This window comes from Homo sapiens, chromosome 21 (assembly GCF_000001405.40).
Source record: "Homo sapiens chromosome 21, GRCh38.p14 Primary Assembly".
NCBI lineage: Eukaryota > Metazoa > Chordata > Mammalia > Primates > Hominidae > Homo > Homo sapiens.
In genome coordinates, this window is record NC_000021.9 from 13,442,054 (window position 1) to 13,514,142 (window position 72,089).

General features: G+C 37.2%; 2 pseudogenes; one reads left to right on the forward strand and one right to left on the reverse strand.

Annotated features, from left to right (window-relative positions):
* Positions 1,299-20,418, reverse strand: GTF2IP2 (general transcription factor IIi pseudogene 2; annotated as a pseudogene).
* On the forward strand, positions 34,188-35,402 carry VN1R8P (vomeronasal 1 receptor 8 pseudogene; annotated as a pseudogene).

Genomic DNA, 72,089 nt, shown 5'->3' on the forward strand with positions numbered 1-72,089 from the left:
TCAAGGCCCAGATGGTTTCACTGGCATATTTTACCAACTTACTAAAAAAAAGAATGTAACTAATTCCTAATGTCACAAGCAGACAATTACTGAAAACTGACTGCTAAAAACATGCAATTCACTTGGACACGGCCTAACGTGTATACACATATTCACATAATTACGGGCCAGAAGGTTTACTCAAAACACTTTCAGAGTTCTCTAGACCTGATAAAGCTATCCTCTGAGAGAAAATAAACCTGTTAGGCAATTGCAAATTAAAACCACAATGAGGAACCACTGCATATCAACTTAAGAGGGTAAAAATAAGATTGACCATACAAGTATTCACAAGAATGTCAACCAAAACTCTCATACCCTGCTGATGGAGATGTAAAATAATGCAGGTGCCTTGGAAAACAGTTTGGCATTTCCTTCAAAAGTTATAGATCCCAGCTATTCCATTCCCAGATATCTACTCAAGAGAAATGAAGGCCTATGTCCACACAAAAACTTGTACACAAACATTCATAGCAGCTCTACCTGCAGCAGCCCCAGCCCCAAACTGGAAGAACCCAAATGGCTATCAACAAACAAAGGGATGAGCAAATTTTGACCCATGTATACAACAGCGTATTAATCAACAACAAAACAGAATCTCCTACTGATACATGCAACATTGTGGATGAATTTCAAAACAATCATGTGAAGTAAAGAAGTCACAATAGTCCCTACCCCATGAAAATAGTCCACATTTAATCATATCATATGATATCATATATATGACTTTCTAGAAAATGCAAATTAAGCTAAAACGGAAAATCAGCATGTTGCCTGAATACTGGGCAGGGTCATGAATTACAAGGGGACATGAGAAAACTTTTGGGGGTATGGATATTTCATTATCTCGGTTGCAATGAAGATGGTTTATTAGGTATGTACATGTCAAAACTGGATTTTATACTTCAAATGTTTAATTTATTACAATTACACATAGATAAAAAAATTAAGCTGACTATATCTGCATTTGCCTAATAGGTTTATTTTGCAACACTAGAAACTGGGATTGAATTCTAAATTGTGCCACAACTTGTGCTTATACTTTTACAAACATGAATGACTATTTTACATATCCCCTGAATTGTGTGAGTTGACCTTATATCCACATTTTTAAAATGTTTTATCCCAGTGACTTATTTACAAATATAGATGTCCATCAAGAACTAATCAATAAAATACTATTTAAGAAGTTAAAGCAACTGATAAACTTTAATTTTAACCACAAATTTTTTTTATTAAAAAATTGCATTCACCCTTATTACCTTGAATGTGATATAATCATAATCAGGATCTTCTGATTCTTCCTTTACTGTCACAGCTGCCACTTCCAGGGAAATGACTATAAAAGCAAATGAAATTATATGATTGCATGTCAGGGCTTTCAGCTAAACTGTGTAGCGAAATCCTCTCCATGCTCCCTATAAATACAGCAATGAATACCCATTTTAAATAAAGACTTTAAAAGTCTTTGAAAGGACAAAAGTTCACCACGTGTAGCAGAGTGTAGGAATCACCTATAGTCCCAACCGAGAAAAAGTTTTAACCATTTATTAATATTCTGCAATTATTTGCTGCCAATTTTTTTCTCCAGCAAATTCTTATCTTTAGAATTAAAGAAAATTTAGTCACAATCCATGTTCACTGAATATTAAAACTACTATTATAAACCACTGTTATATACATCAGTTTTAATAACTCAATATTCCAGAGTAGAGATGGTATAATTTTTGGCAATTTCAATAATGAGATACATTGATTTTTTTTTCCTCCTCATAAATCTCTTCTATTAACAAGAGGACAAAGCACACCTTTCTGCATAAAGGTTTGCCCACAATTAGGACAGGTAATTTGAAGCCACCTTTGTGGCCAGATACAGAAGAGTGCATATTGGGTAATTCCTCTCATTTGAAGGTCAAAATAGGCAAATGAAATCTTTGTTATTGAATATGTAGGCTGGGTGTGGTGGCTCATGCCTTCAATTCTAGTACTTTGGGAGGCCAAGGCAAGCAAATCACCTGAGGTCAGGAGTTCAAGACCAGCATGGCCAACATGGTGAAACCCCGTCTCTACTAAAAATACAAAAATGTAGCTGTGTGTGGTGGTGGGCACCTGTAGTTCCAGCTACTCGGGAGGCTGAGGCAGGAGAATGGCGTGAACCCCTAAGGCAGAGCTTGCGGGTGAGCCGAGATTGTACCACTGCACTCCAGCCGGGGCGACACAGCAAGACTGTCTCAAACAACAACAACAACAACAAAAAAAAACTGAAAACATTAATGTAAGCGTAGTAAACTAAGGAATAAATTTTTGTGACAATTGACAGCAGATGAGAATGACTATAGTTAACAACAATGCATTGTACATTCCAAATTAGTTAGAAGAGAGGACTTGAAATCATAAATACTCAAGGTGATGGACACCCCAACTACTCTCACTTCATCATGACACAGATGATACATATAACAAATATCACAGTTACCCTATAAAAACCTACAAATGTATGAACTAAAAGGTTAAATCCAAAAAAAGTCTTGTAAGTTGCAGAAAAGTAGACTGTAGCAACTGTACGTATTTTCTTCCTTTCCTGCTATGAATGTGTTTGTATGCAGATTATGTATTTGCATATATTAACTATTCCCTTCTTCTATGCGCAGTATTTTACAGAAGTTTTATTGGAGGTTTCTTTTCCATTTGTCCATTAGACTAGAGATTACTCAAATAGGTTAGGATTGAATTAAGAGTAAGTGATACGCCTCATGACTAGATAGTCAGTCTCCCAGAGATGGGTGTGGCTGTTGGAACACTACGTCTCCTCATTTTGAGCAGATGGTAAAAACTGATTTCTTTGTAGGAAGTTGCACTCTGTTGGATGGAACAGTTGTGCTGTTGTACAGAAAGTCAAATGTGCAGGGAAGGGTGTGTATATTTCCTGAGTAGCCAGAGGGCAGCCAGGGCTAGCCATTAAAGCTGATGTCTCTTAGTTGCAAGCCCACCCTCTGGGTTTCTGGTGAAGCTTGAGCTCTGCACAGCAACTGGCTTTGCGTGAGTCTCTACCACAAGAACACACTATGCGGAGACAATAGGCTAGAGAAGGGGAAGGGATCTGTGCCTTCTTTTTGTCTCCTTGTCTGCACCCTAATCCCATCAAGGTCACTCCTTGGTACCGTCATTCAGCCTGGTGAATGAAGGCCCTCCAATAACAAGATATGTGTCTGGTTGACAATGTCTCTGACACTACCGACAGCTTCACTATGCCCCAAAGCCGCCAGTGCCAACCACACAGTATCCCACCTCCAAAGTCAAAATGAGAGTGGGTGCAGTGGCAGCCATGACCTAGATTTGTTCCTTAGACACCTTAGTGTTCTAATTTTTGGCGGAAGGCCAAGGCAGGTGGATCATTTGAGGTCAGAAGTACAAGACCAGCCTGGCCAACATGGTGAAACCCAGTCGCTACTAAAAATACAAAACTTATCTGGGCATGGTAATCCCAGCTACTCAGGAGGCTGAGGCAGGAGAATCACTTGAACCTGGGAGACGACGGTTGCAGTGAGCTGAGATCAAACCACTGCACTCTAGCCTGGGCAATAAAGTGAGACTTCATTTCAAAACAAAACAAAAAATAATAATACTTCTATGGTTTCTTGCAGCTCTCCCAAAATACATTTACATACATAAAAGCTCATTCACATACATGCACACACACACATTATCACAGCTCTTCCCCTCTCCCCAACAATTCATTCCAGATGCCATTAGATGGTGCTAAGTGTGGCAGGTGATTGCCCCGGGAAGCACAGCAAGATGAGAAGGTTTAGGAGGAGCAAGAGAAGTTGCCAAGGGCCTGGGCAGACAGAGGCAGATGAGGGGCAGGCAAGGTGGTAACAGCCTACCAAAGAGTGTCCCATGTGAGTAAAGGACATGGGCTGAGCAGCAGGAGGCTCAATGGTGGCACTAGTACACAAGATAAATACTGGGTAAATGATGAAATAAATCAGTAGGTTGAGAATATCTGGGTGGCATGGTTCTATGAAAGCATTGTAAATAGGAAAAGAAAGAAAGAAAGAAACAAACAAACAAACAAGCAAACAAACAAACCCAAGCCCTGGATGTTAAGAACAGAAGCGAAGATACAGGTACGAGCTTTTGGCCTTCAACATGTGTAAGTACACAGACAAATACAGATGTAAATGTGTGCATGCACACGATGATTTTCCTTATTGTGCTGACTGTATTGTGGTTACACAGGCCAATGTCCTTGTTTGTAAAAATTACACGTGGAAGTAGCTGAGAGATAGGGCATTGTGCTGGCAACTTACTGTCAAATAGTACAGGAAAAAGTTTATTGCACCATCTACATGGATGCTTTCTGGAGTCTTTCTGTTAGCTTGAAATTGCTTCAAACTGTAACTGATTTTATAACAAAAATTTTAAGGAATTACAGTATTATTTATCTCTCCTACATCAAGCTTTTCTCTTGTAGTCTATCTTACAGGTACTTCCATATGAATATAAACAGATCTATTACTTTGTGTTTACTGGCAACATGGATGGAATTTCCAGAATGGAACAGTAGGTTAATTATCTTTTTTATAAGGCAGCAATGGGTTAAAGAATACATGCATCTTAAAATAATAGATATTGTCAAAGTACCATGCACAAGATAGCTACAGTTTATATGCACATAAACAATGCCTCAACCTGCCTGTTTTTCCAAACCCTTTGCTAAGACTGAGCATAAGCAAAATTTACTGTCTGCCAACCTGCTAGGTGTCAAACATTTTCATTTTTAGATTGTTATCCCCACTTCTTTAATGAGATTGAGAGTTTCTTGAGTCTCTGCTCATTTATTTTGTGGTTTGCTTCTTTTAAAACAACATATAGATGGGGTCTTCCTTTGTTGCCTAGGCTGGATTCAAACTCCTGAGTGCAAGCAATCCTCCCATCTTGGCCCTTCAATGACTGGGATTACTGGTGTAAGCCACCATGCCCAGCCTGGATTTGTTCTTCGTAAATCAAACCCTTTGTCATTTCTTGCAAATAGCCTACCCTTTCTCTTACACGTCCTTTGACACATTTTAGATGGTTTAGCCATACAAAACATTTCAATTTTCAGTTAAATGTAGGCTTAGAAAACATTTCAAGAAACTGAAGTGTTTCTTTTTTCACCTGCTTTTAATCTAAAGTCTTATTATATCTGGATTTTAACATTTCTTAAAAGTAATGTCAGATTATAAATGTTTGGATTTTATTCATTTTCTAAATGATTCTGACTGGTTTCCTACATATATAATATGACCTGCAAAAGAAGATGTGTCCTTTACTTTCTAATTATTTGCAACTAATCTGTACTGGTTTATACATCTAGGAAACTGATGAGCAACTGGTGGGAGTGTGTATCTTTTTCATATGAAGCATGCTTCTAGTGGTTTACTATTAGACAATAATGGGTTGGCATTTGCAATAATATTCCAACCAATTATATTAAGGATTTCTGCTGCTTTTTCATGAGATACCTAGATGATACATTATTTCTAGTTAGTTCAATAATATGAGAAAATGAATTAAGATTTTTTATAAAATTATCCTGTGTTTCTGGATAAATCCTAAATCTGAAATTCACTGTAGAATATAAATTTTTATATTTTAGAGATAGAATCATGCTCTGTTGCCCAGGCTGGAGTGCAATGGTATAATCCTAGCTCACTTCAGCCTCCAATTCCTGGACCCAAGCGACCCTCTTGCTTCAGCCTCCTAAGTAGCTGAGACTACAGACATGCACCACCACACCTGTCTAATTTTTGTATTTTGATAGAGGTGGGGTTTTGCCATGTTGCCCAGGCTGGTCTCTAACTCCTTGGTTCCAGCAATCCACATGCCACAGCCTGCCAAAGTGCTGAGACTATAGGCATGAGTCATCACACTGAGCCATAAGATATTTTTTCAACTCATGTGAAAGCATAGTTAAAAGCCCCACAATGGCAGGATCTACAACAGTGAAAATTCAGATATAACGCAACTGACAACTGGCTCCCACCCTCTGCAAGAGGTTAAGCCCAGAGACATTGACTATTTTTCAACAATGTAAAATTGTGTTTCATATGATTAAAATTTTGGACCCCACATATAACCTAAAGACAGGTTATATAGCTTAAAGGAACATATAAGCTATAAATCCCTTAATATACAAACTCGTACCAGGCACGGTGATGCATGCTTGTAATCTTAGCACTTTGGGAGGCCAAGTTGAGTGGACTACTTGAGCCCAAGAGTTGATTTTTGAAAAAGGTTTTATGGCAAGTAAGCAGAGAAGGAATGGTCTTTTCAACAGATGCTGCTGGTACATCACATGCAAAATGGTGACTTTAAACTCTTACCTCACAATATGTGCAAAAAATAACTCACAATGGATCTTACCCCTAAACATAAGAGCTAAAACTATAAATTTCAGGAAGAAGATCTAAGTCTAAACCTTTGTGACATTAGGTTGGACAAAGATTCTTTAGATGCAACACCAAGAGCATAGTAATAAAAGGAAAACTTGAAAAACTGAATTTCACCAAAACAAAAGCTTTTGAGCAATAAGGGACTCCACCAAGAAAATGAAACAACTAGCCAGACAGAAACAGTATGTGCAGAATCTTATTTCTGATAAAAGACTTGTATCCAGAGCATATCGAGAACTCCTGTAACTCGTAAAAGAAGAAAAACACAATTTTTAAATGGGCAGACACTTACATACACATGTCACCAAAAAAAAAAAAAAAAGTAAAACAAAATAAAATCTTCATACCTTTGGGTTAGGCAATGGTTTCTTAAATATGAAGTCAAGGCTGGATGCAGTGGCTCATGCCTGTAATTCCACCACTTTGGGAGGCTGAGGCGGGTGGATCACGATGTCAGGAGATAGAGACCATCCTGACTAATACAGTGAAATCCTGTCTCTACTAGAAATACAAAAACTTAGCCAGGTGTGGTGGCACACGCCTGTAGTCCCAGCTACTCAGGAGGCTGAGGCAGGAGAATCGCTTGAACCCAGGAGGTGGAGGTTGCGGCGAGCCGAGATCATGCCACTGCACTCCAGCCTGGGTGACAGAGCGAAACTGTCTCAAAAAAAAAAAAAAAAAAAAATGAAGTCAAAGGCACAAGTGCCAAGAGAATAATCTGGTTTCTATCAAAATTAAAAACTTTTCTGCCTCAAAACGATACTACCAAGCAAGGGAGAAGACAACTTATATATTAAGAATAATGTAGAATTATTAGAATTGGAGAAAAATATTTCCAAATCCTACACTACAGCCTGCATGAAAGTGTGACATCCTGTCTCACATGCAAAATTTTTTAAAATCATCAATCAGGGACTTATATTGAGGCTATGTAAAAAACTCTTATGACTCAACAAAAGACAAACCCAATTTTAAAATGGGAAGAGGATCTAAATAGACATTACTCCAAAAAACATTTGTAAATGACCAATAAGCACATTGAAAGATAACACAAACCTGTAATCCAAGCACTTTGGGAAGCCTAGGCAGGTGGATTGTTTGAGCCCAGGAGTTTGACACCAGTCTGGGCAATGTGAGGAAACCCCATCTCTACAAAAAAAAAAAAAAAAAAAATTCAGAAATTAGCCAGGTATGATGGTGCACACCTGTAGTCCTAGCTACTCAACACATGAGGCAGGAGGATCACCTGAGCCAGGAAGGTTGAGGCTGCACTCAGCCCAGATCATGCCACTGGACTCTAACCTGAGTGACAGAGTGAGACCCTGTCTCAAACAAAAAAAAAAAAGTAAAAGGTAACACAACATCAATAGTCACTAGAGAAATATAAAACAAAACAAAACAAAATACCAAAATGAGATACCACTTCACACCTATTATGATGGCTAACATCAAGAAGACAGTAAGTTGGCAGCAATGTGGAGAATGTGAACCCTCATAATGTGCTGCTGGAATATACAATGGTACAGCCACTTGGGAAAACAACTGGTCAGTTTCTTAAAAGTTCAGTGTAAATGTACCCTATTGCTAGTAATTATACTCCTAGGTATATATACAGTGCATGAAACATTAAGGTATATGTCCAGACAAAAACTTGCTCAAGTATGGTCACTGTAGCATTATTCATAACAGCAAAAAATGAAAACAACAGAATCATCAAGTGATGATTAAACAGGCGGTATGTTCATAGAATACTTAATGCTCAGCAATAAAAAGGAGCTACTGATCCACGCAACAAGCCCACTGAGCCTGAGGTGAATTATGCTCAGTGAAAAAAAACTAATTTCAATAGGAAACACACTATATACTCAATTTCTATATCATAATTCAGAGATAGGGGTAATAAAAGCATCCTAAAATTAGATTATGATGATTGTTGCAAAATCATTTAAAAAAATGTAAGACTGTAAATTTACTATCAGTGAATTAAATACTTCAGACAGGTGAATTTTATGGTGCATCAATTATACCTCAATAAAGCTGCTAAAAATTAATCTTTTCACCACAATGAGAATAAAACAAAGGTTAACAGAAAACAAAATGTGTGTGTTTATGTACATATTATTTTCCCTTTTATCCTTACATTGTGAAGAGTATTCCAATGATATTTGTTATTTCCTTTCAAAAGTCTAAAAAAAAATTGGCTCCAAAAGGTACCACTCTATCATTTTTTCTCTTCAAATGAAATGGCTAAACTTCCATAAAGGAAGCTGAAATCCTTCTCATTCTCCAAGGGCTCATGTAAATGCCCTCTTCCTCATGAAATTCTTCCTGAACTATAAAGGAATCCAACCCCTAATGAACATTCGCAGCACTTTCTCTGAACCAGTCTTACAGCAGGGATGTGAGGCTCTTGCCATGGCCATTTTACAAACTTTTCTCCCTTCCATGAGACTCTGAGCACTCCAAAGCCATAATGCTTATACACAGTTGTGCATCCCCTCCCCACCCAAAGCTGTGCCCAAAAATGCCATGCCTATTCAGTGACATTAGGTCAATTAATTCTACTCACGATGCTTGGAAGTGGGGGCAGATCTATGATCTTATGTAGAAAACAAGTAGCTGATCTGAAAACAAAAAACAAGTGTCTACCTTTTCAGCTCAATGAACTTTTCTTGGATTATATAAATATCGAAGCAGCCCATCTGAAAATGTCTTACATCATATTCTCAAAGAAAATAAAACAGAAACCATTAAAGTGTATTAAAATCTAGCAAAACGGGATAGGAAGCCAGCCAGCTATCAAGGAAGCAAAGCAATCCCTAATCTAGAGGCTTCTTTGGCTCTAAGAAAGATCTGCAATAAAACAAAACTAATAAAACTACACGTGAATACACAAAATTAATGACAGCATAAATTTAAATGAATTGTCTTAACCAAGAATGTTTAAACTATATTAACATAAGCTGAATATTCAAATTTGTATGAATAAACCATTGATGGGCATGGAGGGAGAAAGCACCTCACCTATTAATAATAAATGAAATCCCAGCTGTGTTCTCCAAAATCCATTTCAGGGTTGCAAGATCATAGTTCTCAGGGTGTTTAAAGGCAACACCTTCCGGAAGCCCCTGTACTATCAAAGCTGACTGGTCTTGTAGCATCTTCTCATATGGTACAGGTACCTCTGTGGGTTTTTGTAAAGCTTTCCCTGGGAGAGGCAAAAAGCAGATAAATGTCATTAAATTTTAAGATTAAAAAACAAAATCATCACTACCTTATTGTGGCTTAATAAAGGCATACATGATCTTTTGTAACATGTGGTTTTAAAATTACTTAACACTACAGCACCCTATTCACATGTAAGAAGTTCTAAACCTGACACTGATCCAAAGGGCCAAAATGTAAAGTATATTAAATATCTGACTTTAAAAACTACACAAAAGGAGAGAGAAATGTCTGATTTCTTGCATTATTGTCTTTAAGATGGTCCTACTCTGGCGTATTTCTTGGGTTCCTCCTAAAAGGAAGTGGAAAGTCATCCATTCAGCTTGTGAAAATGTTGTTATATGACTGTTAAGTCAACGACATAACATAGTCTACCCTTTAGAAAACTCTATCAGGTATCTTTTATAAAATATAAGTGTGTTGCTTTTAAGGCAGCAAAAGCAGAAATAGTCCTCAACTGTTTTTTTCCGAGTGTTGCCATTTCTACAACATCTACACTCATCTGATTCACCTGGGTTGTAGACTTTATTTTATGCATCTCTGCAACCTTTTCTTCTTCTTCAACACCTGTAAAAAATATTAAGGTGCATATCTATTTTCTTAATATTTATTTGGCTTTTAGTAAAAATAGTTTTTCCTGTATTCCAATATTTGTGATCTGTTATACAAACAAAAAATAGGTCAAGTGAAGTGGCTCACACTTATAATCCCACCACCTTGGGAGGCTGAGGCAGAATTGCTTGAGCCCAGGATTTCAAGACCAGCTTGAGCAACATAGAAACAACCTATCCCTATAAAAAAAGATGAATAAAATTAGGTGTGGTGGTGCATATCTGTAGTCCTAGCTACTCTGGAGGCTGAAGCAAGAGGATTGCTTGAGTCCAGGAATTTAAGGTTACGATGAGCTATAATTTTACCACTGCACTCCAGTCTGGGTCACAAAAAGAGACCCTGTGTTTAAAAAAAAAGTCAGGGGGAAGATCTTAAAGGGAGCTTTTAAGATACAAACCTAAAATAAGAGTAATTTATTGGCTATAAATTTAAATATGGGAAGATTATCATCAGGAAACAAATTCTAGGCTTACAAAGTCCAGCACAATAACCACTAGACACACGTGACACTTGAAATGTGGCCAGTCCAAATTCAGATGTGCTGTAAGTGAACAATACACATTGACTTTTGAAAACTCAGCACAAAAAGTATTCCAAATATCCCATTAATAATTTTTATATTGATCAAACATCGAAATATTTTAAAGTATTACCACTAAACGATTTTCACTTGTTTCCCTGTATTTTTTAATGTTATAAGTAGAAAGTTTTAAATCATGTGAATGACTCGCATTATATTTAGTTCTATTTAATAGCACTTCACTAAATCCCAGAAAAGGGCTCAGAATTCTCCTGAAGAATTTCTACAACTTCCTCATGAAACTATTGATTATGTTTCAGAAGAACACTATTGCAAACAAATAAAAGGTACTTGAGAATTAGGTACAAAAACCCTTCTCCATGGTATCAAATTAGTAGCAATGTAAACAAACTATAAATACCAATAGGCGGGGACTACAACTCGCAACGAGGACAACTCCCCTAATGCTTAGTTCCAATCAGTGGAGAACCATGTAAGCCACGGAGCACAGGGAGGGGAGAATAAACACAGCTGCCCACGAGATTGTGGTATTTGTGGGTCAGAGGGCAGGTGATACACACACAAATCAAAACAGCATTATTAGTATAAAGAAACACACAATCAAGGACTTAACATTTCTCAAAATTATAATATTGGCAAAATTTAAAAAATAGGTTACTACCATAAAGCTTGGAAGATTATAACACAGGTGGTGAGGGGAGGGATACGGTGGTGAGGGGAGGGACACAGTGGCGAGGATAGTTTTTTTAAGAAACTAAAAATACTACTGGGAATAGGAATTAGTGAATTAGCAAAATTTTTAACTCACTAGTAATCTGCTCAATTTAACATGAATTGAATCTAATCTGACAACGCAAATTTAAGTTTAAAGCTTAGTGGCATACAGACATCTGTGGGAGATACTGTAGGTTCAATTCCAGACCACCACAATCATGGAAGTATAAAGTGAAGTTACACAAATGTCTTCGTTTCCCAGTGCATTTAAAAGTTATGTTGAATCTTTCTTTCACAAAAGATCTCTGGGAGGTATGATGCTATTGGATAGCATTTTACACACAGTGGAACTTCTTTCCAAATCAGAATCAATCCTCTGAAAGCCTGCCATTGCTTTATGAAGTAAATTTATGGAATATTCTAAATCTTTTGTCATTTCAACAATATTCACGACATCTACACCAGGAGTAGATTCCATTTCAGAGACGACTTTCTTTGCTCATTGTAAGAAGCAACTCCTTATCTGTTCATGTTTGATCATGAAATTGCAGCAGTTCAGTCCCATCTGCAGGCTCCACTTCTTTTTTTTTTTTTTTTTGAGACAGAGTTTCACTCTTGTTGCCCAGGCTGGGGTGCAATGACAGGATCTCCACTCACTGCAACCTCTGCCCCCTGGGTTCAAGTAATTCTCCTGCCCCAGCCTCACAAGTAGCTGGGATTACATGCGTGCACCACCATGCCCGGCTAATTTTGTATTTTTAGTAGAGATGGGCTTTCTCCATGTTGGTCAGGCTGGTCTCAAACTCCTGACCTCAGGTGATCCCACCTCGACCTCCCAAAGTGCTGGGATTATAGGCATGAGCCACTGTGCCCAGCCAGCAGGCTCCACTTCTAATTCTAGTTCACATGCTATTTCCACCACATCTGCAGTTCCTTCATCCTCTAAAATCCCGAACCCCTTAAAGTCACCTATGAGAGATGGAATCAACTTCTTCCACAGTCTTGTTAATGTTAATTTTGTTCTCTTCCCATGAATCACAAATGTTCTTAATGGCACCTAGAACAGTAAATCTTTCCCAGAAGGTTTTTAATTTACTTTGCCCAGATCCATCAGAGGAATCACTATCTCTGGCAGCTATGGCCTTACAAAATGTAATTCTTTCTTTTTTTGAGATGGAGTCTTGCTCTGTTGCCAGGCTGGAGTGCAGTGGTGCGATCTCGGCTCACTGGAACCTCTGACTTCCTGGTTCAAGCGATTCTCCTGCCTCAGACACCTGAGTAGCTGGGATTACAGGCACACACCACCACACCCAGCTAATTTTTGTGTTTTTAGTAGAGATGGGGTTTCACCATGTTGATCAGGCTGGTCTCGATCTCCTGACTTTGTGATCTGCCTGCCTTGGCCTCCCAAATTGCTGGGATTACAGGCATGAGACACCACGCCTGGCCTACAAAATACATTTCTTAAAGAATAAAACTTGAAGGCTGAGTGCAGTGGCTCACACCTGTAATCCCAAGCTCTAAAGAAGGCCAAGGTGGGCAGATTGCTTGAACCCAGAAGTTTGAAACCAGCCTAGACAACATGGAAACAAAACATCTCTACAAAAAAATCCACAAAAATTAGCCGGGCATGCTGGTATACCACCTGTGGTCCCAGCTATTCAGCAGGCTGAAGTGGGATCACCTGAGCCTAAGAAGACTGAGGCTGCAGTGAGCTGTCATTGTGCTATTACACTCAAGCCTGAACAACAGTGAGATGACCTTCTCAAAAAAGAAAATAATAATAATCATAAGACTTGAAATTACTCCTAAATCCATGGGCTGCAGAATGGATGTTGCATTAGCAGGCATGAAAATGACATTCATCTCTTTGTACAACCTCCATCAGGGCTCTCAGAGGGACTGGGTGCAGTGTTAATGAGCAATAATATTTTGAAAGGAACTTTTTTTTCTGGGCAGTCAGTCTCAAAAGTAGGCTTAAAATATTCAGTGAACAATGCTATAAAGAGATATGCTGTCATCCAGGCTTTACTGTTCCACTGATAGAGCACATGCAGAGCACATTTAGCATAGCTCTTAAGGGTCCTAGAGTTTTTGGAATGGTAAATGAGCACTGGCTTCAGTTAAAGTCATCAGCTGCATTATCCCCTAACAAGAGTCTCAGCCTGTCCTTTGAAGCTTTGAAGCCAGTAATGGAATTCTCCCTAGCTAGCAAAGTCCCAGATGGCATCTTCCAATATAAAGCTGTTTTGTCTACATTAAAAATCTGTTTTTTGAGTGTAGCCATCTTCATTAATTATCTCAGCGAGATCTTCTGAAGAACTTGCAGCTCCTACATCAAGCACTTGCTGCTTCACTTCGCACTTTTGTATTATACAGACTGTGTCTTTCTTTAAACCTTATGAGCCAACCTCTGCTAGCTTTCAGCTTTTCTTTTGCAGCTTACTCACCTCCTCTCAGCCACGACAGAATTGAAGAGAGTTAGGGCTTTGTTCTGGATTAAGCTTTGACTTACAGGAATGTTGTGGCCAGTTTGACCTTCTATCCAGACCACTCAAAGTTTCTCCATATCAGCAATAAGGCTGTTTTGCTTTTTTATCATTTGTGGGTTCACTGGAGCAGCACTTCTCATTTCCTTCGATAACTTTTCCTGTGCATTCACCACCTGGCAAACTGTTCGGCCTAGCTTTCAGCTGCCAACATGTCTTCCTCACTAAGCTTCATCATTTTTAACTTGATTTAAAGTAAGCACACTGCAACTCTTTCTTTTACATGAACACTGAGAGGCCACTGGAGGGCTGTTAACTGGCCTCATTTCAATATTGTGTCTCAGGGACTAGGCTGGCGTTAGGAGAGGAAGTGATGGGAAACCACCTGATTGGTGGATCAGTGAGAGCACACAACATTTGCCAATGAGGTTTTCCATCTTATACAGGTGCGTTCATGGAGTCCAAAACAATTACAGCAGTAACATCAAAGCTCACTGATCGCAGGTCACCACAGCACATATAATAATCATGAAAAAGTTTGAAATATTCTAAGAGTAACCAAATGTGACACAGAGAACCAAAGAGAGCACACGCTGTTGGAAAAATGGCACAAAAGACTTGACAAAAGATTCCCACAAATCTTCAATTTATAAAAACTGCAGTATCTGCAGGGCTCAAAAAAATGAGTTATGCCTGTATGTATTCTGTGCCTATCGCCCTGCCTTTTTTAGTTCCCTTTCAGTGTTTCACTCAGTTAACGTGAAACCTATCGATAGTGTTAGGTTACACACAGATATGAAAACTGTCATACTGTGAAAGGCCATAAGTATTAACACCCTATAGTAAATTTTAATACTGTGTTCCAATGTCAAATAAGCTCATTGCTCTAAACAAGGATTACAAAACCCACTGAAGATTCAGATAAGGTGATTCCACTCAGCGAGTTGAGAACTGTTTAATTCTGCATCATACTTAAACAAACTCCTTTGCACAGTGAATTTCTTGTTTTCAGTTCACCACCTTTATCTAGAACTCCGTATCTGAGTAAGAACTTTTAATCTATTCAAAATTTCTCTCCCTTCATTACCTTCTCTCTAATGCATCTCATTAATCCAGAGTGAAGCCAAGCAAGGAGCCCCGTACAATCAACACTTGCCATTGTTCTTAACTCTTCAGTATCTACCCTGACATATCACCACTTCGGTGATTCCTTTTAAGCATTTTGAAATGTCTTCATAAACATTTCAGAAAATCATTCATAGTTTAGGCCGTGCACAGTGGCTCACACCTGTAATGCGAGCACTTTGAGAGGCTGAGGTGAGTGGATCATTTGAAGTCAGGAGTTCAGTACCAGCTTGACCAACATGGTAAAACCCCATCTCCACTAAAAATAGAAAAAAAAAATTAGCTGGGTGTGGTGCCACGTGCCTGTAATCCCAGCTACTCAGGAGGCTGAAGCAGGGGATTTGCTTGAACTCAGGAAGCAGAGGTTGCAGTGAGCCGAGACCTCACCACTGCACTCTGCCTAGACAACAGAATGAGACTCCATCTCAAAAAAAAAATTTTTTTTATAGTTTAAACCTCATTTTGCTTTAGAAGAAATTATGACTAGTGTTATCTATAAATATTTAGGTTTAAAAACAATGAAATAAAAATGATAACAATACAATGCTTACAATATTTCACAAAATCGGCTTGAAAATCCCTTCTGGTATTGAAAAAATTGTGTCCTCTGTCCTTCAGTTCTGAAGGCAAAGAGATCTGCTTTATACTCTGTGATGCAGGCCACTTTGGCCTTAAACTTGGCCAGTTCTTTAAACTATAATAATAACAGCAAATATTATGTTAAAGGCAGACATTTAAAAGCACCATTTCTGCTAGATGAATTAAAAAATCTAACACAAGCCTGGGCACAGCACCTCATGCCTGTAGTTCCAGCACTTTGGGAGGCCAAGGCGGGTGGATCACGAGGTCAGGAGTTTGAGAAAAGGCTGGCCAACACAGTGAAACCCCGTCTGTACTAAAAATGCACATAATAATAATAATAATAATAATAATGATAACAAATAAATAAATAAAAGGCCGGGTGTGGTGGCTCATGCCTGTAATCCTAGCTACTTGGGAGGCTGAGGCAGGAGAATCACTTGAACCTGGGAGGCAGAGGTTGCAGTGAGTCAAGATCGTGCCAATGCACTCCAGACTGGGCAACAGTGCAAGACTGTTAAAAAAAAAAAAAATCTAACACCATTTTTTAAAGTTACTACTCTTTCTAAATAGATTTTTGCCTGATTTTAAGCAAAAGACACCACAAGATTTATAAGAAAAAAATGCAGAAATCCCTTGTAATCTATTACAGGTCAGATTCTCCAAGAAAGAGACTGAGATTTCACAAAGGCTTGCTGGGGAGCACTGTCAATAACAGCACCCAGGAGGTGGGAGGCAGGCCTGGCTGAACAGGCAAAGTGCTGAACAGGGATGCAGCTGCACCAAGAGCTCAGAAGCCAGTGTGGCCCTCCCCAGGGAAAAGGTGGACAAGGTGACTCGAACACTCGCAGCAGCTGGGGAAATTACTGCCATCAGAATTGAAAGAAGGGACTGAAACCCACACTACAGTATTCAGTACATAATCCCCTCCTCCAGAAGTATTACCCCATCTACACATAGCCAGAATCACATTTAGGTGATTACTTACTGACTTTCACTAAGAATATTTCTATGAGAGTCAAATTATTTAAAAACATTATAGAGTACATAGTATTCCATTTTATGGATACACCATAATTCATTTAACATCATTTCAAAGGTCAGTGATTCCAATTTTCCCTCCTAAAAATAACATTACTGTAATAACCTGGGAAGCAAATATTTATGTACTTCTTCAATGACTTTCTCAAAAAAGACATGAGAGTCAAGAAAAACCATTAAGAGTCAATACTCCAAATACTCAAAATCTACTAAAATTTGCTTTCTAATAAGGTTCATAATATCCTAGCAAATGTTACCATGTGACTTTTCCAGAAACCTTGAAAAAGGGTATCTTAGTGTCATAAACATACTCCACTGATTGGTGTTAAAATTAAAGAGTATCGTAGCATAATTTTCTGCAAATTACCATTTCTTTTGTCTATTTATCAAATGTGTTAGTGTACCTCCAACTGACCCATAGAAGTACGTCACTTATTTTAGGCATAGAAAAGCCATTTATGGAATTAAATAATTATATAATAATTACATATATTTTGTTTTGGTTTTAAAATTTGTCTCAGTATAACTATTTTTGCTCATCTAGAATTTAACTCATCACATGATGAAGACTATACGTTGAAGCTTGTTTTTACCAAAATTTTTACTTTTTATCAAATAGCCTATTTTCTCAGTATCATTTGTTGAAAACTGTAAGCTTTCCAGTATTTGTTTTTGATTTGTACAATAAACGCCCTCTAATTTCTTAAATGGAGATCATTTCTGCATAATATTGCTTTAAAATGTTATCCTCAGTAACTAATTTAGCAGCTAGTGAGGTGATCAGAAATCTTTTGAGCCATAATAAAGCCATGGTAGAGAACTTCTGAGCTGGAGGTGGGCCAACAACTGCCCCAGCGTGAAGAATGATGAGCCTCGGTAATTTCCTTCCGTTGCACTTACATGACATGTGCTGTGGCTACTCTCCTGTAAGGAACTATTATTTACTTACCTTGCGGTAAATGAGGGTACATTCTTGCTTCAGTATCCACACTCTAAAACAATCCTGTCAACAAAGGCAATGTTTATGAAAGAGTAAGCAAGATTCATGTACTATCCATAGATTAGATAAAACAAGTCTACCAGCCAAGGAAGAGATAAAGTCAGCCTGGATCTGCTTAGCACTCTGACAAGCCAGTGAAAAACTCAGCAGTTTCTACAAACTTAATTATACCGTGTAATATACAACTAGGAATAGGAGGAGAAATGGTCTTACTAATAATGCTGGTGAGGAAGACATAAAGGCTGAGAATAGTGAAATGACTATGCCAAAGATGAGGGAACTGTTAAGAAACTCTAAGGAAGTGAATGGATCTTACGTGGCCTTATGGTATTCTTTGCAGAGATCAATATTTTAAAAAAATATTTTATTATCAACAGAACAGCATTTCATCTCTAAATTTTTATTTAACATTAAAGTCACAAATTTTGCCTGGTTTTATGATCACAAGGCAGAAACAAGTCATTCATAAAATAACAATATATAACCACCAACCACTCTAAAATTTCTTTAAGGAGATAATTTTATAAAGTTCTTAAAACATTTTTTTAATGCCCTAATAAGAAAACAAAACAGATGGCCAAGCACGGATGCTCAAGCCTGTAATCTGAGCACTATGGGAGGCTGAGGCAGGAAAGTCACTTGAACCCGAGGTCAAGGCTGCACTGAGCTATGATCATGCCACTGCCCTCCATCCTAAAAGAGTCAGATCCTGTCTCAAAAAAATGAAAAAAAGCATCCACAAACTTTGTCACACAGAGTTCTGTGAGGTTAAGCACCACCTAAATACTTTTCAACCACTTAAGAGGAGGAAAATGCATACTCCTGCTTAAAACATTTACATTTAATATGTCGGAAAACACCTAAGGCCATGCATGGTGGCTCATACCTGTAATCCCAACACTTTGGGAAGCCAAGACAGGACAATTGCTTGAACCTAGGAGTTTAAGACAAACCTGGGCAACATAAAGAAACCCTGTCTCTACAAAAAAGCTTAAAAATTAGCTAGGCCAGGAACAGTGGCTCATGCCTGTAATCTCAGGACTTTGAAAGGCAGAGGTGGAATTGATTGAGCTCCAGAGTTACAGACCAGCCTGGGCAATATATTAAGACCTCATCTCCACTAAAAAGCAAAACAAAGTAGCCAGATGTGGTAGCACATGCCTACAGTCCCAGCTACTCTGAGGCTGAGGTGGGAAGACCACTTGAACCCAGGATGTCCAGGCTGCAGTGAGCCATGAAAAAAAAAAAAAAGGTTAAAAAAAAAAAGAAAATACCTAAGTCTGATACTTTTTCTTTTTTTTTTGAGACAGAGTCTCACTCTGTCGCCCAGACTGGAGTGCAGTGGCACGATCTTGGCTCACTGCAAGCTCCACCTCCCAGGTTCATGCCATTCTCCTGCCTCAGCCTCCCGAGTAGCTGGGACTACAGGCATCCGCCACCACACCCAGCTAATTTTTTTTGTATTTTTAGTAGAGACGGGGTTTCACCGTGTTAGCCAGGATGGTCTCAATCTCCTGACCTCGTGATCCACCCGCCTTGGCCTCCCAAAGTGTTGTGATTACTGGCGTGAGCCACCGTGCCCAGCCACCTGATACTTTTTATAATAAATACTATTTCCAACTACATACCCATAAAAATATAAATTAATTGTATAACTACCATGATAGTAATATAAAAATACAAAACTACATAATCAGTACTCAATATTTCACTGTAATTATGCATATGATAGGCTTTTTTTTTTAAGTAAAGAGCTGGCCAGGTGTGGTGGCTCTCACCTGTAATCCCAGCAATTTGGGAGGCCAAGGCAGACAGATCACTTGAGCTCGGGAGTTTAAGACAAGCCTTGCCAACATTGTGAAACCCCATCATCAGCAAAAATACAAAAATTAGCTGAGTGTGGTGGCACACATTGCAGTCCCAGCTACTGGAAAGGCTGTCAGGAGAATCACTTGAGCCTGGGAGGCAGAGGTTGCAGTGAGCTAAGATCGCACCACTGCACTCCACCTTGGGTGACAGAGTGAGATTCCGGAAAAAAAAAAAAGAAAAAGAAACATAAACAGCTAACACTAAACAATTTAGAAAGAGGTGGTTAATGCAATAGTGAATGTGTAAGCAGAAGAAATATAGATACACAATAGTAAAGATGCCCTAATGACCCCAAATTCTGGGAATCTTCTACATATTGATACAATAAAACTCCAGCCCCATACTCTAGTATACAAACTCATTCTGAGTAACCACAAATATTATACATAATTTCAAAATTCACACTTACAAAACAAAGGATTGCCTAAAATAATGGTAGAAAATTATTTGAGATTCAAAGTAAAAATTAAACATTCTGAAGCATGGTAATAAAATGTCATTTGAAAGCCATAACTGCTATTCAAGAAAAAAAAACTACTCCTTAAAACTAAAAAGACATAAAATTATATCTTCTACAAAAACAAATCAACCTTATCTACAGCCCAGTTCTACCCAACTATGGAATGTCAGAATAGAAGGTCTCACCATGGACTCAAGAGCTGACATGAGGAATGTCACTACCATCCTGCTGAGGACTCCTCATCTTCAACGGCCAGGGTGGACACTGTTACTGGGGCCATGATCTTTGTGCAAGACAAGTAATAAGAAAATCAGTGGTAGAAATGTGGTGTTCCAAATCCACATTCAGAGCTCTGAGGATCTCCCACTGGCTGCCTAATTTACTGTTTTCTTACCTAAGAGAAAAAACAAGACTAAAAAACTAAGTATATGATTTGCCTGAAACTCTCATCAGATAGAGAATCTACCCCCTAACTTCCTATCTAGTGTTATTTCAATAACATTGGGTTAATATCACACCCAAAATAAATGCAGATGGCACTCAGAATCAGTGAAATTTCTCCCAAGAAGGAGGAGGAGGAGAGGTGCTTTACAACCCAGTGATGGACTACCACAGACCAATGCAGGACAGAGCCGCCAAGCTCCCTCTCTCCCCTGCACATCCTGACGCAGCAAAGGGTGGGTGCAGTGGACTGAGGATGGGTGGAGAGAAGTTTCTCTTCTTACTGTGAAAATAGATCACCGGCACCAAGAAACAAGTAAGACGATTTATATTACAGCATATTGCTCTATTTGAAAAACTTTTTATAATATTTTGGTAATAACAAAGACCCTCAAATGAATTTCAAACACTTTAAATATTCAACACATAAACAGAAAATATTAAATGTCAGCAAGGATATCGAAAAACTGGACCCTTTATGCACTACTTTTTGGAATGTAACTGGTGCAGCCCCTGTGGAAAATGGTTTGGCAGCTCCTTAAAATATTAAGCATAGAATTATCACATAATCCAACAACTCCCTTTCAGGGTATATACCCAAAAGAACTGAGAGCAAGGACTCAAACAGGTATTTGTACACTATGTTCATAGCAACATTATTCACAATGGCCAAAAGGTACAACCAACCCTAATGCCCATCAGTAGGTAAATAGATAAGCAAAATGTGATATACACACATACATGAAATATTATTCAGCTGTATAAAGAAAAAACAATTCTGGCCAGGTTCAGTGACTTACCCCTGTAATCTCAGCACTTTGGGAGGCCGAGGCAGGCAGATCACCTGAGCCCAGGAATTCCAGATCAGCCTGGGCAAAATAGCAAGACCTCATCTCTGTAAGTTTTTTTTAAAAAAATTCTGATACTGCTATAGATGAACCTTGATAGCACTACGCAATCTATGCATGTAACAAAATTGCACTTACACTCCACAAATGTATGTAAAGTTGTTTTAAAATGGGGAATTCATCAAGGAAGAAATGTGAACCACGGAGAACAGAGAGGAGTGAGACAGAAAAGCCACCCACCCAGAACTGGTGTGGATCCCAGGGGGGTTTCCCCACGGCAGGAAAATAGTGAGCAAGAGCCACTGGTGACTCACCCTTCTGCCATCGACTTTTAAAATCCTGGGCACAGAAAATCCCCCGACACCCTCCCCTCAGGGCTCCCCAGCTGACACAGAGAGCTGCATGGAGTCTGGGCAGAGCCTCCAGTCAGGCCCACATGGAACCCTAAGGGCCTTGGACCCCTGAGCACCACAGTGCCAGCTGCTATAGCTCTGCCACCAGAAGAGGCCAGACTCTCTCACATGCCCCCAGGATAGGGGCCATATCTACAGTGCTGAGGAGGAGACAGACTCACCTCCTGTCTCTACTCTACCTCCTGTAGCGGCCTCACCTCCACTACACCTCTCCTGGTAGTGCCCACTGGCCTGGGTCCCAGTGCAGCCACTTACCCTCTGCCTGAGCACTCAGGCTAATTGCAACTCTGCAGACTGACCTCCCAGAGGTAACTATCAGGCCTACTGTTTTTGGAACTGCCATGGTCCCTGCCTCTACCTCTCCTAGGCTAGGGAGGGACTGAAGAGCCCAAGAACTATCATAGGCTTCTTAGCACACCACAGCTACCTTACAGAAAGTGGGCAAACTGTATCCACGTGGGTCCCCCTCCCTGCTATGCCTCACTGGGTAGGGTCTCCTGATCTGGGCCCCCAGCACAGCCATCCTGCACCCCCACCCTGAAGGATTGCTCATTCAATGGCATCTCTGCATCTCTCTGAGATGGAGCTTTCAGGGGTAACCCACGGGCTCTCTGCCATTGCCACTGTAGCAGTACCACCACTGCTGCCCTTGGCCTGGGGAAAGAATAAAGACCCTGATTGCTTTGCCAGCTCCTCCAGTGTGCCACAGCCACCAGATGGAGAGAAGCCCAGTTTCTCTTCTCTGTGAGCTTCCGGCAACCTGCTCTTCACCAGAAGGAGGCCCAGGTTTAATCCCACAGTTCAGCCACCTCACCCTTGGCTGAACATTCTCATTGGCAGTGGCTCTGCGTCTCTCTGGGGTGGAGTTCCCAGAGGCAACTGAGAGCCCTTTTGCCATTACTGCTGCAGTGATACTGCCCTTGCTGCCCTCAGGCTGGGGAAGAAACAAAGTGCCTGAGTGCTTTGCTCACACTTCCAGCAGGCCACAGCCACCATATGGGGGGAAGCCCAGTCTCTCTTCCCTGTTGGCCCCAAATCCCCTGCTCTTCTCTAGGCAGGGGTCCCAGCTTGGGCCCACAATCCAGCTTCTCCATTTCTGACTGATCATTCTGATTGGCAGAGCTCTGCACATCTCTGATGTGGTACCCCAAGAGACAACTGAAAGGCTTTCTGCCATTGCCATTGCCAAGGTCCCCAACCCTGCTGCTCCCAAGCTGGGGAGAAAATGAAAAGCCTGAGTTCACCCCAGAGCTATGGTGCACAGGGCTATGGGATGGGAGTGCCAAGCCAAGACCTATGGCTAGTACTCAAGTGGAGGACCAGCATAAAATCACTGAAATGACAGACAGAGAATTCAGAACCTGGATGCCAATGAAGATCTTCAAGATTCAGGAGAAAGTTGAAACCCATTTCAAGGAATCTAAAAAATTCAGCAAAACTATTCAAGAGATGAGAGATGAAATAGCCTTCTTAAGAAGGAACAAAACTGATCTGATAAAGCTGAAAAACTCACAAAAAGAATTTTGTAATACAATCAGAAATATTAACACCAGACAAGACCAAGCTGAGGGAAGAATCTCAGAGCTCAAAGACCAGTTCTTTGAATTAATTCAGTCAGACAAAAATAACTGAAAAAGATTGTTTTTCATGAACAAAACCTTTGAGAAATATGGGATTATGTGAAGACGCCAAATCTACAACTCATTGGCATCTCTAAGGGAAAGGAAGACAGAACGAGTAACCTGGAAAACATTTTTTAGGATACTGTCCGTAAGAATTTTCTTAACTTTCCTAGAGAGGTTAAAATTCAAATTCAGAAAATTCAGGGGACCCCTGGGAGATAGTACACAAGATAACCATCCCCAAGACATGTAGTCATCAGATTCTCCAAGGTCTGTGTGAAAGAAAAAATATTAAAGGTAGCTGGAGACAAGGTGCAGGTCACTTATAAAGGGAACTCCATTAGGCTATCTGCAGACCTTCCAGCAGAAACTGTACAAGACAAAAGCAACTGGGGGGCCTATATTCAGCATTCTCAAAGAAAACAAACTCCAACCAAGAATCTAATCACACCAAACTAAAACTTCATAAACAAAAGATAAAACATATCCTTTCAGACAAGCAAATGCTAAGGGAATTCATTACCACCAAACCTGCCTTAAAAGAGATTCTTAAGGGTATGTTAAACATGGAAAAGAAAGACTATTACTGGCCACCACAAAAAACACACTGAAGTATATGGGCTATTTATACTATCATGTAAATACACAATCAAGTTTACATAACAAACAGCTAACAACACAATGTCAGGATCAAATCTGCACATATCAATATTAACCTCAAAAAAGAATGTGCTGAATACCCCACTGAAAAGGCGCAGAGTGACAAGTTAAATAAAGAAGCAAGACCCAACTGCATGCTGTCTTCAAGAGACCGATCTCACATGCAAGGACATCCAGAGGCTCAAAGAAAACAGATGGAGAAAGACCTACCAAGCAAACAGAAAACAAAAAAGAGCAGAAGTTACTATTCTTTTTTCAGACAAAACAGACTTTAAATTAACAATGACCAAAAAAGACAAAGAAGGGCATTTCATGATAATCGGTTCAATTCAGTAAGAAGACTTAACTATCCTAAATGTTAATTATATGCACCCAACACTGGAGCACCCAGATTCATAAATCAAGTTCCTAGAGTCTTATGAAGAGACTTAGATAACCACACAATAATACTGGGAGACTTTAAAACCCCACTGAAAGTACTGGACAGATAACCAAGGCAGAATATATTTAGGACCTAAACTTGACACTTAACCAAATGGACCTAACAGTCATCTACAGAACACTCAAGCCAGCAAAACCAGAATGTACATTCTTCTCACCTGCACATGACACATACTCTACAACTGACCACCACACACTTGGCCATAAGGCAACTCACAACATATTCTAAAGAATCAAAATCATACCAACCACACTATTTATTGGACCACAGTGCAATAAAAATAGGTATCAATACCAAGAAGATCTCTCAAAACCATACAATTTAATAAAAAATTAAATAAGCAGCTGCTGGTGACTTTTGGGTAAAGAATAAAATTAAGGCTGGAATCAATAAATTATGTGAAACTAACAGAAACAAAGATGCAACATACCTATATCACTGAGAAACTGTTTAAAAAAAGTGTTAAAGGGAAAGTTTGTAGCACTAAACACCCACATAAAAAAGTTAGAAAGACACCAAATTGAGAACCTAACATTGTATCTTTTTTTTTATTTATTTATTTTTGAGACAGAGTCTTGCCCGGTCACACAGGCTGGAGTACAGTGGAGCAATCTCAGCTCACTGCAACCTCCATCTCCCTGGTTCAAGCAACTCTCCTGTCTCAGCCTAGCTGAGACTACAGGTGTGTGCCACCATGCCCAGCTAATTATTTTCTTTGTAGTAGAGACGGGGTTTCACCATATTGGTCAGGCTAGTCTCAAACTCCTGATCTCAGGTGATCCAACCACCTCGGCCTCTCAAAGTGCGGGGATTACAGGCATGAGCCACTGTGCCAGGTGATATCTAGAGGAAACAGAAATGTAACAGCAAATCAATCCCAAAGCTAGAAGACAAGAAATATCAAAGCTGAACTGAATGAAACAGAGATCAAAAAAAAAAACACTGTACAAAAATCCAGTGAAACTTATTTCTGAAAGAATAAATAAGATTGATAGACTGCTAGCTAAAGAAAAAAAGATGATCTACCTAAACATGATAAAAAGTGACAAAGGAAATATTATCACTGATGCCACAGAAATACATGAAACCATCAGAGACTGTTATGAACACCTTTATGCACACAAACTAGAAAACACAGAAGAAATGGATAAATACCTGGAAACATATAAACTCCCAAGACTGAATCAGGAAGAAATTAAAATCCTGAACAGACCAATACTGACTTCTGAAACTGAATCAATAATAAGAAGCTTACCAGAAAACTCTGGACCAGATGGATTCACAGCCAAATTCTACCACACATATAAAGAAGAGCTGGTACCAGTTTTACTGAAACTATTCCAAAAAAAGGAGGAGGAAAGACATCTTCCTAACTCATTCTATGAGGCCAGCATCATTCTGAAACCAAAACCTAGCAGATATGGGAAAAAAAAAAAAAAAGCAAATTGGGCTGGGCATGGTGGCTCACGCTTATAATCCCAGCACTTTGGGAGGCAGAGGCAAGCAGATCACCTGAGGTCAGGAGTTTGAGACCAGCCCAGCTAACATGGTGAAACTCTGTTTCTACTAAAAATAGAAAAAATTAGCTGGGCATGGTGGTACAGGGCTGTAGTCCCAGCTACATGGGAGGCTGAGACAGAAGAATCCCTTGAAAATGGGAGGTGGAGGTTACAGTGAGCCGAGATCACGCCACTGCACTCCAGCTTGGGCAACAAGAGTGAAACTCCATCTCAAAAAAAAAAAAATATATATATATATTTATATATTATATATATAACATATATTATATATAATGCATATATTATATATAATGTATATATTATATATAATGCATATATAATATATATAATTTATATATTATATATAATTTATATATTATATATAATTTATACATAATATATAAATTATATATAATTATAAATTATATATAATTTAAATATATATTATTTTCATTTATATAAATATAATATATATTTACATAAACATATATTTATATAAATATATTTATGTATTTATGTAAAGATAAACATAAATATTTACATGTAAATATAAATATATTTACCAAACTGAATCCAGCATCACATCAGAAAACCTAATCCAACATGATCAGGTAGGCTTTATTCCTGGGATGCATGGTTAAACACCCTAAAAAACTAGGCATCAAAGGTACATACCTCAAGATAATAACAGCCATCTATAACAAACCCACAGTCAAGATCATACTGAAAGGGCAAAAGCTTGAAACATTCCTTTTGAGAACCAGAACAAAACAAGGATACCCACGCTCACTATTCCCATTAAATAAAATACTGGAAGTCCCAGCCAAAGCAATCAGGCAGTGGAAATAAATAAAAGGCATCCAAATTGGAAGAGTGGAAGTCAAATGATTTCATTTCACAAATGATATAATTCTATACTTAGAAAAGCCCACAGTCTCTGCCCAAAGGCTCCTAGATCTGAAAAAAAACTTCAGTAAAGTTTCAGCATACAAAATAAATGTATGGAAATCAGTAACATTTCTGTACACCAATAACATCCAACTGAAAATAAAATTATATTCACAATAGCCACCAAAAGAATAAAACACCTGGAAACACAGCTAACCAGGAAGGCAAATGTTCTCTACAATGAGAATTATGAACCATTGTTAAAAAAAAATTAGAGATGACAAAAACAAACAGAAAAACATTCCTCGCTCATGGATAGGAAGAATCAATATTGCTAAAATGGCCCTGCTACTGAAATAAATTTACTTTTGAATTCAATGTTATTCCTATTAAACTACCAACAACATTTTTTGCAGAATTTTTTAAAAATGAAAAAACTTATTTGAAACAAAAAAAGAGCCTGAATACTCAAAGCTATTCTATGCAAAGGAACAAAGCTAGACTCATCATACTACCCAACTTCAAACTACACTACAATACTACAATACCTAAAAGAGCATGGATACTGGTACAAAATAGACACATAGACCAAAGGAACAGGCTAGAGAACCCAGAAATAATTACCATTCAGGACACAGGCATGGGCAAGGACTTCATGTCTAAAACACCAAAAGCAATGGCAACCAAAGACAAAATTGACAAATGGGATCTAACTAAACTAAAGAGCCTCTGCACAGCAAAGGAAACTACCATCACAGTGAACAGGCAACCTACAAAATGGGAGAAAATTTTTGCAACCTACTCATCTGACAAACGGCTAATATACAGACTCTACAATGAACTCAAACAAATTTACAAGAAAAAAACAAACAACCCCATCAGAAAGTGGGCAAAGGACATGAACAGACACTTCTCAAAAGAAGACATTTATGCAGCCAAAAAACACATGAAAAAATGCTCAACATCACTGGCCATCAGAGAAATGCAAATCAAAACCACAATGAGATACCATCTCACACCAGTTAGAATGGCAATCATTAAAAAGTCAGGAAACAACAGGTGCTGGAGAGGATGTGGAGAAATAGGAACACTTTTACACTGTTGGTGGGACTGTAAACTAGTTCAACCATTGTGGAAGTCAGTGTGGCGATTCCTCAGGGATCTAGAACTAGAAATACCATTTGACCCAGCCATCCCATTACTGGGTATATACCCAAAGGACTATAAATCATGCTGCTATAAAGACACATGCACATGTATGTTTACTGTGGCACTATTCACAATAGCAAAGACTTGGAAGCAACCCAAATGTCCAACAATGATAGACTGGATTAAGAAAATGTGGCACATATACACCATGGAATACTATGCAGCCATAAAAAATGATGAGTTCATGTCCTTTGTAGGCACAGGGATGAAATTGGAAATCATCATTCTCAGTAAACTATCGCAAGAACAAAAAACCAAACACTGCATATGCTCACTCATAGGTGGGAATTGAACAATGGGAACACATGGACACAGAAAGGGGAACATCACACTCTGGGGTCTGTTGTGGGTTGGGGGGAGGGGGGAGGGATAGCATTGGGAGATATACCTAATGCTAGATGACGAATTGGTGGGTGCAGCGCACCAGCATGGCACATGTATACATATGTAACTAACCTGCACAATGTGCACATGTACCCTAAAACTTAAAGTATAATAATAAATAAATAAGTAAATAAATAAATAAAAATAAAGCCACACATCTAAAACCATCTGATTTTTTCACAAAGCCAAGAATAACATACAATAAGGAAAGGACTCCCCCTCAGGCACGGTGGCTCATGCCTGGAATCCCACCACTTTCGGAGGCCAAGGCGGGTGGATCACCTGAGGTCAGGAGTTTGAGACCAGCCTGGCCAATATGGTAAAACCCCATCTATACTAAAATTACAGAAATTACCTGGGCGTGATGGAGGGTGCCTGTAATCTCAGCTACTCTGGAGGCTGAGGCAGGAGAATCACTTGAACCTGGGAGGCGGAGGTTGCAGTGAGCTGAGATCGTGGCACTGCACTCCAGCCTGGGCAATAACTCGAATCCATCTCAAAAAAAAAAAAAAAAAAGGAAGGAAGAAAAAGACTCCCTATTCAATAAATAGTGCTGGGATAACTGGCTAGTCATATGCAGAAGATTGAAGCTGGACCACTTCATTTATACCATAAACAAAAATTAACTCAAGATGGATTAAAGACTTAATATAAAACCTAAAAGTGTAAGAACCCTAGAAGAAAACCTAGGAAATACCATGCTGTACATTGGCCCTGGCAAAGACTTCAAGACTCTAAAAGCAACTGAAACACAAGAAGTTGACAAATGATACCGGATTAAGCTAAAGAGCTTCAGCACAGCAAGAGACACTATCAACAGAGTAAACACACAATCAACAGAATGAGAAAAAAAAAACTTGCAAACTATGTTTTTCATCAAAGGTTTAATATGTAGAATCTATTTAAAAAATTGTAATTCACCAAGCAAAAAACAAACCTTATTAAAAATGAAAAAAGAACATGAACATACACTTCTCAAAAGAAGACAGACATGCATCCAACAAGCATATTAAAATGCTCAATGTCACTAATCATTAGAAAAATGCAAATCAAAACCACCGGATACCATCTCACATCAGTCACAGTAGCCATATTAAAAAGGCAAAGAATAATAGATGCTGGTGGGTAGTGAAGAGAAAGCTTATACACTGCTAGATGGAATGTAAATTTTTCCAGCCACTTAGAAAGTACTCTGGAGACTTCTCGGAGAATTTAAAACCAAACTACCATTTGACCCACCAATTCCATTATTTGGTGCATACCCCAAAACAGAAATCATTCAACTGTAAAGACACATGCATGCTTATGTTCATCACAGTACTATTACAATACTATTTACAATCATACTAAGTACTAGTACTATTGTACTAGTACACGGTACTATTTACAATAGCAAAGACATGGAATCATCTGATGTCCTTTAATAAATAAATGGATTTTACAAATGTGTGTGCGGGTGTGTACAAAATGTAATATATTACACAATGTAATATAGATATATACTACACAATAATGTAAATACACAATCGTATTTCATTGTATATATATATCATTATATATATATACACACACACACACAATGAAATAGTATTCAGCCATAAAAAGATAAAATTCCTTTCTTTGCAGCAACAGGGATGAACCTGGAGGACACCGTGTTAAGTAAAATAAGCCAGGCATAAAAAAAAATACTGCACATTCTCACTAATATATACAATCTAATAAAGTTGATCTCATAGGAGTAGAGAGTAGAATGGTGGTTACTAGAAGCTAGGGTGTGCAACAGAGTGCAAAATGAGGAGAAAATGGTCAATTGGCAATAAGTTACAGTTAACAGGAGGAATATATTCTAGTGCACAGTAGGGTGACTATGGTGAACAATTTTGTATTGAATATTTCAAATGGCTAGAAAAGAGAGTTTTGAATGTTCTCACCACAAAGAAATAATAAATCAGATGTTGGATATGCTAAATCCCCTAATTTGATTATTACATATATAAACACGTATCTAAAGCTCACATTGTACCCCATCTATATGTAAAATTATTATATCAATTAAAAACAAAATTAAAGGCAAGGTGTGGTGGCTCATGCCTGTACAAATCCCAGCACTTTGGGAGGCTGAGGTGGGCTGATCACCTGAGGTCAGGAGTTCGATAACAGTCTTACCAACATGGTGAAACCCCGTCTCTACTAAAAATACAAAAATTAGCTGAGCATGGTGGCGGGTGCCTGCAATCCCAGTTACCAAGGAGGCTGAGGCATAAGAATTGCTTGAATCCTGCTCAATGAAATAAAAGAGGATACAAACAAATGGAAGAACATTCCATGCTCATGGGTAGGAAGAATGAATATCGTGAAAATGACCATACTGCTCAAGGTAATTGATAGATTCAATGCCATCCCCATCAAGCTACCAATGACTTTCTTCACAGAATTGGAAAAAACTACTTTAAACTTCATATGGCACCAAAAAAGAGCCCGCATCACCAAGTCAATCCTAAGCCAAAAGAACAAAGCTGGAGGCATCACACTACCTGACTTCAAACTATACTACAAGGCTACAGTAACCAAAAGAGCATGGTACTGGTACCAAAACAGAGATATGGATCAATGGAACAGAACAGAGCCCTCAGAAATAATGCCACATATCTACAACTATCTGATCTTTGACAAACCTGAGAAAAACAAGCAATGGGGAAAGGATTCCCTATTTAATAAATGGTGCTGGGAAAACTGGCTAGCCATATGTAGAAAGCTGAAACTGGATCCCTTCCTTACACCTTATACAAAAAGTAATTCAAGATGGATTAAAGACTTAAATGTTAGACCTAAAACCATAAAAACCCTAGAAGAAAACCTAGGCAATACCATTCAGGCATTACCATGCCCAAACCTAGGCATGGGCAAGGACTTCATGTCTAAAACACCAAAAGCAATGGCAACCAAAGACAAAATTGACAAATGGGATCTAATTAAACTAAAGAGCTTCTGCACAGCAAAAGAAACTACCATCAGAGTGAACAGGCAACCTACAAAATGGGAGAAAATTTTTGCAACCTACTCATCTGACAAAGGGCTAATATATCCAGAATCTACAATGAACTCAAACAAATTTACAAGAAAAAAACAAACAACCCCATCAAAAAGTGGGCGAAGGCCATGAACAGCCACTTCTCAAAAGAAGACATTTATGCAGCCAAAAAACACATGAAAAAATGCTCACCATTACTGGCTATCAGAGAAATGCAAATCAAAACCACAATGAGATACCATCTCACACCAGTTAGAATGGCAATCATTAAAAAGTCAGGAAACAACAGGTGCTGGAGAGGATGTGGAGAAATAGGAACACTTTTACACTGTTGGTGGGACTGTAAACTAGTTCAACCATTGTGGAAGTCAGTGTGGCGATTCCTCAGGGATCTAGAACTAGAAATACCATTTGACCCAGCCATCCCATTACTGGGTATATACCCAAAGGACTATAAATCATGCTGCTATAAAGACACATACACACGTATGTTTATTGTGGCACTATTCACAATAGCAAAGACTTGGAAGCAACCCAAATGTCCAACAATGATAGACTGGATTAAGAAAATGTGGCACATATACACCATGGAATACTATGTAGCCATAAAAAATGATGAGTTCATGTCCTTTGTAGGGACATGGATGAAATTGGAAATCATCATTCTCAGTAAACTATCGCAAGGACAAAAAACCAAATACAGCATGTTCTCACTCATAGGTGGGAATTGAACAATGAGAACACATGGACACAGGAAGGGGAACATCACACTCTGGGGACTGTTGTGGGGTGGGGGGAGGGGGGAAGGATAGCTTTAGGAGATATACCTAATGCTAAATGACGAGTTAATGGGTGCAGCACACCAGCATGGCACATGTATACATATGTAACTAACCTGCACATTATGCACATGTACCCTAAAACTTAAAGTACAAAAAAAAAAAAAAAGAACTGCTTGAATCCAGGAGGCGGAGGTTGCAGTGAGCTGTGATCACGCCGCTGCACCCCAATCTGGGCAACAGTGTGAGACTTTGTCTCAAAAAAAAGAATTAAAAAAGGAAAAATGAGGTCATGAGCTAAACATCTGCCCCCAAACTATATGGAAAGGTATATGAATAAAGATCATCACCACTCACCAGAAGAGAAACGTGTAAGAAAAAACTTCAGTAGCAATTAGTACTACGGTAGGAAACCTACACTGTAATTGAGGACTTGCTGAAGCCTGAGAGTGGACAAGCATGAGAGTGAAAATCTCCAGGGAGGCCAGTCTTAGTCCCTCCTTCTCACTTTTGAGGGTTTTATCGTCAGAAGCCCTACCAGATTCTTACACTAGAGGTAGAAAAATCTCATGTTTTTGGCATAGGGAAAGGAAATGTACCCATTCTAAAAGCCACCTAGAACATTCTATTCTTCTTACCAAGCTCTGCCATCAGAAAACTATTTGAGCAAAGCATAACCTACTGGGGTTTTGTCAGAGTTTATATGACCTAAGTTAAGGGAAATACCCATCATCAGAGTGTTGTAGTCTTCAGTGGGGAAGAAGAGAAATATTCAACTTCAGACCACTTGAGCCCTTCATGTGAGAGAAGAAACAATGCAACTCCCGTTCCCTCTAGCCTTCCTGTTAAACCTAAGGGGGTGGGAAAAGAAATGTGCAGCATTTTTTAAGATGACAAGACAGAGGCACAGACTCACTACAAGACACAAAACTCAGGGGCTGGAATGGAGATATCCTTCTATTCTCAATAAATGCATCAGGACAAACTGATGGGAGTGGAAGTAATAAGCAGCCTAGGTTTTCCTCCCTGTATCTCATGCTCTGTGTCACAGACGTGTCCTCTGGAGGACAGAGCACTTCTCCTATGTAACTCTGAAAGAAGTAACATTTTTCTGACTTCCAAAATACTTTTGCTCTAATTCAATTCAGAAAACTAAAATCCACTAAGGAACATATTTGAAGAACACTACAAATCACCTGTAGGGAACCCATAGAAACACATTAGGAAATGTGATATTGTGTTGTGCACATTTTGAAGGCTGGATTATTGGGAGGTATATTTTGTTGACAAGTTCTGAGAACATACAATCCATTAGGCAGAAGCTACATAGAAAAATGAGCTTTCGCATTAAAAAGTATGGAACCCAGATGGTACAATAAAAGTTTAGAAATTGTACACTCTGTGGCTGTGTTGATGTTTTATATTATTTGATGTGTAAATGAGTGAAGAGGCCAGATTATCCAGAATGTACCTGAGATAATCAGAGATAACCAAGGAGAAGGTAAAATTAAAATGATGGTGGTAATTATTTGGAGCACTAAAGAACAAACATTGATAATGTGAGATCTGTTTTTTCCCAGATACATGAAATACATTTCTTTGTCATTAAGATGAACATACTTTAAGCATAATGCTTCTGTTATGCTTAAAAATACCTTTTTTTCAGCCAGGTGCAGTGGCTCACGCCTGTAATCCCAGCACTTTGGGAGGCCCATGCGGGCGGATTACAAGGTCAGGAGATCGAGACCATCCTGGCTAACACGGTGAAACCTCATCTCTACTAAAAATACAAAAACTTAGCCGGGCATGGTGGCAGGTGCCTGTAATCCCAGCTACTCGGGAGGCTGAGGCAGGAGAATGGCATGACCCCAGGAGGCAGAGCTTGCAGTGAGGTGAGTTCACGCCACTGCTCTCCAGCCTGGGCAACGAAGCGAGACTCTCTCTCAAAACCAAAAAACAAAAAACCTTTTTTCCCAAGCTACCATTGGACTTTTAGCCAACACCTTATTCCTTTTCTTCAACATTTTCATATTCCTCCAGGATCAGAAATCAAAGCCCCATGACCTCATCAGCTGTAATTCGGCCTTCATTCATGTAGTGATGTTCCTCACTGTGGTGGATGCTTGGCCTCCAGATATGCTTGAATCACTGCACTTAGGGAATGAGTTCAAATTTAAGTCCTTGTCCTACATAAACAGAGTGAGGATGGACCTATGTATCTGTAACACCTGTCTCCTGAGTATACACCAGGCCAGCACCATCAGCCCCAGCAACTTCTGTTTGGCAAGGCCTAAACAGAAATTCACAAGTAACATTATCATGTCATCTTTTTTCTTTTTCTTTTTTTTTTTTGGTCCATCAATTTGTCTTTCAGTCATAACATAGTATTCTTTACTGTGGCTTCTTCTAATGCTAATGTGACCCAGACCAGTCTACCCAAGGGCAGCAAATACTGTTCACTTTCTCCCATGAAGTCCTTCATGAGAAAAGTATTTTTTACTCTGACATTATCCAGGGATGTCTTCATTATAGGAATTACACTGCATTCAATTGCACACATGGTGATCCTTGTGTCCAGGCATGAGAGGCAATCTCAGCACCTTCACAGCATCAGCATCTCTCCACAAGCCTTCCCAGAGAAAAGGGCTGCTCAGACCATCCCGCTGTTAGTGAGCTACTGTCTGGTCATGTGCTGGGTGGACCTCATCATCTCATCTTCTTCAACCCTGCTGTGGACGTGTAACCCAGTCTTCCTGAGTATGCAGAACCTTGTGGGCGATGTCTACGCCACTGTTGTTCCACTGGAACAAATCAGCTCTGATAAAAATATAGTTGACATTCTCCAAAATATGCAAAGTGCTATAAAGCTTTAACAAGTTGGCGACGGAAAACATTTCTAAAAAATAGTCTTCTCCTATATTTAAATTGTTCAAGTAGCCCTGGAGTTCTTTTTATCTTATTTAATAAAATGCATGGAATCATACTTTTATTATATTTATATGCTTTCAAAACTGATGCTTCTAAGGACCATGTAATTTCTTTAATTCTAGTGTCTACCATGGGTTGACATTTCTGTATCAAGTTTCTTACATTTTTATTTTCATTTTATTTTGGTAGTAGAAAATGTTTCTCTCAAAGTATACTCTTCCTTTTTTTTTTTTTTTTTTTTTTGGCCTGTAGCTGAGGCTGGAGGGCAGTGGTGAAATCTCAGCTACTGCAACCTCCACCTCTTGGGTTCAAGCAATTCTCATCCTCAGCTTCCTGAGCAGCTGGGATTACAGGCACGCACCCCCATGCCCAGCTAAGTTTTGTATTTTTAGTAGAGATGGGATTTCACCATGTTGGTCAGGCTGGTCTTGAACTCCTGACCTCTTGATCCACCCACCTCAGCCTCCCAAAGTGCTGGGATTACAGACGTGAGCCACTGCACCCTGCCTTGAAGTATACTCTTAACAATCTTCTCTTGGTAATCAAATTCCTCAATGTTTTTACTTTTGAATATATTTTAATTTACTCTTATTTATGAAAGGTACTTTAGCTAAATATCCAATTTTAGCTTTTATACTATGCTTGTTCATTAGAACCTCCCTGACTGGAAATATGTCAATTTGGATTTTACATTTAATTTAGAATTTATTTTAAAGGGTTTTAAATGAAATTTATATGTAATTAGATACTATATGGTTACACAATATTTTCCCACATGTGCTATAATTGACAAATAAAAATTGTATATATTTAAGGTATACAATGTGGTTTATGTATACGTAAATATATACAATAAAATCACTACAATCAAGCTAAATAACATACTCATCACTTCCCATAGTTACTGTTGGTGTAATAAGAATATTTGAGGTCTTCTTTATTAATAAAATTTACCTATACATTAACTGTAGCCTCCATGCTGTACATTAGGTCTCCAGTACTTATTCATCTTATAAAACAGGTTTGTACCATTTGACCAATATCTCATTCTCCCAAGCCACAGCCCTTGGTCACTACCATTCTACTCTCTGTAACTATAATTCAAGCCCTTTTTTAGATTCCACATATAATTGAGATAATGCAGTGTTCATCTTTCTGTGTCTGGCTTATTTCATTTAGCATAACGCCCTCAAGATGATCCATGTGGTTGCAAATGTCAAGATTTTTTTCAAGGCCTGAATTGTGTCTCTCTCTCACACACACACACACACACACACACACACACAATACGTATATGTAACATTTCCTTTTTCTTGTTGTTGTTAGATATAACAACAGGCTGGAGTGCAATGGCATGATTATAGCTCACTGTAACCTATAAATTTTGGGTATAAATTATTCTCTCACCTCAGCCTCCAAAGTAGCAAGGACCACAGCAATACACCACCATGCCTAGCTAATTTGTAGGGACATGGTCTTGCTATGTCACCCAGCCTATGGAGTTTCACTCTGTTGCCCAGGCTGGAGTGCAGTGGCACGTTGGAGGCTTACTGCCAACTCCACCTCCCAGGTTCAGGCAATTCTCCTGCCTCAGCCTCCCGAGTAGATGGGACTACAGGTGCCTGCTGTCACCCAGCAAATTTTTGTATTTTGAGTAGAGACGGGGTTTCACCATATTGGCCAGGCTGGTCTCAAACTCCTGACCTCGTGATCCACACACCTTGGCCTCCCAAAGTGCTGGGATTACAGGCGTGAGCCACTGCACCCGGCCCCTTATCTATAGTTAATAATGCTTCAATCAACATAGGAGTGAAAATATCTCTTCAAGATAGTGAATTTATATTCTTTGGATATTTACTTAGATGTGAGATTGCTGAATCACATGATAGTTTTATTTTTAATTATTTGATGAACCTCCATGCCATCTTCCATAACGGCTTTACCAATTTACATTCCTGGTGATAGTGTACAAGGTCCCTTTTCTCTATATTCTTGATAACACTTGCTTTCTTTTGAATTTTTGATAAATATCACCTTAATATGTGTTTGAATGCTAACTCACTGTGGTTTTGATTTGCATTTTCTCAGAATTACTAATGGCTTCTTTAAAAAAAACTAGTTTTTTGGCTACTTTTTAAAAGTATGTGTTACGTTTTGTCGTTATTTTTATTTTGGGGGCTTAAGTTTTATGAGTTTCTTGCAGATTTTGAACATTAATCCTTTATCTGATATTTGGCATACAGGTATTTTTCTCCAATTCTGTAGATAGCGTTTTAATGTCTATGATGGTCTTTTGCTATGCAGTAGAAACTTTTTAGTTTGATGTAGTCCTACTTTTTTTTCTTGTGCTTTTGGTGTCAAATACAAAAAAAAACTATTGCTAGGATCAATGCCAAAGAATTTTGCTCAGTGTTGTCTTCTAGAAGATTTATGGTTTCAAGTCCAATGTTTAAGTCTTTAATATATTTTAAATTAATTTTATGTATGTTGTAAAGGTTGGGTGCAATCTGTTTTTGCATATGGATATCCCATTTTCCCATCACCATTTATTGAAGAGTTTATTCTTTCACCATTATGTGTTTATATGCCTTTGTTGAAAATTTGTTGACCATACACAGATGGATATATTTTATACATATCTAAGCTCTCTATTCTGTTCCATTGGCTTATGTGTTTGTGTTTATGCCAATATTTTGCAGTTTTGATGACCACAGCTTTGCTATATAGCTTGAAATTAGGCAGCATACTGCTTCTAGCTTTGTCCCTCTTGCTCAAAATTGCTTTATTTGAGGTTTTTTGTAATTCCATACAAACCGTGGATTTTAATTTTTGTTGAAAATGCTATTGAAATTCCGATAGAAATTGCTTTAAATATATACACCAATTTCAGTAGTATGAATGTTTTTTTTTTCTGGTTTTGTTTTTTTTTGAGATGGAGTCTCACTTTACCACCAGGCTGGAGTGCAGTGGCGCAATCTCGGCTCACTGCAACCTCTGCCTCCTGGGCTCAAGCAATTCTCATGCCTCAGTCTCCCGAGTAGCTGGTATTACAGGCATGTGCCACCACACCCAGCTAATTCTTGTACTTTTAGCAGGGACAGGGTTTCACCATTTTGGCCAGGATGGTCTCGATCTCCTGACCTCATGATCCACCCGCCTCGGCCTCCCAAAGTGCTGGGATTACAGGCGTGAGCCACCATGCCTGGCCAGCATGAATGTTTTAATACTAATTTTTCTAATCCATTAACACTAAGTATTTTTAATTTCTCTTTTCTATAATTGCCTCCACTAATATTTTACGGTTTTTGTTGTACAAATCTTTTACCTTCTTTATTATATTTATTTCTAAGTATTAGATTGGTGCAAATGTAACTGTGATTTTTGCCATTACCAGCGTAATATTTTATTATTTTAGATGTTATAGTATATGTAACTGTCTTCTTGATTTTTCCCAGATATTTGTTGTTGGGGTATAAAAATGCAATTGATTTTTTGTACATTGATATAGTATCCTGCAAACCTACTGACTTTGTTTACTAGTTCTAAAATTTTTTCATGTAATGATGAGCACACTGGCCTGTGTTTACACATTAATTGATCATTTTTATTAACATATCACAGTGCCTAAAAGTGTGCTCTGTTGTATTTTTGCTGTGACAAATTCTATGGCATCTTTCACTCCTAATCTTTTTTTAAATGCTTTTGTTTGGTATTTGATAATAATGTGTCTATGGTTACTTTTCAACTGTGCAACACATTTATCTCCATGCCGAGTCAAACTTTCTAATGAAGTTAATAGTTTTATGTACATTTAGTTATTGTAAATCAAAACAGTAAATTTTTATGATAGTTTTAAAGTTACTAAGATTGAGAATATATCAATTTTTCACTGCTCATGAATCTGTGGGTTCCTTAAACAATTATACATAAGGTCTATAGATATGTGTCTGTGTCTGTGTGTGTGTGTGTGTGTGTGTGTGTAATGGCTCAGAATCTTGCCTAACATATTGTATGCACTAAGCAAGTACTAGTAAAATTATTCATCAAATTATCATCTTCATACCATTCTTCAAATGGCATATTGTTTGTTCTAATTAAAAACTATGTTTCTGTCTTATGTTAAGTAGCAACAAAAATTAGAAGGTCTACTTGTTCTGCCCTCTTGAGAAAATCCAAAGTTAAATGGTAGTTTTACTAATTTCCTTTAGATTCAGTACCTTATTTTCCTCACACAAAAATGTAAACATTAAGGACAACATCATATTTAAATGATTCATCCTACAATAGACAGACTTCGGGTCATTCATTGATTGGGCTGAAGTCTCACTCACTCTCTATTATTTCTAATTTTTTCACGTTAACAGCCTAGAAAATCTACTACACATGGAATGTTATAAATTAGAAATTAACACCTTGGATGTACAAATTATAAAAGTAAACTGAAAAGTATAATATAAAATAAATATTTATATATTATGGATTGTTATTCTAGTAAAGCAAAAGCATTCATTTAAAATATTTTCACAAAGAAAAGTCCAGGGCAAAATAACCTATATAAAACATTCTACCAATATTCAATAAATAATTAATACTAATTCTTCAGCAGAAAATACTTCCAAAAAATGAAGAAGAGGGAATATTTTCCAATTCATTCTAGAGGCCAGTATTACTGTAATACTAAGGCCAGACACAAGTATAAACAGAAGGTGTGTGGGCAAATATGCCATATTCATGTAGACACATACAGCCTCAGAAAACTTTAGCACGCTAAATCCAGGCACATAAAATATGAATATACACCAAGAACAAATGTGATTGTTTTGTAAATGTCATTGTGACTTAGTATCTAAAATTCAATCAAGATAATACCCAATATTAGTAAAGAACAAAAAGTGATCCTTTAAATAGATACAGATAAAGTTACAAATATCAAGCATCATTCCTGACAAAACCCCCAGCAAACTACTAATAGAAAAGATTTTGAGACCCACTAAGAGGTATCTATAAAAAACCTACAGCTAACATCCATCATACTTAATGGCGACAGACTTGTGCTTCTTTACCTGAAAGTTTGAGAGACAAGAATTTCCACTTTAACCACTCTATTCAGCATTGTAGTATTAGCCAGGAAAATTCTACAACAGAAAAAAAATTGTCCAGATTGTAAAATAAAAGTAGAACTGTCATTATTGCAAATGAAGTAATTTTCTGCAAAAAAAAAAAAAAGGATTCACTAAAATATCACTAGAATAAATACACAATTTTATCAGGGGTTTTTAAGAACTATACAGGGTGGGACTCTAGGTGCATAGGTTCAGTGCATAAACATACATCTTTAGGAGGCTGAGGTGGGTGGATTACCTAAGGTGAGGAGTTCGAGACCAGCCTAGCCAACATGGTGAAACCCGGTCTCTACTAATAAAAAATAGAAAAAAAAAATTAGCCAGGCGAGGTGGTACACACCTGTAATCCCAGCTACTTGGGAGGCTGAGGAGGAGAATCACTTGAACCTGGGAGCCGGAGGTTGCAGTGATCTGAGATGGTGCCCCTGCACCTAAGCCTGGGCAACAGAGTAAGACTCTGTCTAAAAAAAAAAAAAAAAAAAAAAAGATCTAAAAGCAACTAGGGGTCACCTGTTCAAGTTTGTGCTGGTTGGAGATCTTATCTCCTTCTGATATCTGGTCGGGGTGGAGAAGCTCTGGTGCTATTGGGCCATCTGGTTTCTTTATGCAGCTGTGCCTACAAATAAAGAAACTAAAGAAACACAGTAAGAAAAAGAACTTTCCCAGTTATTTCATCAGGGTGGCCCTGGTAATATTTTTATTAATTTTTCATTTATTTATTTATTTATTTATTTATTGAAATGGTGTCTTGCTCTGTCACCCAGGCTGGAGTGCAGTGGCTCCATCTCAACTCACTGCAACCTCCACTTCCCCCCACGTTCAGGCGATTCTCCTGCCTCAGCCTCACACCTAGCTAATTTTTTGTATTTTTAGTAGAGACAAAGTTTTGCCGTGTTGGCCAGGCTGCTCTCAATCTACTGACCTCAAGTGATCCTTCTACCTGGGCCTCCCAAAGTGCTGGGATTACAGTCATGAGCCACTGAGCCCGACCTAATTTTTCTTAAATGTATGTAGAGCGCACATTTATTTCAGTGTTTAATATTGTAAGTGTTTTGGGGCTTTCCAAGTTTGGTGATGTTTTTGTGACCAGAAATATGCCATAGAAACTATTTCTATCAATTAGGCTATGGTAAAATTGGTTTAATTACAAGTCACAGTTTTCAAGAACATATTAAATCCTCACACTAAGTAAGAACTTACTGTATTCAGCAGGCAATGGAGAGTCAGAAAAGCTTAAGCAAAAATGAGCAGTTCTTTTACCAGAACATAGGTGATAAGACATAATTTTATGAAACATCAGGTTTATAACAAATTTATTACATTATGTAGATATTATTAGGGCTGTGAAGATAAAGGCCACATAGGCCCATTTATTTGCAAGTCAGCACATAAACATAGAAGGATGATTAACAATATAAGCTTCTAGAGCTTATGCTAAATGTTGGTGGGAACAGACAATCAATTATGGAGAACTTCAGAGGACACTAAGCTTGGATGGGATCTTGGAAGTTTTACAGGTGAATGTCATTCCATCTATTGGCTGGCTTTCACTAGATTAATAAATGAACAACAAAAATAACATACATCAGAAGTTATAATCATTTCATTGAGTATCTGTCACATCTATGCCATTGTAGTGTACTAGGTGACTTATAGCACTTATGAGTCCTCTACTTACAAAATGCTTTTCACAAAATATGAAACTCCAGGCAAAGATTCAGACATATAATGTTTGTTTTAAAATCTCTTTTTTTTTTTTTTTTTGAGACAGAGTCTCACTCTGTCACCCAGGCTGGAGTGCAGTGGCACGATCTCGGCTCACTGCAAGCTCTTCCTCTCAGGTTCAAGTGATTCTCCTGCCTCAGCCTCCTGAGTAGCTGGAACTACAGGTGCGTGCCACCACGCCCAGCTAATTTTTGTACTTTTAGTAGAGACAGGGTTTCACTATGTTAGCCAGGATGAGTCTTGATCTCCTGACCTCGTGATCCGCCCACCTCAGCCTCCCAAGATGTTGAAATTACAGGCATGAGCCACTGCACCCGGCCTGTTTTTAAAATCTTTATATAGCTTGGTATCCTTTCTCCTTTCCTTCCTTTTACTCTTTTATGAGTTTTATCTTAGACTAACCTCTGTAATGTTGCTATATGCCAGTATTCAGTTGCTGCGTTTGATGAATCATAAAATGGTGTAAAACTTCAATTAATGTTCTTTTTAAATAAAATATTTATGAATGCATCCAGAAAAATGCTTATGATTTGGGTATTCACAAAGTATTCAAGAATAGAATGTATTCTGACTTGGAATGTGCATAAAATCAGCTGAGTGCAGTGGCCTATGCCTGTAATTCCAGCACTTTGGGAGGCCAAGGTAGGTGGATTGCTTGAGGTCGGGAGTTTGAGACCAGCCTGGCCAACATGGTGAAACTCTGTCTCTAATAAAAATACAAAAGTTAGCCAGGCATAGTGGAGCATGCCTGTAATCCCAGCTACTCTGGAGGCTGAGACAGGATAATCACTTGAACCCGAGAGGCAGAGGTTGCAGTTAGCCGAGATTGTGCCACTGCACTCCAGCCTGGGTGACAGAGATTCCATATCAAAATAATAATAATAATAATAAGAAGAAGAAGAAGAAGCATTTCCTGTGACTCCCAAGATAAAATAGCATTACAGAATACTGAATAATCCTGAATTTGGTTTTCTTGGTTTTCTTTTGCTTTTTATTTAGTTTTGTTCACCTTGACCAGTGGGCTGGTGGTTCTTAAGTGCACCTGCGTTTTCATTGCTAGGGTCAAGATTTTCAAACTTTAATATGGTAATTTCTCTAATTTTTTTGACAGTTATTTCTCAGGTTGCAAGTTAAAATAAAATTTCCATTTTACTAAAGTCTTTGGTTTATTAATTATTTTATAATGAATTAATATATATTTAATGAGTAATGAGGGGTACTACAAAATTTCAGAACTCAAAACTAAAGAACTTATTCATGGAACCAAACACCACCTTTTTCCGAAACACCTATTAAATAAAAAATATTAAAAAAAAATTTTTAAAATAAAACTAAAAATAAAATGAAAATGAAAAAATATATATCCAGGTTAAAAAAAAAACTATTTCAGTTAAACAACAAATACTTTTTTGGGGGACTCTACTACAAAATTGTTTGTTATTATAATTAATAAGGCAGACAAAAAATCTAAGTTTTTTAAAATAAAAAACAGTAAGTAAAAAAAAAAGATAATAACAAATATTGGTATATTGGTGAAGGCCAGGCTCAGTGGCTGTTTTCCAAAGTGGTTACACCAGTCGGGTTTGATGGCACACACCTGTAATCCCAGCACTTCAGGAGGCTGAAGCAGGCAGATCACTTGAGCTCAGGAGTTTGACACAGACCTGGGCTACATGTGAAAACCCAATCTCTACCAAAAAAATGTAAAAATCAGCCACACATGATGGCATTCACCTGTAAGTCCCAGCTACTTGGGAGGCTGAGGTGAGAGGATCACTTGTGCCTGGGAGATCACGGCTGCACTGGCCATGTTCACGCCACTGCACTCTAGCCTGGGCAACAGAGCAAGGTTTTGTCTCAAAAAAAAAAAAAAAGTTGGTGACAACGTGGAAGAATTGGAACCCACATACATTACTGGTGGGAACATAAAATGGTGTAATCAATTTAGGTGTTTCTTTTCTTGTCATTTGATTTTTTTAAAAATCAAGATATTGTCTCCCTATGTTGCCCAGGCTGGTCCTGAACTCCTGGCCTAATGCAATCCTCCAAACTCAGCCTCTCAAATACCTGAGACTACAGGTGTGAGCCACTGTGCCTGACTGGTGTAACCACTTTGAAAAACAACATGGCCGTTATTCAAAGGCTGAATGTAAACTTACCACATAATGCAACAATTTCACTCCTGGGTGTAAATCCAAGAGAAATAAAAATATATGTTCACACTAAAACTTGCATATGATTGTTCATAGCAGCATTACTCATGATGGCCAATATGCAGAAACAACACAAATGTCCATCAACTGATGAATGGATAAACATAAGCTATTATTCAGCTACAAAAAGAAAAAAATACTGATATACACTATAACATGAAAGAAATTTGAAAACATTGTGCTAAGAGAAAAAAAAGCAAACTACAAAAGATCACATATTGTACAATTCTATTTCCATAAAAGGTCCATATTAGGCAAAACTACATTGACAGAAAATAAATCAGTGGTCGTCTATGAAGACACAGGAATATGGAGGAAGTAGGAGGTAGCAGTTAATAAGTGAGGGTTTCTCACTCATAAGTGGGTAACTCATAAGTGAGTAATCACTTCTAAAAGTGACTGTGGTGATGGATACACAGCTCTTTGAATATTCTAAAAACCACTGAATTGTATACTTTCTTTTTTTCTTTAGTTATTTAGAGACAAGGTCTCCTTCTGTCACCCAGGTTGTAGTGCAGTGGCGCCATCTGGTCTCACTGCAACCTATGCCTTCTGGGCTCAAGTGATCTTCCAGCCTCATGTCCCCAAGTAGTTGAGACTACAGGCATGAGCCACCACACCCAGCTAATTTTTGTATTTTTAAGAGAGATGCTGTTTTGCCTTGCTGCCCAGGCTAGTCTCAAACTCCTGAACTCAAGTGATCCACCTCCCTCAGCCTCCCAAAGTCTCAGCATGATAGGAATTAGCCACTGAGCCCAGCCTGAATTGCATACTTTCACAAATGAATTGTATGATATGTTAATCATATTTCAATAAAATCATTAAAGGGGCCGGGTGCTGTGGCTCATGCCTGTAATTCCAGCACTTTGGGAGGCTGAGGCGGGCAGATCACCTGAGGTCAGGAGTTCGAGACCAGCCTGGCCAACATGGCAAAACCCTGTCTCTATTAAAATACAAAAAATTAGCCAGGCATGGTGGCATGCACTTGTAATCCCAGCTATTCATGACGCTATGACAGGGGAATTGCTTGAACCAGGGAGGTGGAGTTTGCAGTGAGCCAAGATCATGCCACTACACTCCAGCCTGGGTGACAGAGCAAGACTCTGTCTCCAAAAGAAAAAAAAAAAAGAAAGAAAATAGGGGTTGAACACAGGTGGCTCCCACCTGCGTATAATCCCAGCACTTTGGGAAGCTGAGGCAGAAAAAACACTTGAGGCCAGGAGTTTGACACCATCCTGGGCAACATAGTAAGATCCCATCTGTACAATAAAAAACAAAGAAGTCAGCTGGGCATAGGGGCAAATGTCTGTAGTCCCAGCTACTTGGGAGGCTGAGGTGGGAGGATTGTTTGAGCCCAGGGGTTTCCAGCTGCAGTGAGCCATGATCGCACCACTGCACTGCAGCCTGGGTGACACAGCAAGACCCTGTCTCTAGGAAGAAAAAAGAAAAAGAAATGCAAGTTTTTATCACCTTCTGAGAGTAATGGACTTTCAGGAGGAATAGAGTAAAACAAAAGACCACTGAATGGTTGAGGGTGGTTTGCTGGTTAGGCTCAGTTCCCAGCTGAGTAGTATCTGAAAAATTAGTAAAATTATGGTTCTGGCATGAGTCATGCAGTCAAATGATGAATGCTAAATCCATTGCAAATGCCCATGGTCTTTCTTTACATGAATTCCAGTGAAAAATTCCTAAGTTCCTAAATAGCAAGTGAGTACCTAGAACTATAGGCACATGTCACCGTACCTGGCTAATTTTTACAAAAACTTTCTGTAGAGATGGGTTTTCACCATGTTGCCCAGGCTGGTCTTAAACTCCTGAACTTAAGCGATTCTCCCGCCTCAGTCTCCCAAAGTGCTGAGATTACAGACATAAGCCACTGTGCCCAGCATGTACATCTCTTTCACTCGCTGTTTCTGAGATACATCCTTTACAATGAACCAGTAATAATAAATTGGTGAGACACAGTGGCTCACGTCCATAATCCCAGCACGTTGTGGAAGTTGAGGTGGGAGGATCATGTGAGGTCAGAAATTTGAGACCAGCCTGGGCAACATAACAAGACCCCATCTCTACAAAAAATAAAAGAACATAGCCAGCTATGGTGGTGCAGTCCTATATTAGTCTCAGCTATTTGGGAGGCTGAGGTGGGAGGATCACTTAGGGCCAGGAGTTTGAGGCTACAGTGAGCTTTGATCACACCACTGCATTCCAGCTTGGCAACAGAGTGAGACCCTGAATCTCAGGAAAAAAAAGGAAAATAACCTGTTTTCTGAGTTCTACAAGGTGTTTAAGCAAATGATTCAACCCAAGAAGGGGGCCATGAGACCCTGGTTCTAACTGATTGGTCAAAAGAACATGTAACAACTCAGGGCTTGCAATTGGCGTTTGAAGTGAGGGTAGTCTTGTGGGACTGAGCCCTGACCTGTGCGGTCTGCACTAACTCCAGGGAGTGTCAGAACGGAATCATGGGATACCGGGTTGGTATCCAGATTGTCTGAAAACTGGTGTAGAAACTCTGCACGCACATTTGGTTGGAAGTGTTTGACCGTAACTACTATTCAAGAAGAAAAAAAAACTACTCATTAGAACTTAAAAACATAAAATTGTATGTTCTACAAAAACAAATCAACCATATTTACAACCAAGTCCTACTGAACTACTGAATGTTAGAACTGAAGGCCTCACCGTGGACTCAAGAGCTGACATGAGGAACGTCACCACCATCCTGCTCTCGTAGGAGTCCTCATCTTCAATGGACAGGGTAGACACTAAAACTTGGGCCATGATCCCTGCACAAGAGAAGTAGTAAGAAAGTGAGTGGTGGGCAGGGTGTGGTGGCTCACACCTGTAATCCTATCAGTTTGGGAGGGTGAGGTGGGTGGATCACAAGGTCAGGAGTTTGAGACCAGCCTGGCCAATATGGTGAAACCCCGTCTCTACTGAAAATACAAAAAAAATTAGCCGGGCGTAGCGGTGCACACCTGGAGTCCCAGCTACTCAGAAGGCTGGGGCAGAAGAATCACTTGAACCCAGGAGGCAGAGGTTGCAGTGAGTGGAGATCGCACCACTGCACTCCAGCCTGGGCAACAGAATGAGACTCCATCTCAAAAACAAACAAACAAAACACACACACACACACACAAAAAGAAAAGAAAGTAAGTGGTAAAAATCCAGTGCCCTAAACCCATATCCAGAGCTGTGAGAGTTTTTCACTGGCTAATTTACAGTTTTCTTGCATCAGAGAAAAAATAAGGCTCAGAAACTAGGTATTCGATTTGCCCAAAACTCTCATCAGATAGAAAATCCATTCCCTAACTTTCTAGCTAGTATTATTTCCATAAAGTTAGATCAGTATCACTCCGAAAATAAATACACGTCACCCAGTATATTTCTCCCAAATAAAAGAGGAAGCAAGGCGCTTTACAACCCAGTGATGGGCTACCACATCAACACAGGAAAGAGGTGCCAAGCTCCTTTACTCCCGTCCATAACCCTACACAGAAAAGAGTGGGTGCAGTGGAATGAGGCTGGGTGGAGAGAAGTTCCTCTTCTTACTGACAAAATAGATCACAGGGCATCACGTAATATGTAAAAGTCTTTATAATACAGCATATTATTTTCTTTGGAAAACCTTTTCTAATATTTTGGTATCAGTAAAAACCCTCAGATGAATTTCAAACACTATAAAAATACAATACATAAACAGAAAATATTAACTGTCAGTAAGCATATAGAGAAATTGGAAACTTTATGCATTGCTGTTTGGAATGTCAGCCCCCTGTGGGAAATGGTTTGGCATTTCCTCAAAATACTAAGCGTAGACTTATCATATGATCCAACAACACCCTTTAAGGGTATATGCCCAAAAAACTGACAGCAGAGACTCAAACAGGTATTTGTACACCTGTTTAATAGCAGCATTATTCACAGTGGCCAAAAGGTAAAACCAACCCAAATGCCCATCAGTAGGTGAATGAATAAAGAAAATGTAATATATACATACACAGAATATTATTCAGCCATAAAAAGAAAAAAAATCTGGCCAGGTTTGGTGGCTTACACTTGTAATCCCAGTGCTTTGGGAGGCTAATGTGGGCAGGTCACTTGAGCCCAGAATTTTGAGACCAGGCTGGACAACATGGCAAGACCTCATCTCTACAAATATATATATATATATATATATATATATATATATATATATATATATATATATATATATTTTTTTTTTTTAAAGGAAATTCTCTTAGTGTTATAAATGAGCCTTGATAACATTATGCTAAGTGAAATAAACCAGACACAAAAGGAAAAATATTGTACAAGTCCACTTATATAAGGTATCTAAAATTGGCCAGGCGTGATGGTTCACACCTGTAATCCCAGCACTTTGGGAGGCCAAGGCAGGGAGATCATGAGGTAAGGAGATCAAGACCATCCTGGCTAACACAGTGAAACCCCGTCTCCACTAAAAAATACAAAAAATTAGCCGGGCGTGGTGGCAGGCACCTGTAGTCCCAGCTACTCGGGAGGCTGAGACAGGAGAATGGCGAGAATCCAGGAGGCGGAGCTTGCAGTGAGCCGAGATCGCGCCATTGCACTACAGCCTGGGTGACAGAGCAAGACTCCATCTCAAAAAAAAAAAAAAGAATAATGTAATCTATAAAATAGAATAAGCATACAACAGGCCGGGTGCAGTGGCTCACACTTGTAATCCCAACACTTTGGGAGGCCGAGGTAGGCAGATCATGAGGTCAGGAGATCGAGACCATCCTGGCCAACATGGTGAAACCCCATCTCTACTAAAAATACAAAAATTATCTGAGTGTGGTGGCGTGTGCCTGTAATCCAAGCTTCTCAGGAGACTGAGGCAGAAGAATCGCTTGAACCAAGGAGTGGTAAATTGCAGTGAGCTGAGATCATGCCATTGTTCTCCAGCGTGGTGACAGAGTGAGACTCCGTCTCAAAATAAATAAATACAAAAAATACAGTAAAATATGAAATCTCTTTTTCTCCTATCCTTCTGCTGGTACTTCAATTTCTGCTGGTACTGTTCCATCATTGCCCTCTAAATAATAATGGCTTCATAAAATGAAAATAAACAACATACAATAAACCAGTAAAAATTCACATTGAAAGAGAAAAGAGAAGCTAGGTAACAATGCAAACACTTTTAAGACATAATAAACATATAAAAAATGATCCTTTTAACTCAATCCAAACAATGTTTCTAATTCAGAAAAAAATATAACACATATTTGGAAGCTGGAAAACATTATTTTAAAATATGAATACACAGTAGACTCAAGTAGGTTTAGGGATTTAATATTAGTGTATCTATGTGATAAAATTACTGGATATTGGAATCTGAAGAAGTACAATTATGGTTCAAGTACCATGCTCATCTGTCACTGACACACACACACAAACAAATTAGCATGAATGCTTGCTTTGCTCAGACAATTAACTCTCTATAAGTTCAGGGTTTGCTGTGGAATGCTCCCTGTTTTCCATTTTCACTATGGTGAAAGCTATGGAAACTCAATCCATGTAATTTAATCCAAGCTGTACATAAAGTAACTTATAAGTAAAAACTGAAGATACTACCTTTAGTGTCAAAAATATTTTAATCCCGGTAATATAATCTGCCTGCTTCTAAAAACTGGGATATAAAGCAATAGATTAATCAGGCAGTCACAAGGGAAACAAGCTCATCCTACTGGAGCAGAAGTTTTATTCACAAATAGGAAAGAAAGAATCTAAGATATCAGAGGGCCGGTAAGGATTAAGACCACAAGCTGCCCCCACAGGAACAAGATATATTATTTTGTTTTAAGCCATGAAAGTTTAACAGGGCAGTTTGTAATGAAGAAACAAATAATAACAAACGATCTATCAAGCTAGAGAAAGACCCCATGCTCATTTCATTTTGTCTTACTTCACTAGTATTGCAAAGGGAAAGTGAGAAAGAAAAAGACAGAGAAGGAGAGAAAGAGAAAATCGAGAGAAAAAGAGAGACTCTCCAAACAAAATGATTATGTCTCAAAAGAAAAAAAAATTTTTCATCTATTTGTCTAACACACACACACACACACACACACACACACACAGAGAGACACACACAACTCTACTGCTTGGTATCCCACCCTATTTTGTATCCCTGAGGATTTATTTGAGTCCTTGAGAAAGCCCCTTATGAACATTAGAGCTCCTCTTAGGGTTAGCGGGGAACGGGTATAACTGAGCTTTCCCTACAGACTAGAGTAAATGTGCTAAGCCAGAATGTCTTCTTCCTCCTCCTCCTCTTCGTCTTTCTCCTCTCCTCCTCCTCTTCTAAATTTAAATAGTCTATATATGATTTTTATTACTTATGTAATTGAGTTCCTAAATGTGCCCCAGGCTTAGTTTCTTCACACTCTTAAAAACCTATACTTTTAGAAATCCTTAGGTTCTGGAGTCCCCTAGTCTAGGTTGGATATCTTCGTGTGCTATTTGCTATTTTTATGGCATTTGTCATTTACTAGCTGAATTAGTTCATTTCCTCACTGCTATGAAGAAAAACCAAAAACTGGTAATTTATAAGGAAAATAGATTTAATTGACTCGTAATTCCATCAGCTGTTAAGGAAGCATGATGCTGACATCTGCTCAGCTTTTGGGGAGGCCTCAGGAAATTTACAATCATGGCAGAAGGCGAAGGGGGAACAGCCCTTCACCTGGCTGCAGGAAGAGCAAGAGAGAGAGATGGGAAAGGTGCCACAAACTTTTAAACAACCAAATGTCATGAAAACTCAATCACAAGACAGCACCAAAGGAGTGGTGCTATAGCATTCACGAGAACTCCGCCTCCATAATTTAATCACCTCCCACCAGGCCCCACTTCCAGCACTGGGGATTACAATTCAACATGAGATTTGATGGAGTTAAAGATCCAAACCATATCATTAACCTTTTCTATGAATCAGGTTTTAAAAAAAATCTGTTAATAATGGCACCTATAATTTGCTGTGAGGATTTGATAAATTAAAATTATTTGTCAATAACAACAATGTCCATGAAAAACTTGATTTAAAGTTAAATAAGAAAATCCTTCTAAAGCTTCCAGTAAGCATCAGTTAATAATTGGTAGTTTCTGTTTCTCTTATTGCTTTTGTTAAAAACAATTATCTTCTACATGTGAGTAATGGTAAAATGGGACAACAATGTGATTTGTTTCAAACAATTTATTTTTATGCTGGTATTTCCTACTTCAGAATAAATGAAAATATAGATTATTGAATCTGACAATAAATCATATTCTTTATAAATGAAAGCAGAATGGAAGATTAATTTGGATTCAGATATTAAGAAGACTGAATAACTGATATGAAATATTCCTACACACTAGTTTTAAAATTATGTTCTACAAGGCAACTTTGAGGGTTTTTTGAAATGACATGTTTATGGTAGACAAACATATCATATGCTCTTACGAATATTCAATATGTCAGCAAAAGATCCAACTCTAAATTTTCTTGTTACAGTCAGCTTCCTAAGACCGCTCTATGCATAACTGTGTTACACAGGTTTCCTGGAACAGACCTTGAAGTGGAGGACTGCAGGCAGAATCTTTGTTGTGGAGTGATCTTGAGATACACACCTGTAAAGAAGTGAGAAATGCAGGATTAGACAGAGGGGGAAGCTGCCAAACAATAAGGTGACAATGGAGGATTCTGCTGATTCTATAAACAGCTCTGGACTTAAAATGAGCCTTCACATTGCTCCAAATTGAGTTGTAAGAGTTCAACTTTGATATCCCCACCATAGGACAACAATGGACCTCAGGATGCATTCACACAATGGGCATACTCTTGACTATGCAGTTTCCTGTGGTTGAGAGCAATTCCTAATTGAGTGATGAAGCTGTAAATGGTTTTCTTCATAAACTGGGAAATGGTTTTCTTGGAGGCCCCGAAGAGGAAAACTGACAGAGTATCACAATAACAGCTACAATATCCCAGATTTAAAACAATTTAAAAATATTTATTAGGGTGATTCATTTCTTTATTTCTTTCAAAACATGTTTACGAAAACATGTTTTGAAAACATTAAATATCTTTGATATAGTTTAGTAGGAAAATACTCAAAATCAAAATTGTAAAAACAATGTGTTTCTTATACAATTAAACTGCATTTGAAGTAGATGGTAATGTAATACAAATCTTGAAAAGTTTTTCTTTTCTAAAACAAGGTGCCAATGATGTACTACACTGTAATTAACACTGAAATTCTGGGAACTACTTCATCATTTCCAGTCACTATAGTTGCAAAGCTGGGAAGTAAACACTGTACATCAGATGATTGCTTTCCCATGGAATACAACAGGCTGAAGTTCCCTTCATTATACAAATTAATAAAATTCAAACTATATAAAATATATATTAGTCATCGATGATTAATTCACCCATATCTGGGTACCAAAGGTCTGGACTACTTAAACCATGTAGATTCAAAATTCTAGATTGGGAAAAATTATAAGGAAAACCCGAAGCTTTCATACAGTGTGAAAATTATTCAGCACATATGGATAATTTTTGATGTTTGAAATAAGCAGAAAGATCTCTAATGGAGATGACTTTATGACTTTGTTTAGGAACAGCATAAAAATAAACATTTTAAAGTGCTGTTATATAAAAATAAAACAACAGTTATTTCTCTATGTTTTGAAAGCTAAAACTAAATAAATGATAGTAGGAGCAGAGGTGCTTTGTTACAAGTTCTTTTCAAGCACTTACAATTAATACCTTTAATGGCGGAAGGAAAAAATACTGCTTCAACAATATAAAGATATAGCAGTTCACAGTGGCAACCAGGCAAGATGTTACTTTGAAATGCCCTGCTTTAACAGTATACCTGGGGACTTTGCATTCTCCTCTAAACTGGGTTTAATATAAAGCAAATCCCACCACAGCTGTCTTCAAGCTTTCTAGTAAAATGGCCCTCCAGAAAGATGATCTTTGGTGTTAACCCCTGTCAAAATGACAGCTCGCCAAATGGAGAAGTCAAATCCCAGAAAAAAACAATAGAAAGTTTCGTAGAAGTTAGTGAGAAAAATAAAATTTTGAGTGTTAAATGATTCTCACATATTGAATACCATTTTACTTATTTTCTCTAACAAATCCATTCACCAGTATCATTATAATTTATGACTTTTATTGTGGTACAATGCTGTCCTTTCATAAATGTACTTCAGTGAAGTAGGATTACTCCTGTATATTATTACTATGGATGCTACAGTCATGCTTTCTTTGTGCACAAGTTGCCATGAGCTAAAGCCTCATTAAAAAAGGTAGATCTGTTTCTAGGTATGTCTACTCCTATATTTTATCAAGTACGTATGCATGTATGTATCACAATATCTAAATATGAGCAAGCTTATGAGACAGTGATATTGATAACAATATCTTCAGTAGAATTAAGATTTATCTTCTTTGAGATCAGAAAATAAAACCATGTTAGATTTAGCTTAGAACATGCGTACCTAAAAAAGATTGCTTAAATTAGCTTATAAGTGAGAACTGTGATAAGTATGTTAAGCAAACAGCTTACTGGAAGTTATTTCTTCCATTCTGTATACTCTTAACTACCACATATCATAAAGTCCTAAGAATCTAGTTTGGGAAAGTATAATAGAAGACTGAAGCAATTATTTAGATCATTTAATCTAAAAAAATCCCATCATTGTGCCAATTCTTTGGTATTTCAAGGATAGTAAGATCAATGTTTTCCACGATTATTGTTAGTATTATTTTATCATTAATTTTCATTAATTTATGATTTATTTAATACTTTCTTGACAATATCGGTATATCTTAAAATCCTGCTAAATTTTACACGTGTAAATTCTGGATATTACTAAGCTGACCTAAACTACATATCTCCGAAAAGAAAAACTAAGGTGACAATACAGTTAAAACCAAATTTTAGTTTCAGATTCTAAGGAAATAATGTATAAATTTGAAAAATAGCTATGTTCTTATATAATTATAAAATAAAAATGTTATTTCTATCTAAATTAAATAGACAATGTATTAATCTAGATTAATGAACATGCTCCAAATATTTTGAACCAAATTACTATTTCCCATCTATTACAACATACGATTCCCATCTATTACAACATACGATTTTTACTACTTTGTACATAAGTGTATTATTGAGATGTAACTATTATGTCTCCTTATATTTTCTTTGTAACATTTAAAACATTCTCATTATTTTAAAAAAATCCATATGCTAATACTTAGGAAAAGGCTTTTTTGTGCCTGAGATTTCTGTAACTGTGAAAAGCATAAGGGAGAATTTCTTTTCCAAAAACATAGACGTTAATGAAGTTGTTTTTTGAGGCCTGTTCTTCGTAACTGTTTTCTAGGTGATGGACTATTATCAACTTGCTCCATAATCCGTTTAGAGTTAAAGAGGACCACAGAAACTGCACCTCCAGGTGTCACAGGTTACTAAACTAATAACTAAAACAAATTAAAAGACTTATCTCAGATTCCCTCCTGGAGTCTACTGCCTTGTTTATACAGCTGGAGGACAAAGTCAGCCACTGCCTGAATTCATATTCTGCACTATGCGATTCAGGAAATAGTGAGTCCAAGCATTTCTTACTCTTAAAATTGTGTTCAATGTTTGCAGTCACTTTCCTATCCCTGATATTATCAGGAAGGGGGCTGCAATTTCCTTTCTGCTTCTCTGAGTCAACTGCAAAGTCTCAGATGTTTTCACAGTTGAGACAAGAGAACAAGAAGCACCAATGAAAACCACGGGGTTCTATGGAGGCATCATGGTGTAGTGAGCAGAAGCATGCTACTCTAGCTGTATCTCACTGGGTTCAAATCCTGACTATACGGCATATGGTGCATTAACAGCCCGCTGACCACAAGAATTTCTATGCTGGTAAAATAGGTTTATAATAATGCCAGTTAATCTAAAGATGCTTTAAGTGAAGACTATTTGGTGTTTTTCAAGGACTCAATAATCATTAACTGTGATCATGATCTTCCCCTTACCTACTTTCAATAAGTAAATAATTTACATTTATTAAACAAAAGAAATTTAATCTTGCTTTTCTGAAACAACACAATTCTATTTCAATTTTCTTTACATAGAGGGAGCATCTCACCGCAGATAAAGATGTATGTATATTTTTTCTCCACTTGAAATTATGCTGAGACTCAAAAACAGAAATATCTAGTACGATATCAATTCATATATCAGTTATGTTTAGAGGGAGTTGGGCTAAACATACAGCATTCATTTAAAATGAAGGCCTCCCGTCACACTTTGCTGATGGTATTTAAGTATTGAAAGCCAACTTTTTCTACCTGCTTACTATTATGTCATAGTAGCATGATTTCCCAGACAGCAGAAACTTTGTCTTTTTGTACATAGCTAGGCATTTGATGCTTGTAACAGTGACTTCTCGATAATTATTCATTGCCAGGAAAGATAATTACTTTAAAAATTTATTTAGGACATTATTTAGCAAATAGTAAATAAACAGTATTAGCTGGTTGCTATTATTTCTGAATATCAGTTTCCCTAAATTTTCTCATCTGAAAAATGGAGATATTTCACAGCAGCATTGTGAGAGACAATAGAGTCAATATAGATAAAATTCTCCAAAGACCAAAACTTTATCTAGCTCATATGTTCTGCATGAGTATTCATTTTTTTAATTACTGTATCTTTTTAACTCATTATGACTAAAATTAAGTATTTTTTTCTCTTTCAAGACCTTATGCTTCTCCTATGTTCCCAATATGCTGGAAATCAGGTGTGGGTAATAATAGCACCATGATTTTCCTTTGGAGAAATCAGTCCAAATGACTTTATTCCACCTATAACTCCATAGATGCCATGAAATCCAGACCTCAGTACAGACAGTGACTTCCATGAACTTAGCTAAAATTTTTGGACAAAGTTTACTCTCTCTGGATTCTAAACGGATAGGGTAATGTTGCTGTCTCATGAAGCACCTTCTGAGCCTACTGAAGCAGGAGCTGATGTTGAGGCAGAACTGAAAGATGCAGAGGCAGAGTCCGGATAACACTGTCTGAACACCTGAAAACACGTTGAACACTGACGAATTTTAATTTTCTATTTTAGCCCAAGGTCAGTAAGCATCTTCTGTAAAGGGCTAGATTGCAAATATTTTAGGTTTTATGGAACATAAGGTTTGGGTGCAACTATTAAGCTCCAGTGATGGATATGGCTGTGTTGCAGTTAAACTTGATTTACAAAAACAGATGGCAAGACCAATTTAGCCGTGGATCATAGTTTATTGACTCCCGCCTTTTCCTGACAAAGTAGAGTTTCTTTACCTGGCAACCAAAGCAGTTAGTCTTAACTAATACCCCCTGTATCAGGCACTGGATTAACACATTTTTAAGCCAAAAATTTGAAAAATAATCATTTATACCTTTTCTCTGTTCCCTTGCAGCATAAATACAACATCAGAAAGTATGTTTCTCTCAAATGTTTCCTTGGTCTATTTACTCTTTCCATTCCCACCTACAACCTGTTATTTCAAATCACAATCATTTCCTGCTTAACATTCTATAAAAACTTTTTACATATTTGCTGGAGTCTAGGATTCCTTTCAATTCTTTTTCACACGGAAGGTCTTATTGTGACATCCTGCCTTGTTTTAACCTGAATTGACTCTCCCTTAGCTGAGAGAGCCACACAAACTCCAGTTTGGCTCCTTCACTTGCAGCCCCTTGCAGCCTCTTACCCACCCCCCTTTCTCAAGGACTTAACTTGTGCAGGCTGACTCCCAGCACATCAAAGAACACGATTAACTGATAAGACACTGTGGCAAGCTATATCCGCAGTTCCCAGGAATTCACCCGGTTGATAGGACCCAAAGCCCCCGGGGTTTGTGTCCCGTTGATAGCACCCAAAGCCCCCAGGTCTATCACCTTGTGATGGATTTAAAGCCCCCGCACCTGGAACTGTTTGTTTTCCCGTAACCATTTGTCCTTTTAACTTTTTTGCCTTTTTTACTCAGCTGATTGCTTCAGCTAAGCTCCCCCTCCCCTTTCTAAACCAAAGTATAAAAGAAAATCTAGCCCCTTCTCTGGGGCCAAGAGAATTTTGAGCACTAAGGGTCTCTCGGTTGCCGGCTAATAAAGGACTCCTGAATTCGTCTCATAGTGTGGCATTTAACTACAACTCGCTCGGTTACAACATTATGATATTTCCACAATACATACATTGGCATGCCGTGGTCATATCCAGGGGACTGTTTATGAACCTTTGACATGGATAATGTCTCCTGTCATAAAGTGCATATTATCTGACTTGTTTATTAAATTGTATCTTTTGTTTCTAGAATATAAATTATGTGAGGATCAGAGCAATTTTTTTTTTTTGTTTACAGCTTTCTTCAATTGTCTATACATGTGGTTGATATAATGTGAATAACCCATATATATTTCTAAAAAGAAGGCCAAATGACTCAGCAGGGAAAGTAAATATAAAAATAATGCATTTTTTTCTGAATCAATACAGACTTAAACCATATAATAAACTTCTGCATTTAGACAACCATTAAGGTCTATAGCACATATTTACTATTCTATGGTAATCTCTTAGATTTATCTTGCGCCAACATACTAAAATTTTAACGGAATAAAAACAGAAAAGAGGTTTTCAAAAAATATTATTTTCATATACCTAATTTTCCAATTGTCTTTCTATTCCTGTTGGCTCTTAAAATTTACTTATTATTCAATGTCCAGTTCAAGTACAGATTCTCATTGTCTTTCTAATTTATTTCCTGCAGGGCTAGTTTGTTATTTTAGACACAGTTTCTGTATCACACATTTTTATAGTTCATATTGTATGTAAATTAAATTGTTGCAGATTCTTCCTATGTGCACGTCTTTGATGCACACGTACAATGAATGTTCCCAAAAAGTATTAATAAAGAACACATTTTAACTTCTTTTTAAATCACCAATTTCAGTACAAAGCAGTGTGCACAGAAGATATTCACTAAATTCTTACTAAATGAGTGAATTTCATAGGAAATTGGAAAATGGATGATCATAAAATTACATCTGGAAGGAAATCATGCCCAGAAAATTTATCTGATGACTGCACACACAATTTTTGCTAACATTATGCTGAAGGAAACAAGTGTATGACAGTAACATGAAACACAACAATGGTTGGTTTACACTTCACATCATTCACTTGGTATTCTGGTGTGGAGAAATAATATTTGATCAAAACTTAATAGCATTTAAAATTGTTTATTTGATCTTTATTCTAACTAGTGATATGGATCACACAAAAGGTGTTTAGGCTCTTTCTTCTATGGCATGAGAATATTTTTAAAAATATATTTAGCTACTCAAAAAGTACAATGATATAAACAGAATATGGAAAACTCAGGAGAAAAAACAGGAATTATAATTAGTGACATAATATAAACCAAAAATGAAGTGCCAATCTCAAATCATTTTTTAAAATGTGTGGTCTGAAATATTCAAAACTGACTCTAGAAGAAATCAATACTAAAATATTTGTCATACAAATAATTAATGAGAAGGTTATCAAAGAACTTCATCAAAGAATTCCTCTAATAAAGTCCCTGGGCCCAGAATTCATAGTTCAGAAAGGAAAAGAAAGAATGCATAATTTCCTTAGTATATAAATTGATTCAAAACAAAAACACAAAAAAACTAGAAATTACTCATACAAAGCTAGTATAAACTCAAAAATAAGTGTACCTGAGTATGCTTATGCACACATATGAGGGCATATGTGTGCATGTGTGTGTGCACACCTCACATGTGTATGCACTACACACACAAGGTGAATTCTATTTAAAAACATAAATGCAGTATGTCTAGTAACAGAAAATAGCAGAAATTAAATCAACAAGTAATTATCTCAGGGATGTAGGATTTTCACTATTATATACATATCATAGATGTATGTGATCTGTGATCATTTGACTGGGGGCACAAAAACAAATGCTTAAATATTTCAGCATAATACAGCATTTACATCTGTGTGGTATAAATAATATTGAATAATATCATTGATTTGAAAGACCAAATTTGGCTGGGCGCAGTGGCTCACAACTGTAATCCCAGCACTTTGGGAGGCCGAGATGGGTGGATCACGAGGTCAGGAGTTACCTGGCTAACACCGTGAAACCCCATCTCTACTAAAAATACAAAAAATTAGCCAGGCATGTGGCGGGCACCTGTAGTCCCAGCTGCTCAGGAGGCTGAGGCAAGAGAATGGCGTGAACCCGGGGGGTGGAGCTTGCACTGAGCCGAGATCGCGCCACTGCACCCTAGCCTGGGTGACAGAGCGAGACTCCATCTCAAAAAAAAAAAAAAAATGAAGAAAATCCAAATTTAACAAAATCTGACCTATAGTACATATATTTAGTCTTCCTCTTTCATTATTTAATTTTGCTATTCCATCATTATTGTCTGGTTTGAATTAACATAATTATCACGTTTAGATAAATATCGTATTTTATAAGTATAGGCAGGGATCCTTAAATTGGTAAAACATTTTACTCTTTTTAAATGTTTCTTTGTAATTCCCACTTCCACCCATCTAGTCTTCCATATAAACTTTAGAAAGAAATTATTAGGTTTCAAAAAGTATCCTAGATGGAACAGACTGATATTACTGTGAATTAATAGTAAAGGCCAGGCATGGAGGCTCATGCCTATGATCCCAGCAATTTGGGAGGCTGAGGCAGGTGGATCACTTGAGGTCAGAAGTTTGAAACAATCCTGGCCAAATGGTGGAACACTGTCTCTACTAAAAATACAAAAATTAGCTGGGTGTGGTGGCACGTGCCTGTAGTCTTAGCTGCTCGGGAGGATGAGGCAGGAGAATCGCTTGAACCCGGGAGGCGGAGGTTGCAGTGAGCTGAGATGGTGCCACTGCAGGCTAGCCTGGCGATAACAGCAAGACCCTGTCTCAAAAAAAAAAAAAAAAAAAAAAAAGAGAGACTGGAAAAAATTGAGGTCTTTAAATATTGACTTATGCCAAGCATTAAAAGCAATTCTCTAATTTTTTTCTTTTACATAGTTCAGTAAATTTTAATAGATTATATTCCATATTCCAATGTATTTATTGCTAATTTATTCCTAGGCAATCTGCATGTAGACATAAATTTCCTCTGTAAAATGAATTTCTTATATAATTTTCATTTTTCTTTTGATAATGTAAAAGAAAGATGTTATTTGTTTTATGCTGACCTTACAATTAACCATGTTCTATACAATCTTATTAGTTCTTTTTTTTTTTTTTTTTTTTTTTTTTTTTTGAGACAGAGCCTGGCTCTGTCGCCCCGGCTAGAGTGCAGTGGCGCGATCTCGGCTCACTGCAACCTCTGCCTCCCAGGTCCAAGCAGTTCTCTGCCTCAGCATCCAGAGTAGCTGGGATTACAAGCACCCACCATCATGCCTGGCTAATTTTTGTATTTTTAGTAAAGACGAGGTTTCACCATCTTGGCCAGGCTAGTCTTGAACTCATGACCTCATGACCCACCAGCCTTGGCCTCCCAAAGTGCTGGGATTACAGGTTTGAGCCACCATGCCTGGCCTAGTTATTTTTATCTTAACCATATCATTATGACTTCTGCAATACATAAGAATCTAGATTCTGCTTGATATTCACTCTTTCATGTATTTTCCAGTTTTATTCCTCTTATTTTATTGAAAATCATCTCAAATTTTGCATTTAAAATTAATTATAACAGGCATCCTAGTTTCCAAAATAAAAGATATCTTTCTAACGTTTTGCTTTAAACATAATATACAATATATTTCTCATAGATGTGCTCTATCCAAACAAGAACTTTCAATCTTACGGTTTGTAAGAATTATTATTAAAATTTGGAGTAAATATTTATTTTTTAGTGTATTTTTCTAAAACTGTAGAGATAACTGTATAATCCTCCTTCCTTAATCTTTTAATATGACATGTTTACATAAGTTTTTTAAAGCTGTATTATCCTTGAGTTCCTGATGTAAGTGTTTTTTAATAGAGTAAAAGCCTTACTTAATTTAAAATTTTCATTTTGGCATAATTGCCGACTTACAGAAAAGTTGACTTAATAATACCAATAATTACCATGTATCAAAAGTCCCCAACTGTAACATTGTACTATAATTGTTTATCATTGTCTTTTTCCTTAAAAGACGCAGACATTGTGTTCCTTCAAGGCATTCTCTTAGTTGTACTTGAATCAAAGAAAAAATTCACAGGGAAGTTGGAAAACCTTTCATACTGAAAAATAATGATACTACTATATATCACAATTTGTGGGATGCAAACATAGCAGTATTAAAAAATATTTATAGTCTTGTGTATTGATCCTAAAAAAGATAATGCAAAATCAATTTTCTAAACATCCACGATAAGCTACAAAAACAGATTACATTAAAACTAAAGGAGGAAGAACGGCAACAGCAAATATAAAAGTAGAAATTAAGGACAGAGAAAAATACAAGGAAAAATTTGTTCTGCGAAAGACTGATCTATTTGTTTGACATATGGTAAGTCTAATAACAAAACATACACACACACACTCCAATATAAGGAATTTTTAAAACATTAGTTACAGAATGTACAGAGGTTTATGGTTTATTTCCCAGATAGCTTGTGTTTTTCTAAGTATCTGATTTTTATTTATTTCTAACTTAATATGCTTGTGATCAGAGAATGTACTTTCTATGATATAAAAAGTTCAAATATATTGAGACAACGTATAACTCATCATATATTCTATCTTGTTAAATGTGTGGTAATATTTACCAATGGAAAAAAATATATATATATAGTTAATTGGTCATAAATGTCAAATATTTATTTCTGTTTTATTTTTTAACTTTTCTTTTTTCATACTGATATTCATTTGATCAAGTGGTGATGGAAAGGTGTTAAATTGTCTTTATTTTAATAGTTTTTAGGGGAAGAGGTGGTTTTTGGTTACATGATAAGTTATTTAGCAATGGTTTCTGAGATTTTGATGCACCCATCACCCAAGCAGTGTACACTGTACAGAATGTGTGGTCTCCTTCACCCTCCTACCACCCTTCCTTTCAAGTCCCCAAAGTCCATTATATCATTCTTAGGATTTTGTGTCCTCAAAGCTTAGCTCCCATTTATAACTAAGAACATGCAATGTTTGATTTTCCACTCCCGAGTTACTTCACTTAGAATAATAACCTCCAAGTCCATTCAGGTTGCTGCAAATGCCATTATTTCACATTTTTTTCTTTTCTTTTCTTTTCTTTTCTTTTTTGGAGCCAAAGTTTCACTCTTGTTGCCCAGGCTGGAGCACAATGGCACGATCTTGGCTCACTGCAACCTCTGCCTCCCAGGTTCAAGCAATTCTCCTGCCTCAGCCTCCCAAGTAGCTGGTATTACACGTGTCTTCCACCACACCCAGCTAATTTTTGTATATTTAGTAAAGATGGGGTTTCACCATGTTGACCGGGCTGGTCTTGAACTCCTGACCTTAGATGATCTGCCTGCTTCGGTCTCCCAAAGTGCTGGCATTACAGGCATAAGCTACCGTGCCTGGCCTATTATTTTATTTCTTTTTATGGCTGGGTAGTATTCCGTGCCACATTTTATCTATTCATTGGTTGATGGGTATTTAGACTGGTTCCATATTTTTACAATTGCAAACTGTGCTGCTATAAACATGCATGTGCATGTCTTCTTCATATAATGAAATATTTTCCTCTAGGTAGATACCCAGTAGTGGGATTGCTGAATCAAATGGAGGTTCTACTTTTAGTTGTCTAAGCAATCTCCATACTGTTTTCCACAGTGGTTATACTAGTTTACATTCCCACCATTAATGCAAAAGTGTTCCCTTTTCACCACATCCATGTCAGTATCTATTATATTTTGAAAGTATGGCCATTCTTGCAAGAATAAGGTGATATCTCAGTGTGTTTTTACTTTGCATTTCCCTGATAATTAGTGATGCTGAGCATTTTTTTCATATATTTGTTGGCCATTTGTATATCTTCTTTTAAGAATTTTCTATTCATGTCCTTAGCCCACTTTTTGATGGACTTTTTTTTTGTCTTGCTGATTTGTTTGAGTTCCTTGTGGATTCTGGATATGAGTTTTTGTCTGATGTATAGATTGCAAAGGTTTTCTCCTACTCTATGTGTTGTCTGTTTGCTGATTATTTCCTTTTGCTGTGTAGAAGCTTTTTAGTCTAATTATGTTCAATCTATTTATCTTTGTTTTTGTTGTGTTTGATTTTGGTTTCTTGGTCATGAAGAACCAAGCCGATGTTTTTAATGTTTTTTCCAATCTTATCTTGTAGAATTTTTATGGTTTATGATATTAAAGTCTTTGATCCATCTTGAGTTGATTTTTGCATAAGATGAGAGATGAGAATTCAGTTTCATTCTTCTTCATGTGGCTTTCCAAATATTCCATTCCCATTTGTTGAATAGGGTGTCTTTTCCAAACTTTATGTTTTTATTTGCTTTGATGAAGATCAGTTGGCTGCTAAGTGTTTGGTTTCATTTCTGGGTTCTCTATTCTGTTTCATTGGTCTATGTACCTTTTTTTATACCAGTACCATGTTGTTTCAGTAAGGATAGCCTTGTAATATAGTTTGAAGTTGGGTAATGTGATACATCCAAATTTATTATTTTTGTTTGGTCTTGCTTTGGCTAGGCAGGCTCTTGTTTTGGTTCTATATGAATTTTAGGATTGTTTTTTCTAGTTTTGTGAAGAATGATGATGGTATTTTGATGAGAATTGCATTGAATCTGTATATTGCTTTGCAGAGTATGGTCATTTTCACAATACTGATTCTACCCAGCCATTAGCATGAGATGTGTTATCTATTTGTTTCTGTGGTCAATGGTATCTTTCAGCAGTGTTTTGCCGTTTTCCTTGAAGAGATCTTTCACCTCCTTGGCTTTGGATGCTCCTAAGAGATACATATGTATATAATATGTATATATGTATTATACATATACATACTTACATATGTATAATACATATACATACGTACGTATGTATAACACATATACATATGTATATGTATTACATATGTATATTATATACATATCATATACATATGTATATGTATACATATGTATATTATATGTATATGATATGTATTACATATGTATATTATATACATATCATATACATATGTATATGTATTACATATGTATATTATATACATATCATATACATATGTATATGTATTACATATGTATATTATATACATATCATATACATATGTATATGTATTACATATGTATATTATATACATATCATATACATATGTATATGTATTACATATGTATATTATATACATATCATATACATATGTATATGCATTACATATGTATATTATATACATATTATAATACATATGTATATGCATTATAATATGTATATTATATACATATACATATGTATTATAATATGTATGTTATAATACATATACATATGTATTATAATATGTATATTATAATACATATACATGTATATATGTATAATACATATACATGTATATATGTATTATACATATACATGTATATATGTATAATACATATACATGTATATATGTATAATACATATACATGTATATATGTATAATACATATACATGTATATATGTATAATACATATACATGTATATATGTATAATACATATACATGTATATATGTATAATACATATACATGTATATGCATAATACATATACATATCCATATATGTATATTATATGCATAGACATACCCATATATGTATATTATATGCATAGACATATGTATATAATATGTATATTATATGCATAGACATATGTATATAATATGTATATTATATGCATAGACATATGTATATGTATTTTATATGCATAGACATATGTATATATTATATGCATAGACATATGTATATACATATATTTATGTGTGTGTTTATATACATATATATGTATATTGCAGTTGTTGTAAAAGGGATTAAGTTCTTGATTTGATTCTCAGCTTGATTGTTGTTGGTGTATAGCAGTGCTAATGATTTGTGTATATTGATGTTTTGTGTCCTGAAACTTAAGTGAATTTATCAGATCTAGGAGCTCTTTAGATGAGTCTTTAGAGTTATCTAGATACACAATTATATCATTGGAAATCAGTGACAGTTTGACCTCCTCTTTACTGACTTGGATGCCCTTTCTTTCTTTCATCTGATTGCTCTGGCTAGGACTTCCAGAACTAAGGTTAATAGATGTGGTGAGTGGGCATCATATTCCCGGGGGAATGCTCTTCAACTTTTCCCTGTTCAGTCTGATGTTGGCTGTGGGTTTGTTATAGATGGCTTGTATCATATGCCCCTTCTATGCCAATTTTGCTGAAGATTTTAACCATAAAGGGATTCTGAATTTTGCCAAATGCTTTTTCTGTGTCTATTGAGATGATCATATAATTTTTGTTTTTAATTATGTTTACATGATGTATCACATTTATGACTTGTATATGTTAACCCTTCCCTGCATACCTGGTATAAACCCCACTTGAAATCTTTAGATTATGAATTTGGCTGTTCATTTTTAGCTATGTAAAATTTTACTTTATATAATTTGAAGTTATATTATTAAGAGCATATGCATTTCAAATTGTTTTGTCTTTTAAATGAATCAGTTATTTTATCATTATAAAATGTTTCTCTTTCACTTTTGTACTGTTTTTCCTGTGAAGTCTACTTTGGCTGGTATTCACATTAGAATTCATATGTTTTTATAACACTGGAACTTATTCCAGACACATGGCATAATAAGGACTAGGTTTGTACTCTTGCCTTAAATAAACTAAGAAAATTTTGATAAAATATACATATCAATGGTCTTCAGACAGCGAACATCAGATAGTATAGGACAGTGACCTTGAGACAGGGAAAATGAAGGTATGAACTAAATCATCCATCCATCTTATTGCCTTTATTGAACACAGAATAATTTTTCTGAGATTGGATCAATAGAAGTATAATCGCAAATACAAGCAAATGGATATAGCACATTAAAGAGGTATTAAATTTTTTATGCACAAGAAACAGTATCAAAATGAGTTAAATTTACATTCAAGTCTTTAATTCATCCTGAGTCTTTTTTTTGTATATGATGTAAAGAAGGGGTCAGTTTCAATTTTCTATATGGCTAGCCTCTTATCCCAGCATCAATTACTTAATAGGGAGTCCTTTCCCCATTGCTTGATTTTGTCTGGTTTGTCAAAGATCAGACGTTTGTAGATGTATGGTCTTATTTCCGAGTTCTCTGTTCTGTTCCACTGGTTTATGTGTCTGTTCTTGTACAAATACCATGCTGTTTGGCTTACTGTAGTCCTGTAGTATAGTTTGAAGTTGGGTAGTGTGATACCTCCAGCTTTGCTCTTTTTGCTTAGGATTGCCTTGGCTATTTGGGCTCTTTTATGGTTCCATATGAATTTTAAAACTGATTTTTCTAGTTCTGCAAAGAATGTCAGTAGTAGTATAACGGGAATAGCATTGAGTCTATACATTGTTTTGGGCAGTACGGCCATTTTAACAATATTGATTCTTCTTATCCAGGAACAGGGAATGCTTTTCATATTTGTTTGTGTCATCTCTGATTTCCTTGGGCAGTGGTTTGTTGACTGTAAAAACATCGGAAGACCACCTAGGCTATACCATTCAGAACATAGGCACAGGCAAAGATTTCATGGTGAAGACACCAAAAGCAATTGCGACAAAAGCAAAAATTGACAAATGGGATCTAATCAAATTAAAGAGCTTCTGCACAGCAAAAAGAAAAAAATAAACTAACATGAGAACTAACAGACACCTACAGAATGGGATAAAATTTTGGAAAAATATGCATCTGACAAAAGTCTAACATCCAGCATCTACAAGGAACTTAACCAAATTTACAAGAAAAAAACAAGGCCATTAAAAAGCAGGCAAAGGACGTGAACAGACACTTCTCAAAAGATGACATACATGTGGTCAACAAGTATATTAAAAAAGTTCAACATCGCTGATCATTAGAGAAATGCAAATCAAAACCACAATAAGATACCAACTCATGCCAGTAAGAAGGACCATTACTAAAAAGTTAAAAAGCAGATGCTGGTGAGATTGTGGGGAAAAGGGAACACTTTACATGGTTGGTGGGAGTGTAAATTAGTTCAACCATTGTGGAAGACAGTGTGGTAATTCCTCAAAGACCTAAGGACAGAATTACCATTCGACACAGCAATCCCTTTAATGTGTATATGCCTAAAGGATTATAAATTGTTCCATTGCAAAAAGACATGCATGCATATGTTCCTTGCAGCACTATTCACAAGAACAAATACATGGAATTAATCCAAATGCCCATCAATGATAGACTGGATAAAGAAAATGTGGTACATATACACCATGGAATACCATGCAGCCACAAAAAAAATGAGATAATGTCCTTTGCAGGGACATGGATGCAGTTGGAGGTCATTATTCTAAGCAAACTAAAGCAGGAACAGAAAACCAAATACTGCATGTTCTCACTTTTAAGTGGAAGCTAAATGATGAGAACATGGACACATAGAGAGGAACAACACACACTGGGGCCTATCAGAGAGTGGAGGGTTGGGGGAGGGAGAGAAGCTGGAAACATAACTAACAGATACTAGGCTTAATACCTGCGTGATGCAATAATCTGTACAATCAGCCCCCATAATGCACGTTTACTTATGTAACAAACCTGCGTACCTTACACATGTACCCCAGTCAAAAAATAGAAGTTTAAAAAAGAACAAAATGAGTTAAATTATTGGAAAATTATTTCAAATCAAATTACACATAGCAACGTGTTAAGATCTACTCACTGTAAAGAGCTCTTTTACTCATCTGACAAGCATTTAGTGTAAGTGTTCTATTCGCTAGGCCATAGGAACTAGAGGCTGGAAAAACAATGGTGAAGAAAATGCCCATGCCACTAAGAAATTTGTGTGTGTGTATATATATATATATATATATATATATGTATGTATTTATTAGAACAAATTAAGACATTATTGAACAATGGTGCAAACAGCAATTAACAATAACAAAAGGCTAAGATACAAAATTATTAAAATAATAATAACCCAACAATTTTTAAATTGGGAGTCAACATAAAAAGATATTGAAGAGATCCAAATGTCAAAATGTGTGTGTGTGTTGGGGGGGATAGAGTTACAGGGTAATAAATGTTTATAGCTCTTTGTTTCTCTCCTTTTTGTTCTTTGCAATCAAACTTAAGTTTTCCTCAGTTTAAAACCACTGGTTACAATGATATTCTTTAGCCTCATGGTAACTAGAAAACAAAATTCAGTAACAGACACCCTAAAAATAATAGACACCTAAAAAGCAAAGAATTAAATCACACTCCCAGAGAAAATTACCTCACTATAAATACAGACAGGAAGAAAGGGAAGGAGGGAGGAAAGGAAAGGAAGAAAGAAGGAAGGAGAGAGAGAACAGAAAGAGGAAGAAATGAGGAGAGAAATAAAAGAAAAAAGAGAGTAGCAAAACGACCAGAAAACAAGTAAAAGTGGCAGTAGTATGTTTTTACTTGTTAGTAATAACCTTGAATATAAATGAATTAAATTCTCCAATTAAGACAGAGTGGCTGAATGGATTTAAAGACAAGATCCAACTATATACTGCCTACAAGAAACTCAGTTCACCTATAAAGACATACATAGACTGAAAATGAAGGGATGGTAAAAGATATCCCATACAAATGGAAACAAAAAAGCAAGAGTAGCTATACTTATATTAGATAAAATACAAAGATAATTATATAATGAGAAAGAAATCAATACAGCAGTATCACAATTATAAGTGCAAATGCAACCAACACTGAAGCACCTAAACACAGAAGCAAATATTAACAGACCTTAAAGAACAGATGGACTGCAATACAATAATAGAGTACCTCAACACTCAACTATAATCAACACCCCACTATCATCAATGAACAGATCACCCAAACGACAAAAAATCGTCAGTTAAACTGTAATCTCTACTGAATGGACCTAACATTTACACAGCTTTCCACTCTGCAACTGCACAATGCACATTCTACTGAGTAGCACATGGATTATTCTCCAGGACAGACTATGTGTTAGGCCAAATAACAAGTCACAGCCCATTTTTAAACACTGAATTCATATCAAGCATCTTTTCTGATCACAGTGGAATAGTATGAGAAATCAGTAACAGGAGGAACTTTAAAAACTGTACAAACATATGGAAATTAAAATACATGTTCATGAACAATGAATAAAGAAATAAAAAAATTAAAAATTTATTGAAATAAATAAAAATAGAAACACAACATAACAAAACCTGTGGGATGCAGCAAAAGCAGTTGTAAGAGGAAAAGTGCATAGCTATAAATGCCTACATCAGAAAAGTAAAAAGATCTCAAATAGCCAACTTAACAGTACACCTCAAGTAATGAGAAAAACAAAAATATCAAATGTTAAAATTAGTAGAAAGAATATCAGAAAGATTAGAACAGAAATTTTACAAATAGAAACAAAAAATATAAAATACAAAAAAATACAAAGAGCCAATGGAACAAAGAGCTAGAGGGGTTTGAAAAAAAAATCAAAATTGACAAGCTTTAACTAGACTAAGGGAAAGAGAAAGAAAGCCAAAATAAAATCATAGATAAGGCTAGGCATGGTGGCTCACACCTGGCATCCTAGCACTTTGGGAGGCCGAGGCTGTTTGGATCACTCGAGGTCAGGAGTTTGAAACGAGCCTGGCCAACATGGTGAACTCTCTCTACTAAAAACACAAAAAATTACCTGGGTGTAGTGGGAGGTACCTGTAATCCAGCTACTGAGGAGGCTGAGGGAAGAGAATGGCTTGAACCCGGGAGGTGGAGGTTGCAGTGAGTCAAGATCATGCCACCGCACTCCAACCTGGATGACAGAGGGAGACTCTCTTTGACATGCTTGAACTTTATGACTTGTCCTATCTTTCCCTATTTCCTAAATAATTAGTCATTCTACTTTAGGACAAGAATTTGCCATACCAGCTCCTCTCTCATGTAACATTTCTTCATAACATTTCTAACCATAAACACATCTTCATATCCACAATTTTCTTTGTATCTCTCCTCCCTACTAATTTCTTATGCCCACCCAAATCAAACAAGATCAGGTAATGCAAGGCAAAACAATAGAGCCTTAGATTTTGAGAGGGACCTGTCTGCCTACAGTTCTTGGGATTACATGAGGAAAAGAGAGGTTTCTCCTAAAAGGGGGTCTGTGGCACCTTCTGTTTTTCCCATGGATTCTCAGGCTGTCAGAAATTATCTCAGGTCCTCTCATGTGGGCACCGAGAGTGGCAACAAGACAGACTAGGAAAGTAATTCAGACAACTAAGAAGAAAAAGAAAAACTTAGTACTACTTTCATTGTAAAGACAGATAAACTGAGGCACCATGCAGTTTAAAATTTTATGTTCACATAGTGTTAGACTCCACAGCTCTCTCTTTTAACCATCCTGTAATTCTGCTAACTCTATGTCCGTCACTGATTCACTTGTATGGTAGCTCGTGGGCCCCTTAGAGCTTGGAACCTGGGTTTCATTTCCTGCTCTACAGCTATATAATTTAACAATTTTCCTCTGGATTTGTTGGCTTCTAACGCTATATATCCCAAATTTTATTAGTATTACTGAATATTAACGGAGGCTGTGATATCTTTAGTCTGTAGAAATATTAAACAACCTACGAAGGACTATATGAGGTTAAATAGTATTAATATTTCTTTATGCTTTAAAACATTGAGGCAATATATTGAGAAACACACCTAAGAAACAGCAACCAATCCATTCTGGACCAAAATTTAGACACTATCTCTTCAATATAAGCTATCTAGTGGCATTTTTACATATCCTTACACATATCAACAGTATTTTACATGCTCATAACCTTAAAAATAAAAAGTGTCAAAATTATAGACCTTACGCATTCCTGTGGGCTTGAAAAATGATACAATATAGATTGTTTCTTTAAAGTAGTCAATAAAATGCATAAACTTCTAGAGTACTCACTAAAAAAAAAGATTTCATACCAAAGGTAGTAATACCAGAAATAAAAAAGGGCTCAACACTGCAGGTTCTTGAAGGCAAAAGTTAATAAAGACTTTGTTTTGGTTGTGAATCTTGGCCTTAAAACATTATACACATGATCCTCCCTTCCTTTTCCTGTTGCAAAGATGTGATGAACCAGATTTGCTCATGCAGATGACAATACTCTTGAAAATGGTGGCAGAGAAATAAAATGAAAGGAATACAGTTCACTTAATGAGCTCATAAATTGGAACTAATTACCCCCCTGACTCTTGCATAGCTCTAGACTATGTGAGAGAGATGAAATGGCTGTTTGCTAGCAATATTTTATTTGATGCTTCATTTTTGATTCCTTGAATAACTACTTACAACACATTAACAGGATCATGAAAAGCATAGCTATTCAAGTAACCAAATAATTATGCAATCAATGTTTTTCCTCATCTCTAAAGCATAGTAATGGACTGATTATTTTAAGAATACAACTCGGTGACAAGTAGTTTATGTTTAACTCAGTTTTGGTTTGTTGTTTGTTAAGGCCATTGCTTAGGATAATGAAAACAAGAGGAGGAGAAACAAGAATATAAACAAG